At 40.2% G+C, this 72,089-nt stretch overlaps 2 long non-coding RNA genes across 11 annotated transcripts; one reads left to right on the top strand and one right to left on the bottom strand.

Moving 5' to 3' along the window:
* Nucleotides 1-23,092: 23,092 nt before the first annotated feature.
* On the bottom strand, nucleotides 23,093-56,063 carry LOC149746977 (uncharacterized). 10 transcript variants are annotated; one of them, XR_016388394.1, is made up of 11 exons: nucleotides 54,516-56,063; nucleotides 53,394-53,581; nucleotides 50,927-51,092; nucleotides 46,222-46,408; nucleotides 45,528-45,643; nucleotides 31,578-31,822; nucleotides 28,122-28,409; nucleotides 27,169-27,339; nucleotides 25,643-26,892; nucleotides 24,499-24,594; nucleotides 23,093-23,337 (listed from the first exon to the last, which is right to left on the bottom strand). It is a non-coding gene; the product is annotated as an uncharacterized LOC149746977 (long non-coding RNA). The 10 variants fall into 10 exon arrangements; XR_016388391.1 differs by lacking the exon at nucleotides 31,578-31,822 and having other exon boundaries at nucleotides 54,516-54,562; nucleotides 54,774-56,058; XR_016388390.1 differs by lacking the exon at nucleotides 31,578-31,822 and having other exon boundaries at nucleotides 46,222-46,260; nucleotides 46,343-46,408; nucleotides 54,516-56,057.
* On the top strand, nucleotides 54,887-66,092 carry LOC149746976 (uncharacterized). Its single transcript, XR_016388398.1, has 3 exons — nucleotides 54,887-55,721; nucleotides 57,486-57,567; nucleotides 65,824-66,092. It is a non-coding gene; the product is annotated as an uncharacterized LOC149746976 (long non-coding RNA).
* Nucleotides 66,093-72,089: the final 5,997 nt, after the last annotated feature.

Genomic DNA, 72,089 nt, shown 5'->3' with positions numbered 1-72,089 from the left:
GGCAAAAGTTGCTCTGGGTCCATGTGTGCTCTCTGCAACGTAATCCTTTACAGTGCGCAAGCATTTTTAAGTCGTTTGGTGAAGTACTACACTTGACTTTTAACTGTTCATTACTTCGGGCAAAGCTTATGTAGTGCTGCAGAGACTAGAACCTATGCAGAGATAGTGAGAGGATGTTATAAGCTTATTCTGCCGGTTTATGAAAAACTTTAACCTTTTCTCCTCTTCCTCAACCTGCCACCAAGAGATGAGAAAGAAGGCAGAGCCTGGAAATGCACACCAAGCAATACTTCTGGGGAGTTAGTTGGAGCGGGAGGGCTGACGCCTGAGCCCAGCTCCGCTTAGCCGTGCGGGTCCGCGGCGTGTCCAGCGGCTGTGGCGGAACCCGAGGGTGGTGGGCGTGGGCCCGTGTCGCGGCTGCACTGGAGCGGTGAGTGAGGGCCATGGGCCGTTCTTGCGCGGCCGCCACATTCCCAGACCGCCCGCCAGCCCTCCTGGTTCCTTCGCCGCTCCCCGCCGCCGGGAGCCGGGAGCCCAGAGAAGCCCGCAAACGGGCACCTGCGCCCGCCGCCCGGAGATACACCAGAAATACATCTACACGAGGAACAACTCCTACATAACACCTACTGAACTCTGGCAGAAGACCTCAGACCTCCCAAAAGGGAAGAAAGTCCCCACGTACCTGGACGTGCGGATGAAAGGCTCTTGGTGCTGCAGCCAGGAGGCAGTGCTGTGCCTCTGAGGTGGGAGAGTCAACTGCAGGACACTGGTCCACAAGAGACCTCCCAGCTCCACATAATATCAAATGGCGAAAATCTCCCAGAGATCTCCATCTCAACCACAGCACGCAGAATCACTCAACGACCAGCAAGCTACAGTGCTGGACACCCTATGGCAAACAACTAGCAAGACAGGAACACAACCCCACCCATTAGCAGAGAGGCTGCCGAAAATCATAATAAGTCCACAGACACCCCAAAACACACCAACAGACGTGGACCTGCCCACCAGAAAGACAAGATCCAGCCTCATCCGCCAGAACACAGGCACTACTGCCCTCCACCTGGAAGCCTACACAACCCACTGAAACAACTTTAGCCACTGGGGACAGACACCAAAAACAAAGGGAACTACGAACGTGCAGCCTGCAAAAAGGAGACCCAAAACACAGTAAGAGAAGCAAAATGAGAAGACAGAAAAACACACATCAGATGAAGGAGCAAGATAAAAACACACCAGACCTAACCAATGAAGAGGAAATAGGCAGTCTACCTGAAAGAGAATTCAGAATAATGATAGTAAAGAGGATCCAATATCTTGGAAATAGAATAGACAAAATGCAAGAAACATTTAACAAGGACCTAAAAGAACTAAAGATGAAACAAACAATGATGAACAATGCAAGAAATGAAAATAAAAATACTCTAGATGGGATTAATAGCAGAATAACAGGCAGAAGAACGGATAAGTGACCTGGAAGATAAAATAGTGGAAATAACTACTGCAGAGCAGAATAAAGAAAAAAGAATGAAAAGAACTGAGGACAGTCTCAGAGGCATCTGGGACAACATTAGACGCACCAACGTTCAAATTATAGGGGTTCCAGAAGAAGAAGAGAAAAACAAAGGGACTGAGAAAATATTTGAAGAGATGATAGTTGAAAACTTCCCTAATATGGGAAAGGAAATAGTTAATCAACTCCAGGAAGCACAGAGTCTCATACAGGATAAATCCAAGGAGAAATACGCCAAGACACATATTAATGAAACTGTCGAAAATTAAATTCAAAGAAAACGTATTAAAAGCAGCAAGGGAAAAACAACAAATAACACACAAGGGAATCCCCATAAGGTTAAAAGCTGATCTTTCAGCAGAAACTCTGCAAGCCAGAAGGGACTGGCAGGACATAATTCAAGTGATGAAGGAGAAGAACCTATAACCAAGATTACTCTACCCAGCAAGGATCTCATTCAGATTTGATGGAGCAATTAAAAGCTTTAGAGACAAGCCAAAGCTGAGAGAGCTCAGCACCACCAAACCAGCTTTACAACAAAGGCTAAAGGAACTTCTCTAGGCAAGAAACCCAACAGAAGGAAAAGACCTACAATAACGAACCCAAAACAATTAAGAAAATGGGAATAGGAACATACATATAGAAAATTACCTTAAATGTAAATACACTAAATGCTCCCACCAAAAGACACAGATTGGCTGAATGGATACAAAAACAAGACCCGTATAGATGCTGTCTACAAGAGACCCGCTTCAGACCTAGAGACACATACAGACTAAAAGTAAGGGGATGGAAAAAGATATTCCATGCAAATGGAAACCAAAAGAAAGCTGGAGTAGCAATTCTCATATCAGTCAAAATAGACTTTAAAATAAAGACTATTAGAAGAGACAAAGGACACTACATAATGATCAAGGGATCGATCCAAGAAGAAGATATAACAATTGTAAATATTTATGCACCCAACATAGGAGCACCTCAATACACGAGGCAAATACTAATAGCCATAAAAGGAGAAATCGACAGTAACACATTCATAGTAGGGGACTTTAACACCCCACTTTCACCAATGGACAGATCATCCAAAATGAAAATAAATAAGGAAACACAAGCTTTAAATGATACGTTAAACAAGATGGACTTAATTGATATTTATAGGACATTCAATCCGAAAACAACAGAATACACATTTTTCTCAAGTGCTCGTGGAACATTCTCCAGGATAGATCATATCTTGGGTCACAAATCAAGCCTTGGTAAATTTAAGGAAATTGAAATTGTATCAAGTACCTTTTCCGACCAAAACGCTATGAGACTAGACATCAATTACAGGAAAAGATCTGTAAAAACTACAATCACGTGGAGGCTAAACAATACACTACTGAATAACGAAGTGATCACTGAAGAAGTCAAAGAGGAAATCAAAAAATACCTAGAAGCAAATGACAATGGAGACACGACGACCCAAAACTTATGGGATGCAGCAAAAGCGCTTCTAAGAGGGAAGTTTATAGCAATACAATCCTACCTTAAGAAACAGGAAACATCTCGAATAAACGACCTAAACTTGCGTCTAAAGCAATTAGAGAAAGAAGAAGAAAAAAAGCCCAAAGTTAGCAGAAGGACAGAAATCATAAAGATCAGATCAGAAATAAATGAAAAAGAAATGAAGGAAACGATAGCAAAGATCAATAAAACTAAAAGCTGGTTCTCTGAGCAGATAAACAAAATTGATAAACCATTAGCCAGATTCATCAAGAAAAAAAGGGAGAAGAGTCAAATCAATAGAATCAGAAATGAAAAAGGAGAAGTAACAACTGACACTGCAGAAATACAAAAGATCATGAGAGATTACTACAAGCAACTCTATGCCAATAAAATGGACAACATGGAAGAAGTGGACAAATTCTTAGAAATGCACAAGGTGCCAAGACTGAATCAGGAAAAAACGGAAAATATGAACAGAACAATCACAAGCACTGAAATTGAAACTGTGATTAAAAATCTTCCAACAATCAAAAACCCAGGACCAGATGGCTTCACAGGCGAATTCTATCAAACGTTTAGAGAAGAGCTAACACCTATCCTTCTCAAACCCTTCCAAAATATAGCAGAGGGAGGAACACTCCCAAACTCATTCTACGAGGCCACCATCACCCTGATACCAAAACCAGACAAGGATGTCACAAAGAAAGGAAACTACAGGCCAATATAACTGATGAACATAGATGCAAAAATCCTGAACAAAATACTAGCAAACAGAATCCAAGAGCACATTCAAAGGATCATACACCATGATCAAGTGGGGTTTATTCCAGGAATGCAAGGATTCTTCAATATACGCAAATCAATCACTGTGATACACCATATTAACAGATTGAAGGAGAAAAACCATATGGTCATCTCAATAGATGCAGAGAAAGCTTTCGACAAAATTCAACACCCATTTATGATAAAAACCCTGCAGAAAATAGGCATAGAGGGAACTTTCCTCAACATAATAAAGGCCATATATGACAAACCCACAGCCAACACCATCCTCAATGGTGAAAAACTGAAAGAATTTCCACTAAGATCAGGAAAAAGACAAGGTTGCCCACTCCCACCACTCTTATTCAACATAATTTTGGAAGTTTTAGCCACAGCAATCAGAGAAGAAAAGGAAATAAAGGGAATCCAAATCGGAAAAGAGGAAGTAAAGCTGTCACTGTTTGCAGATGACATGATACAATACATAGAGAATCCTAAAGATGCTACCAGAAAACTGCTAGAACTAATCAATGAATTCGGTAAAGTTGCAGGAAACAAAATTAATGCACAGAAATCTCTTGCATTCCTATACACTAACGATGAAAAATCTGAAAGTGAAATCAAGAAAACACTCCCATTTACCATTGCAACAAAAAGAACAAAATATCTACGAATAAACCTACCTAAGGAGGCAAAAGACCTATATGAAGAAAATTATAAGACACTGATGTAAGAAATTACAGATGATACAAATAGATGGAGAGATATACCATGTTCTTGGATTGGAAGAATCAACATTGTGAAAATGACTCTACTACCCAAAGCAATCTACAGATTCAATGCAATCCCTATCAAACTATCACTGGCATTTTTCACAGAGCTAGAAGTAAAAATTTCACAATTTGTATGGAAACACAAAAGACCCCAAATAGCCAAAGCTATCTTGAGAACGAAACACGGAGCTGGAGGAATCAGGCTACCTGAGTTCAGACTCTACTACAAAGCTACAGTAATCAAGACAGTATGGTACTGGCACAAAAACAGAGAGATAGATCAATGGAGCAGGATAGAAAGCCCAGAGATAAACCCACACACATATGGTCACCTTATCTTTGATAAAGGAGGCAGGAATGTACAGTGGAGAAAGGACAGCCTCTTCAATAAATTGTGCTGGGAAAACTGGACAGGTACATGTCAAAGTATGAGATTAGATCACTCCCTAACAGCATGCACAAAAATAAGCTCAAAATGGATTAAAGACCTAAATGTAAGGCCAGACACTATCAAACTCTTAGAGGAAATCATAGGCAGGACACTCTATGACATAAATCACAGCAAGATCCTTTTTGACCCACCTCCTAGAGAAATGGAAATAAAAACAAAAATAAACAAATGGGACCTAATGAAACTTCAAAGCTTTCGCACAGCAAAGGAAACCATAAACAAGACCAAAAGACAACCCTCAGAATGGGAGAAAATATTTGCAACTGAAGCAACTGACAAAGGATTAATTTCCAAAATTTACAAGCAGCACATGCAGCTCAATAACAAAAAAAGAAAACAAGCCAATCCAAAAATGGGCAGAAGATCTAAATAGACATTTCTCCAAAGAAAATATACAGACTGCCAACAAACACATGAAAGAATGATCAACATCATTAATCATTAGAGAAATGCAAATCAAAACTACAATGAGATATCATCTCACACCAGTCAGAATGGCCATCATCAAAAATCTAGAAACAATAAATGCTGGAGAGGGTGTGGAGAAAAGGGAACACTCTTTCACTGCTGGTGGGAATGTGAATTGGTTCAGCCACTGTGGAGAACACTATGGAGGTTCCTTAAAAATCTACAAATAGAACTACCATATGACCCAGCAATCCCACTCCTGGGCATACACCCTGAGAAAACCAAAATTCAAAAAGAGTCATGGACCAAAATGTTCATTGCAGCTCTATTTACAATAGCCCGGAGATGGAAACAACCTAAGTGCCCGTAATCTGATGAATGGATAAAGAAGATGTGGCACATATATACAATGGAATATTACTCAGCCATAAAAAGAAATGAAATTCAGCTATTTGTAATGAGGTGGATAGACCTAGAGTCTGTCATACAGAGTGAAGTAAGTCAGAAAGAGAAAGACAAATACCGTATGCTAACACATATATATGGAATTTAAGAAAAAAAATGTCATGAAGAACCTGGGGGTAAGACAGGAATAAAGACAGAGACCTACTAGAGAACGAACTTGAGGATATGGGGAGGGGGAAGGGTAAGCTGTGACAAAGCGAGAGAGACGCATAGACATATATACACTAACAAACGTAAGGTAGATAACTAGTGGAAGCAGCCGCATAGCACAGAGATATCAGCTCGGTGCTTTGTGACCGCCTGGAGGGGTGGGATAGGGAGGGTGGGAGGGAGGGAGACGCAAGCGGGAAGAGATATGGGAACATATGTATGCGTGTAACTGATTCACTTTGTTATAAAGCGGAAACTAACACACCTTTGTAAAGCAATTATACCCCAATAAAGATGTTAAAAAAAAAAAAAAAGAAAATATATAGGTGAAGTGTAAAAGGGTTGGAATAGATATACCATAACAGTAAAAACAAAACAAAACAACAACAACAAAACCGGAGTGGCTAAGAAAATATCAGAAAAAAATTACATTTTAAGACGAAAATTTTTACCAGAGACAAAGACATTTTAAAATGATAAAATGATTATTCCATCTAGAATGCATAATAATTATAAACTTATATGCACGTAACAACAGGACTTCAAAATACAATGAAGCAAAATCGACACAACAGAAAAGAGAAACAGACAGTTCTACAATAATAGTCGTATACTTTAAAACCCTTCTTTCAATAGCAGAACAGACAGAAAATCAACAAGAAAATAAAAACCTTGAACAGCATTATCAATCAAGTAGACCTAACAGCCATCTAAAAAACATTCCACCCAACAGCATCAGAATATACATTCTTTTCAAATGCACATGGATATACTATATGCTAGAGCATAAAACAAATTTCAGTACATTTTAAAGGATATAAACCATACGAAGAGTGCTCTCAGATGACAACAGAATGCAATAAGAAATCGTTAACAGAAAGAAATTTGTTGAAAATCACAAATGGAAATTAAAGAATATATTCCTAAATAATTCATGGGTCAAGTAAGAACTCGTAAGGGGAATTAGAAATAAGTTGAGATGAATTAAAATGAAAGTATAACATATTAATACTTGATTGGTCCCACATACTCTTCTGAAAAGCAGAGGGGTTAGACAAAGAGATCTAAATTAATTAAAAAATCATTTATTATTCTGGGAATAAAAAGAACTGGGCTTAGTCTCAGTTTTGCCTTTATCTTTGTGTCTGTTGATTATCTTGGCATAGTCATTACATAATCAACATACAGTTGCCAGCTCAGGAATCAAATACTGTCATCTCTAGGGCTACCATAACAAGATACCACAAACTTGTTAGCTTAAAAGAACAGAAATTTATTTTATCACAGCTCTAGAGGCCAGAAGTTCAAACTCAAAGTGTTGAGAGGACCATGTTCTTTCTGACGCCTCAAGGGGAGGGAGGATCCTTCTTTGTCTTAACCAGATTCTGGTGGTGGCCATCAATCACTGGTGTTGGCAGTTTTTTGATTTGCAGCTGCATCACTCTGGTCTCTTTCACTCTTGTCACATGGAATTGTCTCTGTGTGTTTCTGTCTCTGGAAACAATTTGAATAGAAATTTCTATTTTTAAAAAACACACTGTTGATTATTATGCTCTATTTAGATACTTCCTCTAACCCCCACCCACCTCCATTTCCCCATATGTATTTGAGAAGGAAAGAGGAACTCCTGTGAGCTATCATATTGGAAAGAATCAATAATACAATGTTTTACTAGAGATGCCTCTTATCTAAAATATTTGGATTAAACATAAAATCTGGGGAAATTATCGCCCAGTTTCCCTCTTGTAGAGGCATGTTCTAAATGATAGGCAGCAGAATATTTTATACCCATGAGGTTTGCTGACATTATTGATTTGGTCCAGGGTCTGTATTTTCTCTCTAAAGAAAACAGTATTCTCTCTTTACTTTCTTTAATATATAATGTTGGTGTCTTAAGTTTATTGTCAGAGAGGATGCTTATAGTTCAAATGATTTGGTTGTATTTCACCAGTATTATTACAAGATAGTCAAACAATGGCCGGGCTCCAGGATAGACCTCGGTCCCTTTGGTCCACTGGGATACTGATCTGAAAGCCACTGTTTTCTTATATTCCAAAGACCAAATAAATAAACAAACAAAAAAACAAGTAAATGAAACCATTTTAAAACCAACTCTCTTTTCTTCCTCATCCATGTTAATTCTCTTCTACCTAAAATTACTTCCTGGAAGTGATTTTTATGTTTCTTAGAGCTTCTTTACGTATATATCCACACTAATGCATATAAAACTGTGCCTTGTAGATCTTATACTTTTTCCATTTGAATAACTATTTTCTCATGTCATATAGAGTTTATCCACTGTCCTAGATATGCATTTTCCCTGTGTATTTGAGCATCATAGGAAGATAAATTCTACTCTTGAAAATGTTAACTGGTCACTGAGACACAGAAAGCCATTATTCTTACCAGTTTTCAATAGTGAGTAGATTCTGTAGGGGTGGAATTTTAAGATGTAAGTATACTGTTTTTCTACACTCAAATTCCGTTCCCCTTATCATAGAAATTGACCAGCGAAGTGTGCTGCTGACTTTTCAGAATCCATGTACATATAATCCATTAGGTTATTAGATATAACATTGGTCAGAAAAGCATACTGTGAAATGTTGCTTTTATTTAAACTCCCACTATTTTCACTACATGGTTTCAAGATTTTACTTCATTATTGTCCTCTGGTGGTGGGCTCTGTGAACTGCATATTTACGGGTCTGGAGCACATATCTTCCCGGAGGTATACAACTCCTCAGGTACCAGCTAAAGAGTAGATGATAAGAAGCATTCAGATTTATTAAAACTCATTAAGAATATCAGTAGCCTGACTGTTGTTTCTAAAAATATAAAATATTTATCCTTCTGTTGTCAAACAACCATACTTCATGAAAAGAAGTATAAATCCTTTTTTGCTTGCAATAGAAGAACAATAATTGAAGATATTCTTCATTTGGACCAAATACCTTCTCTGAAAATATAAGTTAAAATAGGAGTTGAAATTTCCAAAATATTCTTTAGGAAATAAAACTCCACATATAATTTCAAATTATAATTTAGTTTTACCTTAAATTTAAATATCTATATTGAATTTAATTTAAGGAAGGAAGGAAGGAAGAAAGAAAGAAGAAAAGAAGGAAAGAAGGAAAGAAAGAAAGGATGGAGGGAGGGAGGGACGGTGGGAGGAAGGAAGGAAGGGAGGAGGGAAGGAAGGAAAAAGGAAAGAAAGAAAGAAGATAAAGTAAAATAAAGTAAAATATAATAAAGCTATTAAATTAAAAATTACTTATTAAGAAAAAAAAACGAACGGATAGAACCTTTGGATAAATGGTGGAAGCAAAGCTATACAGACAAAATCTCATACAGAAGCATACACTTACAAACTCACAAAAAGAGGAATAGGGGAAAAAAATCATAAATCTTGCTCTCAAAGTCCACCTCCTCAATTTGGGATGATTCTTTGTCTAAATGAGGGAAGGAAAGAAGGAAGGAAGGAAGGAAGGAAGGAAGGAAGGAAGGAAGGAAGGAAGGAAGGAAGGAAAGAAAGAAAGAAAGAAAGAAAGAGAGAAAGAAAGAAAGAAAGAAAGAGAGAGAGAAAGAAAGAAAGAAAGAAGATAAAGTAATGTAAAATAAAGTTATTAAAATAAAAATAGTTATTAAGAAAAAAATTTTTTAAAAAACAGATAGAACCCTAGAACAAATGGTGGAAGCAGAGCTATACAGGCAAAATCTCACAGAGAAGCATACACATACACACTCACAAAAAGAGGTAAAGGGGAAAAAATGATAAATCTTGCTCTCAAAGTCCACCTGCTCAATTTGGGATGATTCGTTGTCTATTCATGTATTCCACAGATGCGGGGTACATCAAGTTGATTGTGGAGCTTTAATCCGCTGCTTCTGAGGCTGCTGGGAGAGATTTCCCTTTCTGTTCTTTGTTTGCACCGCTCCCAGGGGCTCAGCTTTGGATTTGGCCCCGCCTCTGCGTGTAGGTCGCTGGAGGGCGTCTGTTTTTCACTCAGACAAGACGGGGTTAAAGGAGCCGCTGATTCGGGGGCTCTGGCTCACTCAGGCCGGGGGGAGGGAGGGGCACGGAGTGCGGGGCGAGCCTGCGGCGCCACGGGCCGGCGTGACTTTGCACCAGCCTGAGGCTCACCGTGCGTTCTCCCGGGGAAGTTGTCCCTGGATCCCGGGAACCTGGCAGTGGCGGGCTGCACAGGCTCCGCGGAAGCGGGGTGTGGATAGTGACCTGTGCTCGCACACAGCCTTCTTGGTGGCGGCAGCAGCAGCCTTAGCGTCTCACGCCCGTCTCTGGGGTCCGCGCTTTTAGCCACGACTCGCGCCCGTCTCTGGAGCTCCTTTAAGCAGCGCTCTTAATCCCCTCTCCTCGCGCAGTAGGAAACAAAGAGGGAAGAAAATGTCTCTTGCCTCTTCGGCAGCTCCAGATCTTTTCCCGGACTCCCTCCCGGCTAGCCGTGGTGCACTAACCCCTTCAGGCTATGTTCACGCCACCAACCCCAGTCCTCTCCCTGCGCTCCGACTAAAGCCCGATCCTCAGCTTGCAGCCCCGCCCACCCCCGCGGCTGAGCAGACAAACCTCTCGGGCTGGTGAGCGCCAGTTGGCACCTATCCTCTGTGCGGGAATCTCTCCGCTTTCCCTCCGCACCCCTGTGGCTGTGCTCTCCTCCGCGGCTCCTAAGCTTCCCCCCTCCGCCACGCGCACTCTCCTCCCGCGAAGGGGCTTCCTAGTGTGTGGAATCCTTTCCTCCTTCACAGCTCCCTCCCACTGGTGCAGGTCCCGTCCCTATTCTTTTGTCTCTGTTTTTTCGTTTTTTCTTTGGCCCTACCCAGGTATGTGGGGAGTTTCTTGCCTTTTGGGAGGTCTGAGGTCTTCTGCCAGCGTTCAGTAGCTGTTCTGTAGGAGTTGTTCCACGTGTAGATGTATTTCTGGTGTATCTGTGGGGAGGAAGGTGATCTCCGCGTCTTACTCTTCCGCCATCTTCCCCTCCCAGGTATCCGTTTTTTCTAGACTTTTCTTTCTTCAGCTCACAAAGGGGCCCCTGAGGATTAAGCAGAGGAACGTCAGGGTTTCTTCCAGGCCAGCTTCAGCCCTGGGATGTTCAGGGCAGACTCTCATTACAAACCTCAGTTTCTGAGGCTCCTGGCTTATGGCCATTTAGTGTAGAAGGAGGCTCCTGGCTGGGGAAGGCTCAGACAAAACGATGCAGGTTCTAATCTGTGGCAGTGGGCAGTGGGGGGCGGGGGGTGTCAGTGCAGGAAGAGGCATTCGCTACCTTAGGCATTTAAACCATTGCCTTCTCTTCAGGATGACTCACCTGCAAGATTCTGTGGGGTCCGCCTCCTGCCACCATGCTACAATTGCCGGATTTTGGGTCTGGAGCAACCCAGGTCTTCGTCCGGCATTTCCAGAGAGTGCTTTCTCTTCGGAGCACGTCTGGGGACTGGCTTCTCTGCTTCCACCTTGGCTGGCGAGGCCAAAGGAGCATCTTCCATGGGGAAGAGAGGGAAGACATTCCAGTTTGGAAGAACAAAAGCAAAGACACACTCTTCTCTACCTTGTCCCGCCCCAAATATAAATTCATAGCACCTTCACATTTTTATAACTATGGACTTAAAAAGACCAAGAGGTTAAGGGGCCTACCCAGTGTTACACAGGTAGTGGAGAGGTGTTCTGCTCAATGGTTAGGTTCATGGTGGGGCTCCGGATTTACAGCTGATAGGAATGTGAGGACAAGCTCATGCCATTTCAAACATTTCCAAGTGATACTGAGAGAGATGTTGAAGGTGCAAAATGAGGGTGCTGAATGACCTCACTAAGTGGGGATGGTGGGCCCATTTTAACATGAAATTGAAAATAAATTCATGACAAAAGGACATAATAGAAAATGACAACATAATCATAACACTCCCCTCTCCCCTGGAAGTAAAATTCATTAGAATCCTCTCTCTCTCCACCATGAAAGGATGAGATAAAGTCTCAGCAGCAGCCCCCGTGAAAAACATGGTCAACAGGGTGAAGAGGTGTTACTAAGACCATATGGTGCGACTCAGAGAAGCAAAGAGACAGCTCTGCCCTTAGCCTGATGAGGCCCACAGGAAGGAACATGTGTGGCAACCTTGGATAGTGTGGCAATGAGAGAGAACCTTCTTTAGGAGGGGACTCCCTGCTGCCACCTTGAAAAAGCAAACATGGGACATTCGTTTACTGTGGCTCTTGCAGAGGCGATGTGCCCAGAGGTTGGGCCACCCTGCTTGACAATCAAAGCACCTTGTATTCCTGTGCTGCTTGAAAGCTCCAATCGCCGGATTTTGGGTCTGGGGCAACCCAGGTCTTCGTCCGACCATTCCAGAGAGTGCTTTCTCTTCGGAGCACGTCTGGGGACTGGCTTCTCTGCTTCTACCTTAGCTGGCGTGGCCAAAGGAACATCCCCGTAGAGCCGGTAGCCACCAACCAGGCAGTATGTCTCCCCATGCCAGCCCAACTGCGTTTCTCCACACCCGCGGTACAGGACATGGTAATGACCAGGTGTAGGATGAGAAGCGGGAGCCACTGCTGCTGCAAAGAAAATCAGAACTGATCAGTCACTTCTGCTGTGCACAGTCTCCTGCCAGAATTTCCCTCTCTCATGTCTCTCCCAGTTTCTGGCTGAAGACCTTTTAATCTACTTGACGTCCAAAACACAGCCTTGGCGCATCATCTCTATGAGTCCCTAGAGAAGGGACACTGGCTGCAAAAGCAATCCCTAGAGCCTAGGGCTGCAGCACATGAGGAAGTCTCTTCACCTTTCCCAGGGAAAACAGTAGAACCCGAAAGTAATTGCAATCATGATCCTCTCCATCTCTCCCTTCCACAGCAGAGAAAACATTTCTTGCAGTGTGTCACTTCTGGGGCTTTCATGGAAATGTCTTTCAAGTTTTGGAAAAAAATAATCTAATATAAATTGGTTAAGAACCCCGCCCACCTTGGCAACCCCTCTTGGGCCCCATTTATACTGCCTATTTCAACCACACTGAACTCTAGCTGTCTAATACTTTTATGTCGATTAGAACAAGGCCAAATACTGAGGCAGAGTGATCAGGAGACTCAGAACCGGGTTCTGGGTACCAAGTCTAGGCGCACATCAACCTAGCCTCCTGGGACACCATCTCCTCAGCCCTCCAGTCTCATTAGCACTTCATCACCGCCCCCCCCTTCGTTCTTACGGTCTTCCCATCAATATGGCAACACCCTCACCCCTAGTACTCAGCAACTCGGTAAGGGATGTGTCTGAGGGGACCGATATAGATGTCTACATGATAGCACAGTGGTGCCTGGGTTTGAAGGTGCGGTTCAAGAGTGGCCCTCTTCCTCAAACCGCTCCATTTGCAATTTGCCAACAAAAATGCGCTTGTCTTTTGTTAAGAGGCCAATCAGGAAAGGGTCTGAATGGAAGCATCCTGTAGCCCAAAGGGTAAGGCTATATTTATAAAGCTCAGAACCGTCCCGCACACTTGTCCAGGGATGAGCTTTCACTTGTCCTCAGCAGTGAGAACTGTGCGTCCCTGAAGGCGTCCCAGGTCACTGGTATTACTTACATCTGGGGGGAAAGTGCTCAGCTGTACGTAGTTGGCAACCCCCACAGGAACATGTGCCAGCCGGGTGAGGTTGTGTGTATATCACACCGCCTGTAGAGTTGCCCTGTCTGGGTGTACCTGCTGCACTGCCCACCCAGGGAACAGAGCACAGGTTAGAGTACACAGACACTACCCGGTCACACATTCTCACACAGACAGCCAAAAAGATCGGTATCTGGTGGAGAACGGGTAGCGAAGTTTCTCTGAGTGCAGCCCGTTTGCACAGTTATGCTGCCATGGAAACCCTGAGAACGCCTGTGAGGGCATCACTACCCAGTGACGTCATATATGGAACCTTTGACTTGAGGGGCAGGCTTGAGGAGGAGGGGCAGTTTTGTGGAGGAGAACAGGGTAGAGGCAAAGGTACTCTGCCTCGCCCCTCACCCCTGGGCCTCCCCACCCATGCCCTAGTCTAGTAGACACCCCACGTGGGGCGTGCCGGTGGGCTGGCACAGCCGCAGGGGCCACGGGAGGGCAAGAGAGACCCATATTCTGAGTTTGGCTTGAGAGACAAGATTAACGTAAGAGACAGCTAGGTTGTATGGCACTGACCCTAAGAGGCAGAGATTTGTGTGGCCTGGGGAATCAGGGAAGGCTCCTTGGCAGTCGGCCTGAAGGACAAGTGAGATTTGGACCCATGCGGAAGAGAGGGAAGACATTCCAGTTTGGAAGAATAAAGGAAAAGACACACTCCTCTCGACCTTGTCGTGCCCCAAATATAAATCCATAGCACCCTCACATTTTTACAACTGAGGACTTAAGAAAACCAAGAGGTTAAGGGGCCTACCCAGTGTTACACAGGTAGTGGAGAGGTGTTCTGCTCAATGGTTAGGTTCACGTCGGGGCTCCAGATTTACAGCTAATAGGAACGTGAGGACAAGCTCATGCCATTTCAAATATTTCCAAGTGATACTGAGAGAGATGTTAAAGGAGCAAAAGGAGGGTGCTGAATGACCTCACAAAGTGGAAATGGTGGGCCCATTTTAACATGAAATTGAAAACAAATTCATGACACAAGGACATAATAGAAAATGACAACATGATCATTACACTCCCCTCTCCCCTAGAAGTAAAACTCATTAGAATCCTCTTTCTCTCCACCATGAAAGGATGAGAGAAAGACTCAGCAGCAGCTCCCATGAAAAACATGGTCAACAGTGTGAAGAGGTGTTTCTAAGACGATTTGGTCCGACTCAGAGAAGGAAAGAGACAACTCTGCCCTTAGCCTGATCAAGCCTACGGGAAGGAACATTTGCGGCAGGCTTTGATAGTGTGGCAATGAGAGACAACCTTCTTTAGGAGGGGACTCCCTGTTGCCGACCTCGAAAAAGCAAAGATGGGACATTCGTTCACTGGGGCTGTTGCAGAGGCGATGTGCCCGGGAGGTAGAGACTGCTTCGACTACCATTTTAGAGGTTGGGCCACCCTGGTTGAAAACCACAGCACCTTCTATTCCTAAACTGCTTGAATCAGCGGGTGCACGTTAGGACACACGAAGTCAGGCCCCATTGGAGCAGACTGCCTTTGGGAGTGGTAGAATGTAAAATGTGAAGGGGAATGCTCTGGAGGAGCTTTGTCATGGCAGGTGGGCCAGCATGAGACCATTCAGATTCTCCAAGGCTCCAGAGATTACTTGGCTGGGAGCATCCCTCTGATGTGGTGGGGGAACTTCTACCTTAATAGGACCTGGCTGGGCATCTGGGGGAGGCAGAATAAATGGTTTATTAACTACGGGAGCGAGAGACTCACCTGGGGGGTTCCACAAAAGCACTTAAAAAGACTTGTACCTGGATTCTTGAGCCAACCCTAAGAAAACTTATCTAGATGTGGAGTAGGGCTCAGGAAGCTGCACTTTTAATAAGCTTCCTGGGCAGTCCCACCACAGTGGTCCATGGATAGAATGACCAAATTATTGTGTATTCTCGGTTGCTTTTGGGAGTCAAAGTGGGCAATATGAGAAACCGCAGCAGCCCTACGTATAAACAGGGAATATTCAAGGCAAACAGAGGTGTTTAGTTATTCTATGCATGAATCAGATTTGAGAAAAGCTAGCCTGCTGGTTAAAGAACACAACCCTTACGACAGACAGACCAGATTCTGTCCTACTTACTTGTGTGATTTTGACCCAGTTCTTTTATCCTTCTGACTGTTTCTTCATATGGAAAAGAGCTATGGCTGTACATTTAGCACAATATTCTCTTTTGGCAAAAGTTGCTCTGGGTCCATGTGTGCTCTCTGCAACGTAATCCTTTACAGTGCGCAAGCATTTTTAAGTCGTTTGGTGAAGTACTACACTTGACTTTTAACTGTTCATTACTTCGGGCAAAGCTTATGTAGTGCTGCAGAGACTAGAACCTATGCAGAGATAGTGAGAGGATGTTATAAGCTTATTCTGCCGGTTTATGAAAAACTTTAACCTTTTCTCCTCTTCCTCAACCTGCCACCAAGAGATGAGAAAGAAGGCAGAGCCTGGAAATGCACACCAAGCAATACTTCTGGGGAGTTAGTTGGAGCGGGAGGGCTGACGCCTGAGCCCAGCTCCGCTTAGCCGTGCGGGTCCGCGGCGTGTCCAGCGGCTGTGGCGGAACCCGAGGGTGGTGGGCGTGGGCCCGTGTCGCGGCTGCACTGGAGCGGTGAGTGAGGGCCATGGGCCGTTCTTGCGCGGCCGCCACATTCCCAGACCGCCCGCCAGCCCTCCTGGTTCCTTCGCCGCTCCCCGCCGCCGGGAGCCGGGAGCCCAGAGAAGCCCGCAAACGGGCACCTGCGCCCGCCGCCCGGAGATACACCAGAAATACATCTACACGAGGAACAACTCCTACATAACACCTACTGAACTCTGGCAGAAGACCTCAGACCTCCCAAAAGGGAAGAAAGTCCCCACGTACCTGGACGTGCGGATGAAAGGCTCTTGGTGCTGCAGCCAGGAGGCAGTGCTGTGCCTCTGAGGTGGGAGAGTCAACTGCAGGACACTGGTCCACAAGAGACCTCCCAGCTCCACATAATATCAAATGGCGAAAATCTCCCAGAGATCTCCATCTCAACCACAGCACGCAGAATCACTCAACGACCAGCAAGCTACAGTGCTGGACACCCTATGGCAAACAACTAGCAAGACAGGAACACAACCCCACCCATTAGCAGAGAGGCTGCCGAAAATCATAATAAGTCCACAGACACCCCAAAACACACCAACAGACGTGGACCTGCCCACCAGAAAGACAAGATCCAGCCTCATCCGCCAGAACACAGGCACTACTGCCCTCCACCTGGAAGCCTACACAACCCACTGAAACAACTTTAGCCACTGGGGACAGACACCAAAAACAAAGGGAACTACGAACGTGCAGCCTGCAAAAAGGAGACCCAAAACACAGTAAGAGAAGCAAAATGAGAAGACAGAAAAACACACATCAGATGAAGGAGCAAGATAAAAACACACCAGACCTAACCAATGAAGAGGAAATAGGCAGTCTACCTGAAAGAGAATTCAGAATAATGATAGTAAAGAGGATCCAATATCTTGGAAATAGAATAGACAAAATGCAAGAAACATTTAACAAGGACCTAAAAGAACTAAAGATGAAACAAACAATGATGAACAATGCAAGAAATGAAAATAAAAATACTCTAGATGGGATTAATAGCAGAATAACAGGCAGAAGAACGGATAAGTGACCTGGAAGATAAAATAGTGGAAATAACTACTGCAGAGCAGAATAAAGAAAAAAGAATGAAAAGAACTGAGGACAGTCTCAGAGGCATCTGGGACAACATTAGACGCACCAACGTTCAAATTATAGGGGTTCCAGAAGAAGAAGAGAAAAACAAAGGGACTGAGAAAATATTTGAAGAGATGATAGTTGAAAACTTCCCTAATATGGGAAAGGAAATAGTTAATCAACTCCAGGAAGCACAGAGTCTCATACAGGATAAATCCAAGGAGAAATACGCCAAGACACATATTAATGAAACTGTCGAAAATTAAATTCAAAGAAAACGTATTAAAAGCAGCAAGGGAAAAACAACAAATAACACACAAGGGAATCCCCATAAGGTTAAAAGCTGATCTTTCAGCAGAAACTCTGCAAGCCAGAAGGGACTGGCAGGACATAATTCAAGTGATGAAGGAGAAGAACCTATAACCAAGATTACTCTACCCAGCAAGGATCTCATTCAGATTTGATGGAGCAATTAAAAGCTTTAGAGACAAGCCAAAGCTGAGAGAGCTCAGCACCACCAAACCAGCTTTACAACGAAGGCTAAAGGAACTTCTCTAGGCAAGAAACCCAACAGAAGGAAAAGACCTACAATAACGAACCCAAAACAATTAAGAAAATGGGAATAGGAACATACATATAGAAAATTACCTTAAATGTAAATACACTAAATGCTCCCACCAAAAGACACAGATTGGCTGAATGGATACAAAAACAAGACCCGTATAGATGCTGTCTACAAGAGACCCGCTTCAGACCTAGGGACACATACAGACTAAAAGTAAGGGGATGGAAAAAGATATTCCATGCAAATGGAAACCAAAAGAAAGCTGGAGTAGCAATTCTCATATCAGTCAAAATAGACTTTAAAATAAAGACTATTAGAAGAGACAAAGGACACTACATAATGATCAAGGGATCGATCCAAGAAGAAGATATAACAATTGTAAATATTTATGCACCCAACATAGGAGCACCTCAATACACGAGGCAAATACTAATAGCCATAAAAGGAGAAATCGACAGTAACACATTCATAGTAGGGGACTTTAACACCCCACTTTCACCAATGGACAGATCATCCAAAATGAAAATAAATAAGGAAACACAAGCTTTAAATGATACGTTAAACAAGATGGACTTAATTGATATTTATAGGACATTCAATCCGAAAACAACAGAATACACATTTTTCTCAAGTGCTCGTGGAACATTCTCCAGGATAGATCATATCTTGGGTCACAAATCAAGCCTTGGTAAATTTAAGGAAATTGAAATTGTATCAAGTACCTTTTCCGACCAAAACGCTATGAGACTAGACATCAATTACAGGAAAAGATCTGTAAAAACTACAATCACGTGGAGGCTAAACAATACACTACTGAATAACGAAGTGATCACTGAAGAAGTCAAAGAGGAAATCAAAAAATACCTAGAAGCAAATGACAATGGAGACACGACGACCCAAAACTTATGGGATGCAGCAAAAGCGCTTCTAAGAGGGAAGTTTATAGCAATACAATCCTACCTTAAGAAACAGGAAACATCTCGAATAAACGACCTAAACTTGCGTCTAAAGCAATTAGAGAAAGAAGAAGAAAAAAAGCCCAAAGTTAGCAGAAGGACAGAAATCATAAAGATCAGATCAGAAATAAATGAAAAAGAAATGAAGGAAACGATAGCAAAGATCAATAAAACTAAAAGCTGGTTCTCTGAGCAGATAAACAAAATTGATAAACCATTAGCCAGATTCATCAAGAAAAAAAGGGAGAAGAGTCAAATCAATAGAATCAGAAATGAAAAAGGAGAAGTAACAACTGACACTGCAGAAATACAAAAGATCATGAGAGATTACTACAAGCAACTCTATGCCAATAAAATGGACAACATGGAAGAAGTGGACAAATTCTTAGAAATGCACAAGGTGCCAAGACTGAATCAGGAAAAAACGGAAAATATGAACAGAACAATCACAAGCACTGAAATTGAAACTGTGATTAAAAATCTTCCAACAATCAAAAACCCAGGACCAGATGGCTTCACAGGCGAATTCTATCAAACGTTTAGAGAAGAGCTAACACCTATCCTTCTCAAACCCTTCCAAAATATAGCAGAGGGAGGAACACTCCCAAACTCATTCTACGAGGCCACCATCACCCTGATACCAAAACCAGACAAGGATGTCACAAAGAAAGGAAACTACAGGCCAATATAACTGATGAACATAGAGGCAAAAATCCTGAACAAAATACTAGCAAACAGAATCCAAGAGCACATTCAAAGGATCATACACCATGATCAAGTGGGGTTTATTCCAGGAATGCAAGGATTCTTCAATATACGCAAATCAATCACTGTGATACACCATATTAACAGATTGAAGGAGAAAAACCATATGGTCATCTCAATAGATGCAGAGAAAGCTTTCGACAAAATTCAACACCCATTTATGATAAAAACCCTGCAGAAAATAGGCATAGAGGGAACTTTCCTCAACATAATAAAGGCCATATATGACAAACCCACAGCCAACACCATCCTCAATGGTGAGAAACTGAAAGAATTTCCACTAAGATCAGGAAAAAGACAAGGTTGCCCACTCCCACCACTCTTATTCAACATAATTTTGGAAGTTTTAGCCACAGCAATCAGAGAAGAAAAGGAAATAAAGGGAATCCAAATCGGAAAAGAGGAAGTAAAGCTGTCACTGTTTGCAGATGACATGATACAATACATAGAGAATCCTAAAGATGCTACCAGAAAACTGCTAGAACTAATCAATGAATTCGGTAAAGTTGCAGGAAACAAAATTAATGCACAGAAATCTCTTGCATTCCTATACACTAACGATGAAAAATCTGAAAGTGAAATCAAGAAAACACTCCCATTTACCATTGCAACAAAAAGAACAAAATATCTACGAATAAACCTACCTAAGGAGGCAAAAGACCTATATGAAGAAAATTATAAGACACTGATGTAAGAAATTACAGATGATACAAATAGATGGAGAGATATACCATGTTCTTGGATTGGAAGAATCAACATTGTGAAAATGACTCTACTACCCAAAGCAATCTACAGATTCAATGCAATCCCTATCAAACTATCACTGGCATTTTTCACAGAGCTAGAAGTAAAAATTTCACAATTTGTATGGAAACACAAAAGACCCCAAATAGCCAAAGCTATCTTGAGAACGAAACACGGAGCTGGAGGAATCAGGCTACCTGAGTTCAGACTCTACTACAAAGCTACAGTAATCAAGACAGTATGGTACTGGCACAAAAACAGAGAGATAGATCAATGGAGCAGGATAGAAAGCCCAGAGATAAACCCACACACATATGGTCACCTTATCTTTGATAAAGGAGGCAGGAATGTACAGTGGAGAAAGGACAGCCTCTTCAATAAATTGTGCTGGGAAAACTGGACAGGTACATGTCAAAGTATGAGATTAGATCACTCCCTAACAGCATGCACAAAAATAAGCTCAAAATGGATTAAAGACCTAAATGTAAGGCCAGACACTATCAAACTCTTAGAGGAAATCATAGGCAGGACACTCTATGACATAAATCACAGCAAGATCCTTTTTGACCCACCTCCTAGAGAAATGGAAATAAAAACAAAAATAAACAAATGGGACCTAATGAAACTTCAAAGCTTTCGCACAGCAAAGGAAACCATAAACAAGACCAAAAGACAACCCTCAGAATGGGAGAAAATATTTGCAACTGAAGCAACTGACAAAGGATTAATTTCCAAAATTTACAAGCAGCACATGCAGCTCAATAACAAAAAAAGAAAACAAGCCAATCCAAAAATGGGCAGAAGATCTAAATAGACATTTCTCCAAAGAAAATATACAGACTGCCAACAAACACATGAAAGAATGATCAACATCATTAATCATTAGAGAAATGCAAATCAAAACTACAATGAGATATCATCTCACACCAGTCAGAATGGCCATCATCAAAAATCTAGAAACAATAAATGCTGGAGAGGGTGTGGAGAAAAGGGAACACTCTTTCACTGCTGGTGGGAATGTGAATTGGTTCAGCCACTGTGGAGAACACTATGGAGGTTCCTTAAAAATCTACAAATAGAACTACCATATGACCCAGCAATCCCACTCCTGGGCATACACCCTGAGAAAACCAAAATTCAAAAAGAGTCATGGACCAAAATGTTCATTGCAGCTCTATTTACAATAGCCCGGAGATGGAAACAACCTAAGTGCCCGTAATCTGATGAATGGATAAAGAAGATGTGGCACATATATACAATGGAATATTACTCAGCCATAAAAAGAAATGAAATTCAGCTATTTGTAATGAGGTGGATAGACCTAGAGTCTGTCATACAGAGTGAAGTAAGTCAGAAAGAGAAAGACAAATACCGTATGCTAACACATATATATGGAATTTAAGAAAAAAAATGTCATGAAGAACCTGGGGGTAAGACAGGAATAAAGACAGAGACCTACTAGAGAACGAACTTGAGGATATGGGGAGGGGGAAGGGTAAGCTGTGACAAAGCGAGAGAGACGCATAGACATATATACACTAACAAACGTAAGGTAGATAACTAGTGGAAGCAGCCGCATAGCACAGAGATATCAGCTCGGTGCTTTGTGACCGCCTGGAGGGGTGGGATAGGGAGGGTGGGAGGGAGGGAGACGCAAGCGGGAAGAGATATGGGAACATATGTATGCGTGTAACTGATTCACTTTGTTATAAAGCGGAAACTAACACACCTTTGTAAAGCAATTATACCCCAATAAAGATGTTAAAAAAAAAAAAAAAGAAAATATATAGGTGAAGTGTAAAAGGGTTGGAATAGATATACCATAACAGTAAAAACAAAACAAAACAACAACAACAAAACCGGAGTGGCTAAGAAAATATCAGAAAAAAATTACATTTTAAGACGAAAATTTTTACCAGAGACAAAGACATTTTAAAATGATAAAATGATTATTCCATCTAGAATGCATAATAATTATAAACTTATATGCACGTAACAACAGGACTTCAAAATACAATGAAGCAAAATCGACACAACAGAAAAGAGAAACAGACAGTTCTACAATAATAGTCGTATACTTTAAAACCCTTCTTTCAATAGCAGAACAGACAGAAAATCAACAAGAAAATAAAAACCTTGAACAGCATTATCAATCAAGTAGACCTAACAGCCATCTAAAAAACATTCCACCCAACAGCATCAGAATATACATTCTTTTCAAATGCACATGGATATACTATATGCTAGAGCATAAAACAAATTTCAGTACATTTTAAAGGATATAAACCATACGAAGAGTGCTCTCAGATGACAACAGAATGCAATAAGAAATCGTTAACAGAAAGAAATTTGTTGAAAATCACAAATGGAAATTAAAGAATATATTCCTAAATAATTCATGGGTCAAGTAAGAACTCGTAAGGGGAATTAGAAATAAGTTGAGATGAATTAAAATGAAAGTATAACATATTAATACTTGATTGGTCCCACATACTCTTCTGAAAAGCAGAGGGGTTAGACAAAGAGATCTAAATTAATTAAAAAATCATTTATTATTCTGGGAATAAAAAGAACTGGGCTTAGTCTCAGTTTTGCCTTTATCTTTGTGTCTGTTGATTATCTTGGCATAGTCATTACATAATCAACATACAGTTGCCAGCTCAGGAATCAAATACTGTCATCTCTAGGGCTACCATAACAAGATACCACAAACTTGTTAGCTTAAAAGAACAGAAATTTATTTTATCACAGCTCTAGAGGCCAGAAGTTCAAACTCAAAGTGTTGAGAGGACCATGTTCTTTCTGACGCCTCAAGGGGAGGGAGGATCCTTCTTTGTCTTAACCAGATTCTGGTGGTGGCCATCAATCACTGGTGTTGGCAGTTTTTTGATTTGCAGCTGCATCACTCTGGTCTCTTTCACTCTTGTCACATGGAATTGTCTCTGTGTGTTTCTGTCTCTGGAAACAATTTGAATAGAAATTTCTATTTTTAAAAAACACACTGTTGATTATTATGCTCTATTTAGATACTTCCTCTAACCCCCACCCACCTCCATTTCCCCATATGTATTTGAGAAGGAAAGAGGAACTCCTGTGAGCTATCATATTGGAAAGAATCAATAATACAATGTTTTACTAGAGATGCCTCTTATCTAAAATATTTGGATTAAACATAAAACCTGGGGAAATTATCGCCCAGTTTCCCTCTTGTAGAGGCATGTTCTAAATGATAGGCAGCAGAATATTTTATACCCATGAGGTTTGCTGACATTATTGATTTGGTCCAGGGTCTGTATTTTCTCTCTAAAGAAAACAGTATTCTCTCTTTACTTTCTTTAATATATAATGTTGGTGTCTTAAGTTTATTGTCAGAGAGGATGCTTATAGTTCAAATGATTTGGTTGTATTTCACCAGTATTATTACAAGATAGTCAAACAATGGCCGGGCTCCAGGATAGACCTCGGTCCCTTTGGTCCACTGGGATACTGATCTGAAAGCCACTGTTTTCTTATATTCCAAAGACCAAATAAATAAACAAACAAAAAAACAAGTAAATGAAACCATTTTAAAACCAACTCTCTTTTCTTCCTCATCCATGTTAATTCTCTTCTACCTAAAATTACTTCCTGGAAGTGATTTTTATGTTTCTTAGAGCTTCTTTACGTATATATCCACACTAATGCATATAAAACTGTGCCTTGTAGATCTTATACTTTTTCCATTTGAATAACTATTTTCTCATGTCATATAGAGTTTATCCACTGTCCTAGATATGCATTTTCCCTGTGTATTTGAGCATCATAGGAAGATAAATTCTACTCTTGAAAATGTTAACTGGTCACTGAGACACAGAAAGCCATTATTCTTACCAGTTTTCAATAGTGAGTAGATTCTGTAGGGGTGGAATTTTAAGATGTAAGTATACTGTTTTTCTACACTCAAATTCCGTTCCCCTTATCATAGAAATTGACCAGCGAAGTGTGCTGCTGACTTTTCAGAATCCATGTACATATAATCCATTAGGTTATTAGATATAACATTGGTCAGAAAAGCATACTGTGAAATGTTGCTTTTATTTAAACTCCCACTATTTTCACTACATGGTTTCAAGATTTTACTTCATTATTGTCCTCTGGTGGTGGGCTCTGTGAACTGCATATTTACGGGTCTGGAGCACATATCTTCCCGGAGGTATACAACTCCTCAGGTACCAGCTAAAGAGTAGATGATAAGAAGCATTCAGATTTATTAAAACTCATTAAGAATATCAGTAGCCTGACTGTTGTTTCTAAAAATATAAAATATTTATCCTTCTGTTGTCAAACAACCATACTTCATGAAAAGAAGTATAAATCCTTTTTTGCTTGCAATAGAAGAACAATAATTGAAGATATTCTTCATTTGGACCAAATACCTTCTCTGAAAATATAAGTTAAAATAGGAGTTGAAATTTCCAAAATATTCTTTAGGAAATAAAACTCCACATATAATTTCAAATTATAATTTAGTTTTACCTTAAATTTAAATATCTATATTGAATTTAATTTAAGGAAGGAAGGAAGGAAGAAAGAAAGAAGAAAAGAAGGAAAGAAGGAAAGAAAGAAAGGATGGAGGGAGGGAGGGACGGTGGGAGGAAGGAAGGAAGGGAGGAGGGAAGGAAGGAAAAAGGAAAGAAAGAAAGAAGATAAAGTAAAATAAAGTAAAATATAATAAAGCTATTAAATTAAAAATTACTTATTAAGAAAAAAAAACGAACGGATAGAACCTTTGGATAAATGGTGGAAGCAAAGCTATACAGACAAAATCTCATACAGAAGCATACACTTACAAACTCACAAAAAGAGGAATAGGGGAAAAAAATCATAAATCTTGCTCTCAAAGTCCACCTCCTCAATTTGGGATGATTCTTTGTCTAAATGAGGGAAGGAAAGAAGGAAGGAAGGAAGGAAGGAAGGAAGGAAGGAAGGAAGGAAGGAAGGAAGGAAGGAAAGAAAGAAAGAAAGAAAGAAAGAGAGAAAGAAAGTAAGAAAGAAAGAAAGAGAGAGAGAAAGAAAGAAAGAAAGAAGATAAAGTAATGTAAAATAAAGTTATTAAAATAAAAATAGTTATTAAGAAAAAAATTTTTTAAAAAACAGATAGAACCCTAGAACAAATGGTGGAAGCAGAGCTATACAGGCAAAATCTCACAGAGAAGCATACACATACACACTCACAAAAAGAGGTAAAGGGGAAAAAATGATAAATCTTGCTCTCAAAGTCCACCTGCTCAATTTGGGATGATTCGTTGTCTATTCATGTATTCCACAGATGCGGGGTACATCAAGTTGATTGTGGAGCTTTAATCCGCTGCTTCTGAGGCTGCTGGGAGAGATTTCCCTTTCTGTTCTTTGTTTGCACCGCTCCCAGGGGCTCAGCTTTGGATTTGGCCCCGCCTCTGCGTGTAGGTCGCTGGAGGGCGTCTGTTTTTCACTCAGACAAGACGGGGTTAAAGGAGCCGCTGATTCGGGGGCTCTGGCTCACTCAGGCCGGGGGGAGGGAGGGGCACGGAGTGCGGGGCGAGCCTGCGGCGCCACGGGCCGGCGTGACTTTGCACCAGCCTGAGGCTCACCATGCGTTCTCCCGGGGAAGTTGTCCCTGGATCCCGGGAACCTGGCAGTGGCGGGCTGCACAGGCTCCGCGGAAGCGGGGTGTGGATAGTGACCTGTGCTCGCACACAGCCTTCTTGGTGGCGGCAGCAGCAGCCTTAGCGTCTCACGCCCGTCTCTGGGGTCCGCGCTTTTAGCCACGACTCGCGCCCGTCTCTGGAGCTCCTTTAAGCAGCGCTCTTAATCCCCTCTCCTCGCGCAGTAGGAAACAAAGAGGGAAGAAAATGTCTCTTGCCTCTTCGGCAGCTCCAGATCTTTTCCCGGACTCCCTCCCGGCTAGCCGTGGTGCACTAACCCCTTCAGGCTATGTTCACGCCACCAACCCCAGTCCTCTCCCTGCGCTCCGACTAAAGCCCGATCCTCAGCTTGCAGCCCCGCCCACCCCCGCGGCTGAGCAGACAAACCTCTCGGGCTGGTGAGCGCCAGTTGGCACCTATCCTCTGTGCGGGAATCTCTCCGCTTTCCCTCCGCACCCCTGTGGCTGTGCTCTCCTCCGCGGCTCCTAAGCTTCCCCCCTCCGCCACGCGCACTCTCCTCCCGCGAAGGGGCTTCCTAGTGTGTGGAATCCTTTCCTCCTTCACAGCTCCCTCCCACTGGTGCAGGTCCCGTCCCTATTCTTTTGTCTCTGTTTTTTCGTTTTTTCTTTGGCCCTACCCAGGTATGTGGGGAGTTTCTTGCCTTTTGGGAGGTCTGAGGTCTTCTGCCAGCGTTCAGTAGCTGTTCTGTAGGAGTTGTTCCACGTGTAGATGTATTTCTGGTGTATCTGTGGGGAGGAAGGTGATCTCCGCGTCTTACTCTTCCGCCATCTTCCCCTCCCAGGTATCCGTTTTTTCTAGACTTTTCTTTCTTCAGCTCACAAAGGGGCCCCTGAGGATTAAGCAGAGGAACGTCAGGGTTTCTTCCAGGCCAGCTTCAGCCCTGGGATGTTCAGGGCAGACTCTCATTACAAACCTCAGTTTCTGAGGCTCCTGGCTTATGGCCATTTAGTATAGAAGGAGGCTCCTGGCTGGGGAAGGCTCAGACAAAACGATGCAGGTTCTAATCTGTGGCAGTGGGCAGTGGGGGGCGGGGGGTGTCAGTGCAGGAAGAGGCATTCGCTACCTTAGGCATTTAAACCATTGCCTTCTCTTCAGGATGACTCACCTGCAAGATTCTGTGGGGTCCGCCTCCTGCCACCATGCTACAATTGCCGGATTTTGGGTCTGGAGCAACCCAGGTCTTCGTCCGGCATTTCCAGAGAGTGCTTTCTCTTCGGAGCACGTCTGGGGACTGGCTTCTCTGCTTCCACCTTGGCTGGCGAGGCCAAAGGAGCATCTTCCATGGGGAAGAGAGGGAAGACATTCCAGTTTGGAAGAACAAAAGCAAAGACACACTCTTCTCTACCTTGTCCCGCCCCAAATATAAATTCATAGCACCTTCACATTTTTATAACTATGGACTTAAAAAGACCAAGAGGTTAAGGGGCCTACCCAGTGTTACACAGGTAGTGGAGAGGTGTTCTGCTCAATGGTTAGGTTCATGGTGGGGCTCCGGATTTACAGCTGATAGGAATGTGAGGACAAGCTCATGCCATTTCAAACATTTCCAAGTGATACTGAGAGAGATGTTGAAGGTGCAAAATGAGGGTGCTGAATGACCTCACTAAGTGGGGATGGTGGGCCCATTTTAACATGAAATTGAAAATAAATTCATGACAAAAGGACATAATAGAAAATGACAACATAATCATAACACTCCCCTCTCCCCTGGAAGTAAAATTCATTAGAATCCTCTCTCTCTCCACCATGAAAGGATGAGATAAAGTCTCAGCAGCAGCCCCCGTGAAAAACATGGTCAACAGGGTGAAGAGGTGTTACTAAGACCATATGGTGCGACTCAGAGAAGCAAAGAGACAGCTCTGCCCTTAGCCTGATGAGGCCCACAGGAAGGAACATGTGTGGCAACCTTGGATAGTGTGGCAATGAGAGAGAACCTTCTTTAGGAGGGGACTCCCTGCTGCCACCTTGAAAAAGCAAACATGGGACATTCGTTTACTGTGGCTCTTGCAGAGGCGATGTGCCCAGAGGTTGGGCCACCCTGCTTGACAATCAAAGCACCTTGTATTCCTGTGCTGCTTGAAAGCTCCAATCGCCGGATTTTGGGTCTGGGGCAACCCAGGTCTTCGTCCGACCATTCCAGAGAGTGCTTTCTCTTCGGAGCACGTCTGGGGACTGGCTTCTCTGCTTCTACCTTAGCTGGCGTGGCCAAAGGAACATCCCCGTAGAGCCGGTAGCCACCAACCAGGCAGTATGTCTCCCCATGCCAGCCCAACTGCGTTTCTCCACACCCGCGGTACAGGACATGGTAATGACCAGGTGTAGGATGAGAAGCGGGAGCCACTGCTGCTGCAAAGAAAATCAGAACTGATCAGTCACTTCTGCTGTGCACAGTCTCCTGCCAGAATTTCCCTCTCTCATGTCTCTCCCAGTTTCTGGCTGAAGACCTTTTAATCTACTTGACGTCCAAAACACAGCCTTGGCGCATCATCTCTATGAGTCCCTAGAGAAGGGACACTGGCTGCAAAAGCAATCCCTAGAGCCTAGGGCTGCAGCACATGAGGAAGTCTCTTCACCTTTCCCAGGGAAAACAGTAGAACCCGAAAGTAATTGCAATCATGATCCTCTCCATCTCTCCCTTCCACAGCAGAGAAAACATTTCTTGCAGTGTGTCACTTCTGGGGCTTTCATGGAAATGTCTTTCAAGTTTTGGAAAAAAATAATCTAATATAAATTGGTTAAGAACCCCGCCCACCTTGGCAACCCCTCTTGGGCCCCATTTATACTGCCTATTTCAACCACACTGAACTCTAGCTGTCTAATACTTTTATGTCGATTAGAACAAGGCCAAATACTGAGGCAGAGTGATCAGGAGACTCAGAACCGGGTTCTGGGTACCAAGTCTAGGCGCACATCAACCTAGCCTCCTGGGACACCATCTCCTCAGCCCTCCAGTCTCATTAGCACTTCATCACCGCCCCCCCCTTCGTTCTTACGGTCTTCCCATCAATATGGCAACACCCTCACCCCTAGTACTCAGCAACTCGGTAAGGGATGTGTCTGAGGGGACCGATATAGATGTCTACATGATAGCACAGTGGTGCCTGGGTTTGAAGGTGCGGTTCAAGAGTGGCCCTCTTCCTCAAACCGCTCCATTTGCAATTTGCCAACAAAAATGCGCTTGTCTTTTGTTAAGAGGCCAATCAGGAAAGGGTCTGAATGGAAGCATCCTGTAGCCCAAAGGGTAAGGCTATATTTATAAAGCTCAGAACCGTCCCGCACACTTGTCCAGGGATGAGCTTTCACTTGTCCTCAGCAGTGAGAACTGTGCGTCCCTGAAGGCGTCCCAGGTCACTGGTATTACTTACATCTGGGGGGAAAGTGCTCAGCTGTACGTAGTTGGCAACCCCCACAGGAACATGTGCCAGCCGGGTGAGGTTGTGTGTATATCACACCGCCTGTAGAGTTGCCCTGTCTGGGTGTACCTGCTGCACTGCCCACCCAGGGAACAGAGCACAGGTTAGAGTACACAGACACTACCCGGTCACACATTCTCACACAGACAGCCAAAAAGATCGGTATCTGGTGGAGAACGGGTAGCGAAGTTTCTCTGAGTGCAGCCCGTTTGCACAGTTATGCTGCCATGGAAACCCTGAGAACGCCTGTGAGGGCATCACTACCCAGTGACGTCATATATGGAACCTTTGACTTGAGGGGCAGGCTTGAGGAGGAGGGGCAGTTTTGTGGAGGAGAACAGGGTAGAGGCAAAGGTACTCTGCCTCGCCCCTCACCCCTGGGCCTCCCCACCCATGCCCTAGTCTAGTAGACACCCCACGTGGGGCGTGCCGGTGGGCTGGCACAGCCGCAGGGGCCACGGGAGGGCAAGAGAGACCCATATTCTGAGTTTGGCTTGAGAGACAAGATTAACGTAAGAGACAGCTAGGTTGTATGGCACTGACCCTAAGAGGCAGAGATTTGTGTGGCCTGGGGAATCAGGGAAGGCTCCTTGGCAGTCGGCCTGAAGGACAAGTGAGATTTGGACCCATGCGGAAGAGAGGGAAGACATTCCAGTTTGGAAGAATAAAGGAAAAGACACACTCCTCTCGACCTTGTCGTGCCCCAAATATAAATCCATAGCACCCTCACATTTTTACAACTGAGGACTTAAGAAAACCAAGAGGTTAAGGGGCCTACCCAGTGTTACACAGGTAGTGGAGAGGTGTTCTGCTCAATGGTTAGGTTCACGTCGGGGCTCCAGATTTACAGCTAATAGGAACGTGAGGACAAGCTCATGCCATTTCAAATATTTCCAAGTGATACTGAGAGAGATGTTAAAGGAGCAAAAGGAGGGTGCTGAATGACCTCACAAAGTGGAAATGGTGGGCCCATTTTAACATGAAATTGAAAACAAATTCATGACACAAGGACATAATAGAAAATGACAACATGATCATTACACTCCCCTCTCCCCTAGAAGTAAAACTCATTAGAATCCTCTTTCTCTCCACCATGAAAGGATGAGAGAAAGACTCAGCAGCAGCTCCCATGAAAAACATGGTCAACAGTGTGAAGAGGTGTTTCTAAGACGATTTGGTCCGACTCAGAGAAGGAAAGAGACAACTCTGCCCTTAGCCTGATCAAGCCTACGGGAAGGAACATTTGCGGCAGGCTTTGATAGTGTGGCAATGAGAGACAACCTTCTTTAGGAGGGGACTCCCTGTTGCCGACCTCGAAAAAGCAAAGATGGGACATTCGTTCACTGGGGCTGTTGCAGAGGCGATGTGCCCGGGAGGTAGAGACTGCTTCGACTACCATTTTAGAGGTTGGGCCACCCTGGTTGAAAACCACAGCACCTTCTATTCCTAAACTGCTTGAATCAGCGGGTGCACGTTAGGACACACGAAGTCAGGCCCCATTGGAGCAGACTGCCTTTGGGAGTGGTAGAATGTAAAATGTGAAGGGGAATGCTCTGGAGGAGCTTTGTCATGGCAGGTGGGCCAGCATGAGACCATTCAGATTCTCCAAGGCTCCAGAGATTACTTGGCTGGGAGCATCCCTCTGATGTGGTGGGGGAACTTCTACCTTAATAGGACCTGGCTGGGCATCTGGGGGAGGCAGAATAAATGGTTTATTAACTACGGGAGCGAGAGACTCACCTGGGGGGTTCCACAAAAGCACTTAAAAAGACTTGTACCTGGATTCTTGAGCCAACCCTAAGAAAACTTATCTAGATGTGGAGTAGGGCTCAGGAAGCTGCACTTTTAATAAGCTTCCTGGGCAGTCCCACCACAGTGGTCCATGGATAGAATGACCAAATTATTGTGTATTCTCGGTTGCTTTTGGGAGTCAAAGTGGGCAATATGAGAAACCGCAGCAGCCCTACGTATAAACAGGGAATATTCAAGGCAAACAGAGGTGTTTAGTTATTCTATGCATGAATCAGATTTGAGAAAAGCTAGCCTGCTGGTTAAAGAACACAACCCTTACGACAGACAGACCAGATTCTGTCCTACTTACTTGTGTGATTTTGACCCAGTTCTTTTATCCTTCTGACTGTTTCTTCATATGGAAAAGAGCTATGGCTGTACATTTAGCACAATATTCTCTTTTGGCAAAAGTTGCTCTGGGTCCATGTGTGCTCTCTGCAACGTAATCCTTTACAGTGCGCAAGCATTTTTAAGTCGTTTGGTGAAGTACTACACTTGACTTTTAACTGTTCATTACTTCGGGCAAAGCTTATGTAGTGCTGCAGAGACTAGAACCTATGCAGAGATAGTGAGAGGATGTTATAAGCTTATTCTGCCGGTTTATGAAAAACTTTAACCTTTTCTCCTCTTCCTCAACCTGCCACCAAGAGATGAGAAAGAAGGCAGAGCCTGGAAATGCACACCAAGCAATACTTCTGGGGAGTTAGTTGGAGCGGGAGGGCTGACGCCTGAGCCCAGCTCCGCTTAGCCGTGCGGGTCCGCGGCGTGTCCAGCGGCTGTGGCGGAACCCGAGGGTGGTGGGCGTGGGCCCGTGTCGCGGCTGCACTGGAGCGGTGAGTGAGGGCCATGGGCCGTTCTTGCGCGGCCGCCACATTCCCAGACCGCCCGCCAGCCCTCCTGGTTCCTTCGCCGCTCCCCGCCGCCGGGAGCCGGGAGCCCAGAGAAGCCCGCAAACGGGCACCTGCGCCCGCCGCCCGGAGATACACCAGAAATACATCTACACGAGGAACAACTCCTACATAACACCTACTGAACTCTGGCAGAAGACCTCAGACCTCCCAAAAGGGAAGAAAGTCCCCACGTACCTGGACGTGCGGATGAAAGGCTCTTGGTGCTGCAGCCAGGAGGCAGTGCTGTGCCTCTGAGGTGGGAGAGTCAACTGCAGGACACTGGTCCACAAGAGACCTCCCAGCTCCACATAATATCAAATGGCGAAAATCTCCCAGAGATCTCCATCTCAACCACAGCACGCAGAATCACTCAACGACCAGCAAGCTACAGTGCTGGACGCCCTATGGCAAACAACTAGCAAGACAGGAACACAACCCCACCCATTAGCAGAGAGGCTGCCGAAAATCATAATAAGTCCACAGACACCCCAAAACACACCAACAGACGTGGACCTGCCCACCAGAAAGACAAGATCCAGCCTCATCCGCCAGAACACAGGCACTACTGCCCTCCACCTGGAAGCCTACACAACCCACTGAAACAACTTTAGCCACTGGGGACAGACACCAAAAACAAAGGGAACTACGAACGTGCAGCCTGCAAAAAGGAGACCCAAAACACAGTAAGAGAAGCAAAATGAGAAGACAGAAAAACACACATCAGATGAAGGAGCAAGATAAAAACACACCAGACCTAACCAATGAAGAGGAAATAGGCAGTCTACCTGAAAGAGAATTCAGAATAATGATAGTAAAGAGGATCCAATATCTTGGAAATAGAATAGACAAAATGCAAGAAACATTTAACAAGGACCTAAAAGAACTAAAGATGAAACAAACAATGATGAACAATGCAAGAAATGAAAATAAAAATACTCTAGATGGGATTAATAGCAGAATAACAGGCAGAAGAACGGATAAGTGACCTGGAAGATAAAATAGTGGAAATAACTACTGCAGAGCAGAATAAAGAAAAAAGAATGAAAAGAACTGAGGACAGTCTCAGAGGCATCTGGGACAACATTAGACGCACCAACGTTCAAATTATAGGGGTTCCAGAAGAAGAAGAGAAAAACAAAGGGACTGAGAAAATATTTGAAGAGATGATAGTTGAAAACTTCCCTAATATGGGAAAGGAAATAGTTAATCAACTCCAGGAAGCACAGAGTCTCATACAGGATAAATCCAAGGAGAAATACGCCAAGACACATATTAATGAAACTGTCGAAAATTAAATTCAAAGAAAACGTATTAAAAGCAGCAAGGGAAAAACAACAAATAACACACAAGGGAATCCCCATAAGGTTAAAAGCTGATCTTTCAGCAGAAACTCTGCAAGCCAGAAGGGACTGGCAGGACATAATTCAAGTGATGAAGGAGAAGAACCTATAACCAAGATTACTCTACCCAGCAAGGATCTCATTCAGATTTGATGGAGCAATTAAAAGCTTTAGAGACAAGCCAAAGCTGAGAGAGCTCAGCACCACCAAACCAGCTTTACAACAAAGGCTAAAGGAACTTCTCTAGGCAAGAAACCCAACAGAAGGAAAAGACCTACAATAACGAACCCAAAACAATTAAGAAAATGGGAATAGGAACATACATATAGAAAATTACCTTAAATGTAAATACACTAAATGCTCCCACCAAAAGACACAGATTGGCTGAATGGATACAAAAACAAGACCCGTATAGATGCTGTCTACAAGAGACCCGCTTCAGACCTAGAGACACATACAGACTAAAAGTAAGGGGATGGAAAAAGATATTCCATGCAAATGGAAACCAAAAGAAAGCTGGAGTAGCAATTCTCATATCAGTCAAAATAGACTTTAAAATAAAGACTATTAGAAGAGACAAAGGACACTACATAATGATCAAGGGATCGATCCAAGAAGAAGATATAACAATTGTAAATATTTATGCACCCAACATAGGAGCACCTCAATACACGAGGCAAATACTAATAGCCATAAAAGGAGAAATCGACAGTAACACATTCATAGTAGGGGACTTTAACACCCCACTTTCACCAATGGACAGATCATCCAAAATGAAAATAAATAAGGAAACACAAGCTTTAAATGATACGTTAAACAAGATGGACTTAATTGATATTTATAGGACATTCAATCCGAAAACAACAGAATACACATTTTTCTCAAGTGCTCGTGGAACATTCTCCAGGATAGATCATATCTTGGGTCACAAATCAAGCCTTGGTAAATTTAAGGAAATTGAAATTGTATCAAGTACCTTTTCCGACCAAAACGCTATGAGACTAGACATCAATTACAGGAAAAGATCTGTAAAAACTACAATCACGTGGAGGCTAAACAATACACTACTGAATAACGAAGTGATCACTGAAGAAGTCAAAGAGGAAATCAAAAAATACCTAGAAGCAAATGACAATGGAGACACGACGACCCAAAACTTATGGGATGCAGCAAAAGCGCTTCTAAGAGGGAAGTTTATAGCAATACAATCCTACCTTAAGAAACAGGAAACATCTCGAATAAACGACCTAAACTTGCGTCTAAAGCAATTAGAGAAAGAAGAAGAAAAAAAGCCCAAAGTTAGCAGAAGGACAGAAATCATAAAGATCAGATCAGAAATAAATGAAAAAGAAATGAAGGAAACGATAGCAAAGATCAATAAAACTAAAAGCTGGTTCTCTGAGCAGATAAACAAAATTGATAAACCATTAGCCAGATTCATCAAGAAAAAAAGGGAGAAGAGTCAAATCAATAGAATCAGAAATGAAAAAGGAGAAGTAACAACTGACACTGCAGAAATACAAAAGATCATGAGAGATTACTACAAGCAACTCTATGCCAATAAAATGGACAACATGGAAGAAGTGGACAAATTCTTAGAAATGCACAAGGTGCCAAGACTGAATCAGGAAAAAACGGAAAATATGAACAGAACAATCACAAGCACTGAAATTGAAACTGTGATTAAAAATCTTCCAACAATCAAAAACCCAGGACCAGATGGCTTCACAGGCGAATTCTATCAAACGTTTAGAGAAGAGCTAACACCTATCCTTCTCAAACCCTTCCAAAATATAGCAGAGGGAGGAACACTCCCAAACTCATTCTACGAGGCCACCATCACCCTGATACCAAAACCAGACAAGGATGTCACAAAGAAAGGAAACTACAGGCCAATATAACTGATGAACATAGAGGCAAAAATCCTGAACAAAATACTAGCAAACAGAATCCAAGAGCACATTCAAAGGATCATACACCATGATCAAGTGGGGTTTATTCCAGGAATGCAAGGATTCTTCAATATACGCAAATCAATCACTGTGATACACCATATTAACAGATTGAAGGAGAAAAACCATATGGTCATCTCAATAGATGCAGAGAAAGCTTTCGACAAAATTCAACACCCATTTATGATAAAAACCCTGCAGAAAATAGGCATAGAGGGAACTTTCCTCAACATAATAAAGGCCATATATGACAAACCCACAGCCAACACCATCCTCAATGGTGAAAAACTGAAAGAATTTCCACTAAGATCAGGAAAAAGACAAGGTTGCCCACTCCCACCACTCTTATTCAACATAATTTTGGAAGTTTTAGCCACAGCAATCAGAGAAGAAAAGGAAATAAAGGGAATCCAAATCGGAAAAGAAGAAGTAAAGCTGTCACTGTTTGCAGATGACATGATACAATACATAGAGAATCCTAAAGATGCTACCAGAAAACTGCTAGAACTAATCAATGAATTCGGTAAAGTTGCAGGAAACAAAATTAATGCACAGAAATCTCTTGCATTCCTATACACTAACGATGAAAAATCTGAAAGTGAAATCAAGAAAACACTCCCATTTACCATTGCAACAAAAAGAACAAAATATCTACGAATAAACCTACCTAAGGAGGCAAAAGACCTATATGAAGAAAATTATAAGACACTGATGTAAGAAATTACAGATGATACAAATAGATGGAGAGATATACCATGTTCTTGGATTGGAAGAATCAACATTGTGAAAATGACTCTACTACCCAAAGCAATCTACAGATTCAATGCAATCCCTATCAAACTATCACTGGCATTTTTCACAGAGCTAGAAGTAAAAATTTCACAATTTGTATGGAAACACAAAAGACCCCAAATAGCCAAAGCTATCTTGAGAACGAAACACGGAGCTGGAGGAATCAGGCTACCTGAGTTCAGACTCTACTACAAAGCTACAGTAATCAAGACAGTATGGTACTGGCACAAAAACAGAGAGATAGATCAATGGAGCAGGATAGAAAGCCCAGAGATAAACCCACACACATATGGTCACCTTATCTTTGATAAAGGAGGCAGGAATGTACAGTGGAGAAAGGACAGCCTCTTCAATAAATTGTGCTGGGAAAACTGGACAGGTACATGTCAAAGTATGAGATTAGATCACTCCCTAACAGCATACACAAAAATAAGCTCAAAATGGATTAAAGACCTAAATGTAAGGCCAGACACTATCAAACTCTTAGAGGAAATCATAGGCAGGACACTCTATGACATAAATCACAGCAAGATCCTTTTTGACCCACCTCCTAGAGAAATGGAAATAAAAACAAAAATAAACAAATGGGACCTAATGAAACTTCAAAGCTTTCGCACAGCAAAGGAAACCATAAACAAGACCAAAAGACAACCCTCAGAATGGGAGAAAATATTTGCAACTGAAGCAACTGACAAAGGATTAATTTCCAAAATTTACAAGCAGCACATGCAGCTCAATAACAAAAAAAGAAAACAAGCCAATCCAAAAATGGGCAGAAGATCTAAATAGACATTTCTCCAAAGAAAATATACAGACTGCCAACAAACACATGAAAGAATGATCAACATCATTAATCATTAGAGAAATGCAAATCAAAACTACAATGAGATATCATCTCACACCAGTCAGAAAGGCCATCATCAAAAAATCTAGAAACAATAAATGCTGGAGACGGTGTGGAGAAAAGGGAACACTCCTGCACTGCTGGTGGGAATGTGAATTGGTACAGCCACTATGGAGAACAGTACGGAGGTTCCTTAAAAAACGAGAAATAGAACTACCATATGACCCAGCAATCCCAGTAGTGGGCATGTACCCTGGAAAAAACATAATTCAAAAAGAGTCATGTACCAAAATGTTCACTGCAGCTCTATTTACAATAGCACGGAGATGGAAACAACCTAAGTGTCCATCATCGGATGAATGGATAAAGAATATGGGGCACATATATACAATGGAATATTACTCAGCTATAAAAAGAAATGAAATTCAGCTATTTATAATGAGGTGCATAGACGTAGAGTCTGTCATACAGAGTGAAGTAAGTCAGAAAGAGAAAGACAAATACCGTATGCTAACACATATATATGGAATTTAAGAAAAAATAATGTCATGAAGAACCTGGGAATAAGACAGGAATAAAGACACAGACCTACTAGAGAATGAACTTGAGGATATGGGGAGGGGGAAGGGTAAGCTGTGACAAAGCGAGAGAGAGGCATGGACATATTATACACTACCAAACGTAAAATAGATAGCTAGTGGGAAGCAGCCGCATAGCACAGGGAGATCAGCTCGGTGCTTTGTGACCACCTAGAGGGGTGGGATAGGGAGGGTGGGAGGGAGGGAGACGCAAGAGGGAAGAGATATGGGAACATATGTATATGTATAACTGATTCACTTGGTTATAAAGGAGAAACTAACACACCATTGTAAAGCAATTATACTGCAATATAGATGTAAAAGAAAAAAAAAAAAGCAATACCTCTCTGTCAGTTTGAATTTTATTCCTCTGCCAGTACTTCCCAGAGAAATTTCACCAAAAGTGCCTAAGCTTGCCATGGCCATTGTTGTGAAGAAAGTTCTCTCTCTTTCTAGTCACATCCACTTTTCCTTCTCCTGGGGGCTTAATGGATGTTTGGGGGCAGGAAATAAAATTTAAACTAAAATATCAAAAACCAAAACAAAAAAAACAATTGTTCAAGTGTTCTTTTTTTTTTTTACATCTTTATTGCAGTATAATTGCTTTACAATGGTGTGTTAGTTTCTACTTTATACCAAAGTGAATCAGTTATACATATACATATGTTCCCATATCTCTTCCCTCTTGCGTCTCCCTCCCTCCCACCCTCCCTATCCCACACCTCTAGGTGGTCACAAAGCGCCGAGCTGATCTCCCTGTGCTATGTGGTTGCTTCCCACTAGCTATCTATTTTACGTTTGGTAGTGTATATATGTCCATGCCACTCACTTTGTCATGGCTTACCATTCCCCCTCCCCACATCCTCAAGTTCATTCTCTAGTAGGTCTGTGTCTTTATTCCTGTCTTACCCCTAGGTTCTTCATGACATGATTTTTCGTAAATTCCATATATATGTGTTAGCATACAGTATATGTCTTTCTCTTTCTGACTTACTTCACTCTGTATGACAGACTCTAGGTCCATCCACCTCATTACAAATAGCTCAATTTCATTTCTTTTTATGGCTGAGTAATATTCCACTGTATATATTTGACACATCTTCTTTATCCATTCATCCGATGATGGACACTTAGGTTGTTTCCATCTCCTGGCTATTGCAAATAGAGGTGCAATGAACATTTTGGTACATGACTCTTTTTGAATTATGGTTTTCTCAGGGTGTATGCCCAGGAGTGGGATTGCTGGGTCATATGGTAGTTCTATTTGTAGTTTGTTAAGGAACCTCCATACTGTTCTCCACAGTGGCTGTACCAATTCACATTCCCACCAGCAGTGCAAGAGTGTTCCCTTTTCTCCACACCCTCTCCAGCATTTATTGTTTCTAGATTTTTTGATGATGGCCATTCTGACTGGTGTGAGATGTGTAATACCAAGAATGAACTGCAATGTAAACTATGTAATGTAAACAGATGTAAACTATGGACTCTGATTGATTATGATGTGGTAGTGTATGTTAAACAGGTGTAATAAATGAACCACTCTGGTCGGGGGGATGCTGAGAATAGGGGAGGCTATGCATGTGCAGGGGCAGTGAGTATAAGGGAAATTCCTGTACCTTCCCCACAATTTTGCTGTGAACCTCAAACTGCTCTTTTAAAAAGTATAAATAAATAATAAAAGAGAAAGCAAATCCTTCAAGAACAAAGAAGTGGGGGAAGAGGGGGTACGTCTCCGACAGAGAATTATTAGCACTACTGTCCCTTCTACTTAGGGCTCTAAGGCATTAGGGCCATATGCTACAAACAACGTTCAATCCAAAATAACAAATGAAAGATTACCACTACTAAGATGAGAAAGTGAATGTGTTGAGATGGGGCAGGGTGCTGAATATATCTACTTCCTTTCCCTGATGGTTCAAAACACTGCTAACTCCCTGCCACATCCTGGTAGAGAGGCTGGATTCACACACTTTCCAAACCGTAAAATCTAGAAATACATATTCCAACAGAACCTTAACTAGATATAAAATTACTCTACAATCAAGCAAATTGGAGGTAGTATGGAATTCATTTTTAAGTTGGCTTTTGGCTGAATATAAAAATCAGCAGTTTAAAGGCCCAGAATAATTTTCAGCAACTAAGGCTTACGCATAACTTAAGAAACTCATTAGCTTCTTAAATTCTTAAATTTTCAGAGCCTGTGAAAGCAGTATAGCCTGGCTATATATTTCAACCAACACTCAAAGCACGTAACACCAGGTAGCATCAGAAAATTTTTTAAGAAATTGATAAAATGCCTCAGCTGCCTGCTGGAGCAGAGGGAGGAAACAGAGCAGAAAAAAACAAAAGACAAATACAACCAATAACAAAAGCAGTCATCTCACAAACTTTTAGCTGAAGGCCTCCCTCCAGACTCTTGCATGATTTCCTCCTTTGCCTGATTCCTTTTAGATGTAAACATTTATATGGTGATCCTACGGTAAAGATTTATGTGAGTCACCACTTTGTTCTATATGTCAAACAACCTAGTGCCTTCCACATATTCTTCTCCTGTAACTCAGAGCAGAACAAGACAGGAAACCTGTACTCTCTCAGAGACAAGACTCTGCCAACGTAGGCCAACTTCCTGAGAAGATGAGGGTTCCCATCTTTTTAATTTGCTGGTAAATTATTGTAAAGGCAGACTTATTTTGTTCTTTGTTTGTTTTGACGGGACACCTAAGTCAGCTTGAAATTACCTTTGATTTCAAACTCAAGACTAAACTTTATCAGACAGAACAGGAATCTGCCCAGTTCTGCCACTTGCTAACCAGGTAACATTGGGAAAGTAACAGTAACTGAGTGTTTGCTACTAAAGCACCGTTCAAACTGCTTTACTTAGATTCATCCATTTAATCCTCAAAAAGACCCTTTGAGGGGAGACCCAAGGAGACAAAGTAACTGTGTGAGAGAACAAGTAACCCACTCAAGATCAGAGCTGGTAAGACAAAGAACTAGGATTAAACCAAGGTAACCTTTTTGCCAGAGCCTGTACTCTTAACCACTTTACTGGTGGGTTTAAAATTTTTTTAATGTAACCCACTATAAGAAATATGTTCTACAGGGCTTCCCTGGTGGCGCAGTGGTTGAGAGTCTGCCTGCCGATGCAGGGCACACGGGTTCGTGCCCTGGTCCGGGAAGATCCGACATGCCGCGGAGCCGGCTAGGCCCGTGAGCCATGGCCGCTAAGCCTGCGCGTCCGGAGCCTGTGCTCCGCAACGGGAGAGGCCACAACTGTGAGAGGCCCGTGTACCGCAAGAAAAACAAAAAAACAAAAAAAAGAAATATGTTCTACAACACAACCCAATACATATATATTTTATCAATTAAGACTCACCTGTAACTTGAGAGTCTTTGTTATATGTATAATTGAAACCAAATTTTATGAAAATATACTTATTCATTTTATGCAGTACACTGGTATTTTTCTACTGTATTTTATTGTTTAAAATTCCTTGTCAATCCTCACCAAACTGATTTCAACTTCCACTGAGACCCATGACCTGAACTTTGAAAAACAAGGTACTACATTTCTTTTTACCACCATGGGAATTTTGTGAGGATTAAATATGATAATGTGTACAAACCTTTAGCACAATGCCTGACACAGACTGTGCACCCAGTGCGTGATAGTGATTATTACTGATCTTGTAAATTAGCAGTAAGTAAGGGAGGCAAGGACACTTAGGGGGAAAACCTGACTGGAGTATAGGTGAATTTATGGCCTGTTGGCATCTTTCCCGGGCAGTGAGATAGGGAATTTCCCCAGTATTTTCAATTTATATTGTAATGGAAATCCACATTTAGAAAGAGACCTGGCTTGTAGCTAACTCTGATTTCCTCTTCTTCACTATAAAGGGCAATTTACAAGTTGCTATGCCTCTCTGCTGGAACCCTCAGTAGACCCAATTTTTGCATTTATGTTCCCATCCCGCACTACTCTGGACACTATGAGCTTTACGAAATTGGTCTTCAGCTGGGGAGGTGCACTCATTTCCTATTGATGCTTTAGTAATTACCACTACCTTAGTGGCTTAAAACAACACACACTTATTATCTTACAATTCTAGGGCTCACAAATCTGAACCAGATCTTACTGGGCTAAAAGCCTTTCTGCTGGCTCTGGGAGACAATCCCTTTATGTTTTCCAGCTTCTTTTCAGATGCCAGTATTCCTTGGCTCTTCTTCCATCTTCAAAGCCTGCAACAGCAGGTTGACTCCTTCTCACATCAAATCACTCTAACTCTGACACGGATTCTTCTTCCCTGAATCTTCTGCCTTTGTCTTCCATCTATAAAGGATCCTTGTGATTATACTGGGTCTACCTGATAATCCAGAATAAGTTCCCTATTTTAATATCTTTGATTTAGTCACATCGGCAGAGTCCCTTTTGCCATGTAAGGTAACATTCAGAGGCTCTGGTGATTAGGATGTGGACATTTGGAGGGGGAAGAGGGTCAACTATTCTGCCCAACACAGGAGACAAACCTTACAAAATAGCAAATAAGATTTAACAACAACAACAATAACACATAACATTTATTGAACATTTACCATACAATAGGCATTGTGCTGAGTGCTTTACCTGCTAACTCATTTCCTTGTTGAGAAACCAAGGCTCCAAAAGATCAGAGAGTGTCAAACCTAGGTGTGCCTGACTTCAAAGTTCATGCTCTCAACCACTTGACTACATAATTAGGTACTAGATGTGTGTACAGTTAGTGGTTTGCAACTTCTCCCCAGCAAGTACTCCTTTTTCTCTTTCCCCGCAAGAACCATATTTTGAAAAATTCTGTATGTTAACTTTTTTCATTAATCAAAGATAATTGTAACAGCTGATAGCTTTGAGCTAACCTCTTTGCCTCTTTGGATTTATATAGTTCCAGCCAAATAATGCAACTTAATATTTTATTTAACATATTTTGGCATCATTTTGGGATACTGAAGCATAACCCACTTTGTAGATGCCTAGGAGTTCAGAGAAGAAGGAAATCAATGGGGATGGGTGGAGCAGTCAGAAGAAATAGGGTCTGACTTCAGTCTCAAAGAAGCACAAATTTCACATAGACTAGAGAAGAGAGAAGATCATGAATGAGAAGTGAGAACAAGTACATGTAGGAATGAGACATAGGGAGCTTGTTAGGAGAACTGGACAAAAGAAATTAAAGAAGAATAAATAAAACATTGAGGCTTTGAAAGATAGGTAAATAAGGTTAAATTTAACCAGACAGGAAAATGCAGAAGCTGGAAAATTTCTGAGCAGGAGCCCTTGGGCTTGGGGAGATTAATCGGCTAGAACAAAGAGCATTGAAAGGAGGAAGTGAGAGACTGGCAATTGTAATTCACCTTCCAGGAGGGAAATTGGTGGCTGGGAGGCATAGAAAGGGGTAGAGACTAACTTTTCACTATACCCCTTTTGATTCTTCTAAATTTTATACAATGTACATGTATGAACTAATGTCATATATAGATACACATATGTAATATATATAATGTATAAGTAACATATAGAAGCAGACATGTATGTACGACTATCATTACTGACCCAAAATACCATATAATAAAACTACACCTCTACTTTTAGCACACATAAGAACTAAGGATAAACCACTCCTCAGTTGTACTCTGCACCCCGCAACGCCTGCCCTGAGTAGAGCAACTTCAGCAATTTTCTCATTGGTTTAAAAAATTGATCCTTTAGTCTCTGTCTACCTACCTCATCCTAAGCATCAACTCCAGGTTGGGCTGGTGCCCAAGCAATTATATACTGCTCTTACATGTTTGCCCAACTCGAACGAGAACCTACTTCAGAACTGACTCAGAAATCTCACAGGATGTTGCCATTCACCCCCAGGATCAATGATCAATAAGAGAGTTATAAGGTCTATACCTCCTGACCCAGCTCAAGGTCCTGACTCAGACAATGCCTGCTAGCTGGCCTCATCCCCACATGAGGAGCCCCTCATCCCCTAGGCTCCACTTCATCACCAGTGTATTGGCATCAATATTTATCTTTTCAAAGGAAATTGTTTACCTCATAAATCAATAGGTATCCTGTTGTTATCAGTTGTTTTGTTTTTAAGAGCTAATTAATGAAATAACTTCATCAACGATTTTGTGGGAAGATGTTGAACCTTTGTACTTTCTGAATAATCTATGTTTTATTTGTAGTGTTAGAAAGCTCAGCAGTGAAAGCAAGTACCCCATACTGCCCAGGCACACAACCTGCTGCATTAGCGCTCTGAGCAGTAACTGAGACAAATGGAGGACTACAGAATTATTCTAATGTTTTGAGGTTTAGGGAGAGTTGCATTAGAAAACAATTCCTTCATCATACTGTGACTTCATTACATTCAAAGCCATAGTGGCTAGCTCTTATAGTTTAGAAGTTATACATGAAGATGACATAAATAAATACAAGATACAGCAGGCAGAGGAGAGAGATAATAAACCAAAACTGACTGACACAGCTAGATCCTAAAAGCCAGCTTGGTTACTCTTTGAACATGTTGCCAATTTTCATCTGTAAGATAACACGCTATATTGTATGAATGAAAGTGTTACATCTAATTATTTGATCTGCCTGTCTTATGTTAGTTACTGGAGAAATATTTATTGAGCTCCACACAGATGAGTAATTTTAGAAACCGTGTTAGTAGGGAAACATGCAAGAGTGGAATAAGTGCTAAGCCTCTAAAAACTGTTCTCTCTTTTCTTGAAACTCCTGGAAGGCAGGAAATACCCTGTGTTTTTCTATATGTGCCTTGTGCAGTGCTCACCCTCAAATGACACTAAACTAGAACAAAGAAAACCTTAAAGAAGAACCATGATTCAAAACTAAAATTAATTAGTATGTCACAGTTCATAAAGTACTTCCCTTACGGATGAGGAAAGCAAGTTTCAGTAAGGATAAGCAATGCAGGTACGAAAATAGAGACTGGGGTTAAAACCAAACATGATCTTGTTAACGTGTTTTTATATGTGTGATTAAGGCCAAGCCTTTGCCCATCTACCCACAAATTATAGGTAAGATGTTACAAACTCATATTATGGAACCTGACTCTTAAAACATTTTATTGCCCAGAGTGTAGTGAGGTACAGACTTCATTCACCATGCTATTGCTTCTTTGCAACATGCAGACCCACCAGTTGTCCTGGTGGGACGTGGTTCTCATTCTTGGATTTTGTAGCCCTCTCTAAAATGTACCAAAAACTCTCTGGAAACAACGAAAAATGATTCTCTCCTTTGAACTGACCTTCAGATCACCTCTTTCTGTAAGTTTTTCTCAATCATTTACACTCTACAAAATAATAGTGATTAAATTCCTCGTTCACTAACTCTCTGGTAACTTCCATACTTCAGCATGAATATAATTGAACCTTTTTACTGTGTTTCTGTTAAATGTTTGCGTGCATAAACATATGTACACTCTGCTACGTTTCCAATGATAGCTTCTTAATAACTGAGATATTTCAGGCATTTAATTCAGATGTATGCACCATTTGAGTACTCACTAAATAAAAATATATACAATGCTTTTATTCTAATAAGTTCATTACCTCATCACAAAGCAAATATAAAGAAAGCTGCAAATTTATGATATGCGGCTCTAACTTTTACATGTATAGGTCCTGGTTTTACTGTGATTCTAGGATACTATATCGTGTACCTCATTAATAAGGGCCCTCTGATAAACCTGAAATAAACCATCTGGTTTACTCCCAGTTCTATCACCTTTTACTTGTAATACTTGAAGCTAGTCAATCTACTCTTAGACTTAGTTTCCCCATCTTTAAAATGGGAATTGTTGGGGAGAACACTTACCACCATCCCCTCATTCCACGTATTTTCTTCCAGGAGGAGTTCTTTCACTGGAATAACGTACCCAGGCTCTCGCTGTACCATCCACTCCCCTTCCTTCATCAGGCCAGTACTCCTTCCTAGGGGAAGAGAAGTATCTTACCTGACTTGTAGGTTTGGTAACATAGTAGCTTATCTTTTTTCTTCCCTTTCTTTTTGGAATCTTCCTGTCTTTATAATATCATTTATTAGCCCCATCATATCTCAATAGAGATAATAATTACAACACAAGCTTGTCTTAATGATACTGTATTTGGTAGAATGTAAAACATTTTTATGTGTGAGAAGTTAGTATTTCAATTTTAATACTTCTTTCATCTATTTCATAATAAGTTTTTAAAGAAGATTGATATATTCATTCAATCAGATGACTAAGTTTTCACTAAATCTACTAAAAGGAATAAACTTAAGTTAATACCTAATTATGCTTGAAATCAAATATCTTCCATCCAACATATTCAGTTGTACGTGGTTTCTTTAATAATACTTTAATTTTCTAAATAGGTGAAAGAATATATTACTTCTACTTAGACTACAGTCTAAGAGTTTAGAGATACAGTTTAGACTCAGAGAGTTATCAGAATATTGGCTGCAAAGATTTTTTAAAATCCTGTACTTTTGTCATAATAGATGTCATAATATTATTATTACTATTTACCTTTGTGAACTATAATGATTTTTAAACATGAACGTGTAACTGTGAAAACACAAAAACTTGAAATGAGCACACTAGAGAATTCTGCATGCTTTTCACCCAAGAATTGCAGTCTTCTACTGACCATAACATCCTTCCACAGTCTAAGGTGATAGTAGGTGTATTATTGTCACTTTCATTGTCCTAGGCACTGTTGAACAAAACAGATACGGTCCATGTCTGCATAGAGATCACATTTGAAACAACAGCATGGCTACACAGTTTTTAAGTCATTTTTCACTATTCATAACCCAGCCTTGACAATCATAAAGTTGATAATTCTCACTTAGACTAAAATTAGCAAGGCCCAAATATTTTACTTTGAGAAAGAAAACTAATACTTATTGGGTATAATCTTATGCACATTATCCTATTTAATTCTCCTAACACCCTTAAGAAAAGTATTATTTTCACTATTTAATAGTTGAAGGAAATGAGACTCACTGAGATTACAAAATACCAAAGAGGTCATGCACATAGATTAATGAAGAAGGAGACTTTTAACTCTATTGGGCGCCGAAGCCCCATATTTTTCTGCTAGCATCAGATCAGTTAATGCCAATTATATTCCAATTCCAAGTTGTTATTATAATAAGGAAGATTTCTAAACGATAAAAATGATGTATATAAAGACTTAAATCATCATGATGTATATAAAGACTTTAGTCATCACTTTTGTAGACAGCAGTGTAGAGCTTATTTATTCTGTAGATAGCAATGTAGAGCTTTTGTCCCATACTACATACCAAAGAGCCATTCTCATCATAGACAGTCAATAAATGCCGAATTAAAATGTTCATATGTAAAAGAAAAAGCAAATTATAGCCAATGGCGTTACTTCCATAAAGTTTAAATGATTCCTAACAGACACTATTATTAAAGAGACACATCAACACTTTAAGATTGCTAGACTGAACTCCTTTAAAAGATATCCTTGCTCACGTATAAAATAACTCTTCATATAAAAGTGTGTTGAGTGGTGCCAAATCATTCACACTCCATCTCTCAGTACTCTATTACTTCATGAGAACAGCTGAACTGATTCAGAATACAGCAACATAATTTCCTTTGTTCAATTGCTGGCTATGCCTCTGAATAGCTGTGGGACCTTACACAAGTAATTAACATCTCTGTGCCTCAGTTTCTACATCTGCGAAGTTAGAGTCATAAGAGCATCTATTGCACAGTGTTGGTGTCCTAAGTGAGTGACTCTATGGAAATTGCTTAGAAGAGTCCCTGACACGTAGCAAGCATTATATAAGTGTTAGGTTGTTTTTTTAAAAAATTAATAAATTTATTTATTTATTGGCTGCATTGTGTCTTCGTTGCTGTGCGCGGTCTTTCTCTAGTTGCGGCGAGCAGGCACTACTCTTTGTTGTGGTGTGTGGGCTTCTCATTGCGGTGGTTTCTCTTTGCTGTGGAGCACAGGCTCTAGGCACGTGGGCTGCAGTAGTTGTGGCCCGTGGGCTCAGTAGTTGTGGCTTGCAGGCTCTAGAGAGCTGGCTCAGTAGTTGTAGTGCACGAGCTTAGTTGCTCCACAGCATATGGGATCTTCCCGCACCAGGGCTTGAACCCGTGCCCCCTGCATTCGCAGGCGGATTCTTAACCTATAAGTCTTAGTTATTATTGCTGTTGTCGATATTGTTGTTGTTGTTGCTGTTTTAGAAATTCAGTACCTCATGTCCATATCCCCATAATCCACAAAGGACTTGAAGGGGGATATTATGGCCAACCAGAATCTCTTCCTCAGGAGTTCTGGGCTATGAAAAAGAACCTACACCATAGCTAAGTCCCTAGAGAAGTTAGAGGAGCCAGTTCTTTAACTGAAATGCAGACAGTGAGGGCTCCATAGAGCATTCATAATAACTGCTCTATGAATCTGCCAATGTCCTCTATCCAAAGACCACCAGGAACACATCTGCAGTTCTATAAATCTGGGTTTACTGACTCATTGCAAGCAGGAGTTATGTGTACCATGAAGAATCAGGACATCTCAGTAAGAGGATGTTAGAAATAATTTATCATAGGATTTGGACTTCTTGTAGGTGATTCTGTGGAGCATTCAAGGAAACGGGTATCTTCCCTGCATTGGATGCTGTCTGGAAGCAGGAGTGATTCTCTGATCAGGTATCTCAATAATTTATATCTAGACAGTGAGAATAATGAAATTGAGATAAAGCTATAATTGGTAAAGAAGAAGCAGGCACTTATTATTAGCCAGGAAAGGGCAATGTTTGCTCATTTTTGTGGTTTGAACAATGTTTTTACCTCTGTCTGTTCAAACATGATAATGAAGTGGTCTTATTTTTTCTTGCTCCACTACAGTGACAAAATAGTCCTGTCTGACGTTGATGTTCTATGAAAGTGTTTATATTGAACAGGAGAATGCCACAGATTCATTGGGAGTGCCAGGCCAGCTCCCAGCTAATAAGGGCTGCTTTTCTCTTTCTTAAACTAGATAAGAATGTTTTGCTTGAAGGGCAGAGCTGGCCAGGAAAATAACTATTATTATTATTATTTACATAGATTGACAGGTTTATAACTTATAAAGTTCTTTTATATTCATTGTAAAACTTGAGTCTCTCAGAACAATCCTGGGAGACAGGTAGGCTATAGGGCCTCCACATCGCACAACTCTAGGGGGCCCATTCATAACGTATTCCACGTGAATGGCACCTCCCCAGTGTGAACAGTGTCCTTGGCAGGAGTTGTGCAACAAGGTTTCCCTGGCAGGGCAGACATTTCTATTCCTTTTTACAATTATAAAAATTAAGTCAAAGAAGCTTCCTGAGTGTTCCTTAGTTCCCAATAAACCTTAGAGTTCTCTCTGGCAACCTGTTCAGCTGCTGACATTGGACCCCTGCTTCAGTCATGTTTCCGATTCCAAATTGCACCAGCCGGCGCTGTTATGACCTAGACCAGTGGTCCCCAACCTTTTTGGCACCAGGGACCGGTTTTGTGAAACACAATTTTTCCCCGGACTGGGTGGGGCGGATGGCGAGCGATGGGGAGCGATGGGGAGCTGCAGATGAAGTTCCTCTCGCTTGCCAGCCGCTCACCGCCTGATGTGCGGCCTAGTTCCTAACAGGCTGCACACCGGTACCAGTCTGCGGCCCGGGGGTTGGGGACTCCTGACCTACACTATATTGGCTACTACAATAAGAAAAGCTCTGCCTTCTTCTACAACTTGGTCTATACTTGCCCAAAAAAGGATACTAAAAAGGGTGCTGAACTTATAATCTCTTTCATATAGCCACTGCCTAAAGCAGAAAAAAAAAAAAAAAAGTGTGGCTTTGTCTGTGTGTGTGTGTGTGTGTGTGTGTGTGTGTGTATTGCCTAAAAAATATATCTTAGTATATTTTGCTTACAAGCTAGGAGTGACAGCTGGAGAAAATGATTTTGAGTTCTGAAGACATTTGAAAAAGCAAAATATCCTGCTTAATTCAGGAGCTAAAATTTTTAAATGCAGACTGAGCTACTGGTAACATACCTTTCCACACTCTTGGAAACCTGCCAATTAAAATGTCAAAAGAAAATGGAATTTCCCATGAAATGTCCATTAATAATAAATTTTTGTCCATCACTGTCTTTTTGTAGCTGGGAAATTCCCTCTTGCTACTAAATTCCTCTCCTGAGACATCATATAAAGTGAAACTGAAAATGTAATACCCTAGTGACACAGCAAGCAGTTCCCAGAAAGAATATGAGCTTTAATTCAAATAGATTTGTGCAGGAATCATGTCTCTGTAGTTTAAAAACTCTATGACTTTGGGCAGTTTGCCTTACCTCTCTTCATTAAATTACCATGCAGGCTTCTTTCTCCTAATTTCTGAGTGTGCCCTGGACTTCCCTACCAGAACATTTATCACACTCTACTGTAATTGTATGCTTAGGTTCTATCTCCCTTAGAACACTAAAAGCATTTTAAGGACAGAGACCATGTGTCTTTTGTTATCCCTGTATTTCCAGCACCTAGCATTATGGCACATAATATTTGTTAAGTTTATTTGCTGTCTTAGGGGAGGTGAACTGGAGATCTGAAGAATCAGGAAGCCTTACTTCTCCTTTACATACCTTTTTATAATTCTTGTGGCTCTTTGTTGTAATACACCCAGGTACAACTTTTTAAAACTTTTTATTTGGAGATAATAATAGACTCACAGGAAGTTGTAAAAATAATACAGAGTGGTCCCACATATCCTTCACCCATTTTCCCCCAATGGTTACCAGATGCTTTTAGACCAAAAAATAGAAAAAATTAGAATATGAGATGTTTTTAATTCTTGCATTTGTACTTTTTTAAGGGGTTTATTTTTCAACTTTTCTGTCTTGTTTCTAATTTTAAAGACTATGAGATATATCCCCTCTTTTTTTGGATTTCCTTCCCATTTAGGTCACCACAGAGCATTGAGTAGAGTTCCTTGAGCTATATACAGTAGGTTCTCATTAGTTACCTAGTTTATACATAGTAGCAATAGTGTATATCTGTCAATCCCAATCTCCCAATTCATCCCACCCACCCCCCCACTTCCTGCCTTGGTGTTCATACGTTTGTTCTCTACGTCTGTGTCTCTATTTCTGCTTTGCAAATAAGATCATCTATACAATTTTTCTAGATTCCACATATAAACGTTAGTATATGATATTTGTTTTTCTCTTTCCGACTTACTTCACTCTTTATGATAGTCTCTGGCTCCATCCACGTCTCTACAAATGACCCAATTTCATTCCTTTTTATGGCTGAATAATATTCCATTGCATATATATACCACACCTTCTTTATCCATTCCTCTGTCCATGGACATTATATGTATACATATAGCTGATTCACTTTGCTGTACAGCAGAAATTAACACAACATTGTAAAGCAACTATAGTCCAATAAAAATTAATTTTTAAAAAAATTAGAAAAATAAATAAATATAAAGAACTTACAGGAATAAAAGGCATTGAAGTTAAAAAAACAAGCAAAACAAAAAAACAGACTATGAGAGATTTCAAGCATGCCATTTCAAGCTACCATGTCCCTAAAATAGCACATGCAGATATAAATAACCTTTATTCTCAGTAAATGGAAAATATGACTTAATATGATTCTACAGAATTTTGAATAGATGAATTCAACATATAGGTGTGAGGCTTGTTTTTAAGCCTAATTTGCATAATTATTCTCATGTTTTTTGTTTCTCATTTAGTTGATGTAGTTTAGCATTAGTATTATTTAGGTTTTCTGTCATTAGCCATTCATTATGGGCATTAATTAAACAATGTACATATCACTAAGAATACATAGTTTTAGCTCTATAATGGTGAAACTATCATGAAAGCTAAAGGTTTGATGTTGTGATAAGCAAATTGAAGCCAGATATTTAGAAGGTCTGCAATAAAAAGAATCTTAGCATTTAAATGACTTTAAAAGCACTGAAATACAGGAATCAGCAGATCAACATTATACTATCTATCTCGAAAAGAAATGCAAGAAGGTGTGTGGAGAAACAGCACTCTCATTTGTCTGCAGAAAAAGAAAACTGGAACAACCTCAGTGAAGGTCAATTCAACAATACAAACCAAAATTACAAACGAACATAACTCTTTTGTCCAGCAGTTCAGCTTCTAGGGCATATATATGGATACACTTGCACATGTATGAAATGACATATATGATTACTTATTGCAGCATAATTTGTAATAGTAAATATGTGGAAACAAGCTAAGTGTCCACCAATGAGGGGTAAATTATGGCATATCCATCATTTACAAAAAAAAGATGAGAAAGCTTTATATGCATTTGTATGGAAAGATATCCGAAATAGATTACTAAGTGAAAGACAAGCAAGGTGAACAGGTATATACTGTAATACTAATTAAATAAAAGTAAGAGACATAATATACACCCACATATATTATTTTTGTATTTAAACCTATTAACCTTTTATTGAAGTATAACATATATATACACAGAAAAGTGCACATTGTGTAGCCTCAAAGAATTTTCATAACTGAACATACCCATGTAACTGGCACCAAGAGTCTAGGTCCTAGATCAAGAAACAGAATATTTCTATCACCCCAGAGGCCTCATCCTGTCCCTTCTACTCACTATGACCACTCTACAAGAGCAGACATTATCCTGATTTCTAAAAGCATAGGCTAGTTTTGCTTACTTTTGTACTTAATAGGAATTGACTCATAAAATGTATACTCTTCTGTGTCTGGCTTTTTCATCCAGTATTGTATTTGTGCAATTCATCATATTGTACACTGCTCAATATCATTGCTGTTTAGTATTCCACTGTGTAAATGGGCCACAAATCATTTACTCATTCTACTATGTATGGATATTTGGGTAATTTCCAGTTTGAAGCTATTATAAATAGCACTACTATGAACTTTCTAATACATGCATATGCATGTCCATATACCTAGGCAAGGAATTGCTGAGGATCCTCATAACTGCAATTTTAATACTACTGCCATACAGTTTGCAAAATTGATTGTACCAATTGACACTCCCACCAGCAATGTACAAGAGCTCCAATTGTTACAAAACCTCACCCACACTTGCTATATTCTGTCCTTTTAATTTTAGTTATTCTTGTATTTGTGTAGTGATATTGCACTGTGGTTTTAACTTGTAGTTCTCTAATGACTGATGATGTCGAGCACCTTTTCACATTCATGTACTATTTGCTATTTAGATATACCCTTGTGTGAAGTATCTAGGTCTTTTGCCTAATTTTCTATTGAATTATCTGTCTGTTACACTTTTAAATTCTGAACCATGTGAATACTAATTTTTAAAAATTTTAAAGTAATGTAATTAAAAATATACATAAATTTCAGAGTGCTCTATGCTGCATGTTCTCTCCTTCAAGGTTTATAATACACGAGTATTTCAGAAGCTCTAAAAAGTCTTAGAATTTTCACCACACAACAGTTGGAGAAACGCTGTTTCCATTCTTGCCTAATTTTTAGTTTTCATGGAATTAATAATTGCTTCCGTTTTTTACTTGCTTATATTTTTTAAGTTCTCTCTCGAATTTTATCACGTATTTCATTAGATCTATCAAACATCTATCAATATAACTACCCAAATACTCAAAATTAGTAATCTATATAAATTCAATTACACTAACCAGTCTTTCTTCTTGGAGTCTGCCATCTTCCTTCTCCGGTGAAAACGATTGCTCTCTAATTCTGCCACATATCTTTCACCCTGGCATTTCCCTTCACATTCTCCTGGTCCTTTTTTCTGGATCCCATGTCTTTCTCTTTCTTATCTTGCTCTCATGTTTTGTTGGAGCACATCCTCTAGTAACTTGCCCTAAAAAAAAAGAAAAAAAAAAAGGTGGATGGATGGATGGAAAATAAATGTTTTCATCCTTGTATATGTGAAAATGTTTTTATTCTACTCTTACACTTGATGGATAGTTTGACTACAGGATTCTAGGTTGGAAGTTATTGTCTTACAAAACTTGAAATTTCACTGTAGTGTTTTAGCATAAAAGTTATTGTTGAGAAACCCAATGCCATTCTAATTCCCATCCGTTTATTCCTGCTTCTTCCCTCTAAAAACTTTTAAAATCCTCTCTACTCTTCGTGTTCTGATCTTTTTAATGGCGTGCTTTAACATAGGTCCTTCTTCATTCACTGTGGGTAGCTGGTGGGTCCTTTAACTATGAACATCTTTGTCTTTTGGTCCTGGAAGAAATTCTTGAATTATTATTTTGATCATTTCCTCCCTTCTTAATTTTTGTTCTCTTTCTCTAGAATTCTTAGTTTGTAAACTGACTGCATGAATGAATGAATGGGAAAAGTTTTCTGAGCACTTTTTGTAGCAAAAAGCTTATTAAGGAATGAACCACAGATTATCAGACCATATCTTTAGAGCTAAGTATTTTATTTTAAATTATCAAATTTTAAAACACACTCTTTCATTACAGCTTCCATTTATTGTAAAATGTAACACTGCTACTCTCATTTCAGGCAATACAAAAATACAGGAAGCACTGATTTTCTGTAGGCAGAAATCCCTGATTGAAGTCAGGCATTCCCTATTACTTTCGCTTTAGAATTCATTAAATGCCTAGCATGGACTTGGTATTGTGTATAATATTTGCACCACACTTTGCAAAATAATCATTTCTGGTGTAGAAAAGTGTTTGTTTAAGGTAAAAAGATCTTTGCAGTCTTTTTTGATTGGCATTAAACACCGCATTCTTCCCAGATCTATAAGAAAGTAATGTTTGCAGGCTTACCTGGAATCAAGGGAAGGACTCTCTCAAGGTTACTTTTCAATCTCTGTCTGTAATTATGGACGTCAGGAGAGAAAAAAAAAGTCAGAAAAATAGGTCCCTAGTAGAGAAGCACCCAACAGGAACTAAACATCTGAACGTTTAGACAGGATTAAACTCTGACAGGGCTTATCAGCCACCCCCACACGACTAAAGTAGTTGGAAGTGAGGTTAGATTGGAGTCCAGATAAGCAAGTGAATCTACACCCCTACCTGACTCACCGGGCTGAGAAGTGCGGAGCCCTAGTAAGTCACCACTGCACGTCCTCAAAGGGCTTTCCGCGCAGGCTTGGAGTCAGGAAACGGCAGCTGCCACACCCACCCCACTACCTCTATCTGGTGTTTGGTGACTCCCGAAGACGCGCCGATGGGACCAGAGGCGATTCCTCCTGGGTGGGAGGGTCCGCTGACTGGGTGTGGAGCTGCGAAGAGGAAATTTCCCCAAAAGAAAACCTTTCCAACCTAGTGGGTTGGGTGGAGAGAAGACAAATTGAGCGCCCCTGCCTCACTTCCCCACTCCCAAGCCCCCGCCCGAGCCCCGCCGGTGTGGCACACGTCATCTGGGCGCCACAAGGCAGAGATCTCGGGCCTCAGGCCGAGGCCGGAGCCTTGCTGGGAGGATCGCGGGCCAGTGGCCCTCATCCCCGCCTCGGCATCCGCCGCTGACGTCGCCTGAGAAGTCTGGGGATGGTGGAGCTCCGACAGGCGGGCTCCGGTGGCAGGCAGCAACTGGGAGGGCCAGGTCGGAGAGAGGAAGCTTCTCCGCTGTGCGCCCCGCCGCCGCAGAGTTGACCAGTCTCTAGAAGAGAAGAGTCCGCTCCGGCTCCGGATAAGCAGCGGCTTGGCGTGGGCTGCGCGGAGAATGGACGGCCTCGTGACCTCATGTCCGGCAGGCTGTAGGGCCTGCCGACGCGGCTCGCGCAGGGGGTGGAGCCGGGGGAGCGGCGGGCACTTCCGGAATCGACCGGCTGCCTGAGTGCCCGCGCCACCCGCTACCATGAACGAGGAGGCCATCTGCAGCGTCCTGCTCACCCTCCCGTACCACAAGCTCGCCGACTTGCGCTACCTGAGCCGCGGCGCGTCCGGCATCGTGTCTTCTGCCCGCCACGCAGACTGGCGCGTTCAGGTGGCCGTGAAACACCTGCACATTCACACCCCGCTGCTCGACAGGTAGGGCGCCCTGGCGGCTCCACCGCGGAGCCCCGAAATCTGCGTTCCCCACCCCACTGGCTCTAATCCCGGGCAAGCGGGCTTTGAAGCCCAAGCGACGGTGACCCTTTAGGATCGGCCGCACACCTCGTCACCTCTAGGCAGCCGTTCAACGCTTGGGCTAACATGGTGGGGAGAGCAGGCTTCTCTGGAGATGCAGCAATCACGCTTCTTTTCACTGCCCTCTCCTTTGTTTCTTACTCCTGGGCCTCCTTTCTCCAGACACCAAAAATCAGCGATCACAGCCCAACTCTAAACGTCCTCTTTATTGAAATTGGGTTCTGTTTGCTTTGTTTTTCCCTTTTTTTTTTTGAAGTCGAATTCTAGTGCTGCACTGCCCAATAGGTAGGCTCTTAGCCACAGGTGGCTATTACTTTTTTTTTTTAAGTGGCTATTAGAAAATTTCAAATTGTATATGTGGTTCACATTATATTTTTATTGAACAGCACTGCTGTAGAGTCTGGGACGTTTTGGTTTGGGCTTTTTGTTGTTTTTGGTTTACACATGTAGGCATGAAAGTTTAGATATCAAACTCAATTTAGTTTCTCCTCTTACCGTCACAGGGAGGGAAACCTGTCTCTAGAGGAAACTTGTATTATCTTTGCTAACAATAAACGGAAATCAGAAAGCTGTTAAACGACCAAAACTTTTGAATGTCTCTCCCATCCTGGAACAAGTTTAGTGCAATGTCCAGATTTCAAGGGAAGGCTAGATTAGTTCCTGTTTCCAGAAAAACCTTTCAACCATATATATTAATCAGTGAGTCTAGTCACTAGCCTTGTGTATTTTCCTTCCAATAGGAATTTAACTAGGCCCTGCATTCAATTCTTAGTGAGTTAACATCCATGATTACAACATTCTCCTCTCCTCCCCCTCTACCTAAAGTGAAAATACATCATGCTAGATGCCTGATTAGCCAGAGGCCGTCAGTATCCAACAGCAGATAAATTCCTCAGCTTCAGCCCTGCTAATGGTATTGACTTTCATCTGCCTGTGGCTTTTACTTGCTCTCTTGCGATCAGGCTTGGATGGGCTAGATCTCACAGTAAGTTTGAGACACCTCTAGAAATTGTTCCCGCTTTTTGTGTACCATAATCCTGATTTAGTGATATACAGGGTCTATTTACCCTGGGTCTTGAATTCTGTGGAGCAATTACTGGGAAATTATGTGTATCTAGTCAACTTTGAAGGGTGGTGGTTGATTAGAGAGGGTAGATGTATTTTAGAATCAACTATTAAAATATATGGAAATCTAGCACTGATGGATTCCTTAGGTATTTTAAAGGAGATTGATCCTCCCATTTTGGATGCTGCTTCTCAAGATTTTAATTTATCTAAGTTTTGTGCCATTTGGGACCAAGAAATGAAGGGAGCTCCCTTTCGTGCTCATTAACAATTTCATAATCTAAAATTCTTCACTAAATCGGGTAGGAAATTAATTCTGCCGTCAAAGAAGCCATAAGGAACAGTGCAACACTCTGGCATTACTGCATCACATTTTTCTCCCACTTGTTTCCTAGAATGTTAACATTAGCGGTATTTATGTAGTCTGAGCATAGGACTGGGCTATGCAGTTGACTCACAGGGTGTCTTATGTCCTCACTTATGAAGTGGGAATAACAGATACAGGTACTTCTTGGGCTCTGGTGTGGATAATGTTTGCATTGGTCTTTGAGATCACAAAAGAAAAATAAGTTTATGTGCTGTAACATGTTCTTATTTTAGTGATTGGTGAATTATTCTCTGTAACCTGACTTCTGCCCATGAGAGGACCTTCCCCAACAATCTCCCAACGCCTTATGAGTAGGTGAGTCTGATAGGTTGTTCAAATACCTTGTGTAAACAGTGTAACTGTTTTGTAACTGAAATTTGCTATGGGTAATTTAGGTAATATGTCTATAAAAGCTGTTTTACATTTTAATTTTTTTAATAAAAAAACCTATTTTTAAACTGTTTTGGCTTTCTCTGTTTTCCCATTCATTCTTCCTGAAATCTGACTTCAAGAATTTTCCTTCTCTGATTAAGCAGTGAGTGGAAAAAACAAAGGCTTTAGAGTCCCACAATTGCAATTCAAATCTGACTCCAAATCTGCCACTTATTGTTGGCATGACCATTAGAAACTATTAATTTATGTGAGGCTTAGTGTTCTCATATATAAAGTAGGGATAATGAAACCAACTGTAGTAAAGTGGCCAACACAGAATAGGATCACAAGAGAAGGAAGAATGCATCATACTCTTAATGGGAGGAGGAATTAGTATATTAAGTATCACTAAGATATCCCCTAGCATGCCCTCTCTATAATTCTTTCTCAGAGTATCCAGGAGCCTTCCCGGCAAAGGTGCTACTCAATAACTGTCTTGTTGACCTACATTTCATGAGGCAAATACAGACCTGTTTCAGCTTAGGAAATATAAATTTAATTAAAACAGGTCTCACAAACTGGTATAATTGGTTGCCTCACAGTTGGGATATTAAGTGGCTGAAGAGCAGGGAGAAGAAGAGAAACTCTTTATGCATTCTTGTAATTCTTGAATTTTGAAACATATAAGTATATTACCTATTCAAAACATAGATGACTAAGATTTTTTTGGTTTATTTTGCTTATTGTTTGCTTATTGTTCAGAGCAAACTCTAAATTTTCAGCTTTCTTCCAGTAAAACCAACTGGAACACTTCACACATAATGGAGAATAACCACCACTTTCAGGTCTGGGATTCAGTGAATTGCTAGGGGTACTAAGGACAACTTTGTTTTAATACTTTTTACACCCAAATCCCTTCTATTGTGATGAGGCATAAGTGGCCTTTTACCTTTCAATTTAGTGCTTACCCTTATTAAATTTACCAGTCAATTGGCTAATATTTAGAGAAAGAGCCTCTGCTCTATGTATTACCAGAGTTGCCACCAGACCCTTGCTCAAAACTCACCAATCCCTCCTTTGAACAGGAACTAACATATATCTTTAAGTCACAGGGTCTGGACACAAAGGAAGTTATAGGTAGAGAAAAACAAAAACTGGTTAGAATCAGCTGAAACCAAAATGGCTACGAATCTGACCTCCAGCAGACCCTGAGTCTCATTTTATGCTGATTTTACTATATAGTATACTATATGACACACCTACAGGTGACTATGACCGGATGTCACAAAGCAAAAAAGGACAGAAAAGGGATGGTACCCCATTTCCAGGGAAGCCCTGCTTCTTTCCCAGAAAACCAATGCACGTGCCTCACCGTCATTAGTCTCACTCCTACCCTCATCGTCCTTATTCCTTAAAAGCAAATCCCTCTCACCATTAAGGTGAGAAGTTGATTCGTGAACTAAGTTTCTACTTCTCCATTCTCTGACCATTGAATAAAGCTGCTTCAATCTCAGCCTCGGTTTTATTTTGGCTGCATGAACTCAAAGGGAGAAAGAACCTTCCCCACTGAGGCAGAGGGCCTCAGCAGGGCTAGGGAGCAAGCAGGGGTCCATAAGACTTAATTTCGTAAAGTATACATAACAGTGCTTTGGGAAAATTCCTTTAAAATAGTCAAGTAATGACATGAATGTTCACAGAATGCATAAAGCTTGAAGGTATTCCTTTCATAGAATCTTTTCAAGAAGTAATACTTATTCTGATAATACTACTGTTACTAAAAAATATTTTTGAACCATTTGTTTGGAGATGTCTTTAGACTCAATTTACAATCTCATGTTTGCACAGTTATAGCTAATATAAACGAGTAAATAAGAGATGATAAGTCCACCATAGTTTAGAGTAGGAAAAACTCATTTCAAGAGATTGACTAAGGAATGACAGGGCATCTGCTCCACACAGAGCAATCAGCTCACTGCTTTAAGGGAATATTTTAAAAATAATTTGTTCATTATAAAACTATATAACAGAATATGTGCATCCATGAATGATTTTCTTTTCAGAATTATCTAGGTAAGCAATATAATAATACTATGATTGCTAAAATATTCTTAAATTAGCCATTTAGTGTGCCTTTAGACTCAGTTTACAAGTAATGTGAAAGACTTAATCTCATTTTTGTTTGGTTATCGTTAATGCAGGACACTAAATGAAAAGATAAATCCTAATATAATTCAGAGCTAAGAGATAGCATTTCAATAGACATTGGCCAAGAAATTATCTATGAAAGAAGTAAGATTTAAATTAGACCTTGAATACAAGTACCATTTGGAGATGTGTAGAGAGATAAAGATAGCACTCTATGCGGAAACAACTGTGTAAACAAAGGCATCAATACTGGACAACTCAGATTCTGCTCATGAGAGAGTAAATAGATGTAAGTGAAAACAAATATGTAAGGGAAGACTGAGAAACAAAATTAGGGTAAGAGTTTGTACGAAATTGTGGAGAGCTGTGGGCATATATGAGCTTTGATTAGCATGATGCCACTGGTAGCCATACACCACATTCAAAAACCATTTTTATTATTTTGCTATAAGGCTTTCCATTAGCAGTTTGATGGGATTCATTGTTTGGTAATACTTCAGTCTGTATGCTGCTTTCATTAGCTAGTATAAGCAAGATTCCTATTAAAGATTTTTTATTTCCTATAACATTTCTATTTTAATTTGTTAGATATTTATAGTTTAAAATATTTGATGAAGACTCTATGACCTTTGGAAGATCAGAATAGGAGAGGTATGAAAAACAAATGACTCCATTCATTAAAATGTGAAAAAGTAGCTTATTTTCCCAAGAGTGGTGCATGAAAGGCCACTGTGTAGATTACATAATCTTGCAAAGAAAACAACAAGCCTGTTTTTCACCAAAGCGGATCTGTTGGAGTTTTCTTCTAGCTCCTACTTCATTCTTTAATTCACAGTTGTATGACTTCTTTATTCTCCTTGTTTTACATTGTTTACTGTTTCTTCCTGTCTTGACTCTTATTCCACTAACTTGTCCTAAAGCCTCAAAATCTCCCACCTACACTGTTATGTTAGTCACCACGGCAATGCTTAGGGCAGGTTATAATATATAGGCAGATACTGCCTTTATCTGGCATGTTCCCTTTGTGAGTACTTTTCAAACATCTTTCAGTGTTTGGTACTTTCTTCATTCCTGATCATTCAGTATGTCCATGACCTCAAGTGAAATCACTGTAACACTTTTACTAAGTATTATGAGAGATTGGACATGATAATATTATGGAACTCTCTAAAGGAAATAACAAATCTGAACTAGAAATCATTATGCAAGGCTTCCTAGTGGAGAAGAAACCTAAGGTTAGCCAAAGTGATAATCAGGAGCTACCCAGGCAAAATGTTGAGGTAAATAACTGCTGTCAGAAAGCATGGAATAAGCAAGTGTTCAGAGGAGAAAGAGCTGACGGTTTTGAGGGAACTGCAGATGACTTGGCAGAGATGGCACATGGGCAGTGAATCTGAGATGGGCGTGAGGAATGAGGCTGACAGGGTAATCAAAGCCTGGGTTGTGAAAGGACATGGATGCCATAGGATAGATGATGTTTTTCATCCTGAAGGTAAAAAGATGCTACCGACAAATTTTAAGGAGGAATATTACATGAAAACATACAAAGTTTTAGGAAGATTTCTCTAGCTTCAATGTAGAGAATGTGTTAGGAGTGCTCAAGACAGGAGATAAGGAGTTCCACTCAGAAGATATTTTAATATTCTGAATGAGAGATGATAGAACCCTGAAGTGGAAATATGGTAGAAGGAATGGAGTGAAAGGGAATACTCTAGTGATGTTATGCGGGTAAAATCAACAGGATTTTGTGCTTAATTGAATGTGAGGAGTGAGTGAAAATAAAATTTAATCTCTGAGAATTAAAAAGTATAATATATGTAATGTTTTCTTCAAGCTAGTATTCAGAAATATTAGTTTTGATTTAAATTCTGTTTATACCATAGTGTTCTATCCATTATAGGGATAGAATTTTGTGTAATTATAAAATTGACTTCCACCTAGTCTGTATTTGTTTCTAGTACATTTTTAAAGATTTTTCATTATGTGTCTAGTTTGATGAATTCCTATGATAATGTCTATTAACTGTCTTTATCCAGGTATTACTAGACTGGCAATGGCTTCTATTTTTGTAGCTTGAGAGTCTCTCTCTCTCTCTTTCTCCCCTCACCTTCTTCTTTCCCTCTCTCTGTCTCTGTCCCTCTCTCTCTGTCTCTGTCTCTCTCTAATTACTTTCATTACTTTCATTTCATCTCTTCTCATTGCTTTCTTATTTCCAGGTGGTAGTGAGTGGGATTTAATCCTAATTGGATCCAAGCTGAGGCCAGATCCTTTCTTTCACAAATTATGGGCCCCGTTTCATACCAATTCACTTTGGTGGGTGTGTATGTGTGTGTGGAGTGGTGGTATTTTTGAGCCCCTTGTATGGTGGGCTACATAAATACAGTAATAAAAATTTTTTTAAATAGAATTTTTATGAAGAAATAAGAGCAATTCATATCCTATAAGAAGCCTATAAATAACATTTTCCTTCTCCTTCAGTCTTTGCCAGACTGGCTAAGCTGCCATGACTTAAACGAAGGGTCTGCAAAATGATCTGAGACAGCAGAAATAAGCCTGTTTCTTATATGAGACACAGGATTTATTAGATCCACTTTAGAGATTCTGTGAAAAGTTTTAATTTTAAATGGATTTTTAAATGTCCTCCCCCTTTTCTTCTTTTAAAATCAATATTTTCTGCCTCGTGTCTGTATTTTTTAAGTGTTAACCCTCAAATTGAATATACCCTGTGCTTGGCAAATGAATATTAAATGATTTTTCCTGGAAAATGTGTTTGCTCTTTAAATTTGACAGTCATTGCTTATATGGTAAATGTTGTCAGTGCCAAGAACTACCTGGCATGGCTGCCAGCTACAGGTCCATTATTTTCATTGCCTTTAACCTATAATAAATATTTACTGCTTTCCATAGAAAGAGACTGCGTAGCTAAGCAGGATGAAAAGTAAGTTTATTCTTCTGAACCTTAGTTTCTGCTTTCACATCTAAAAGATAACATTAAACGCTTCCTCTGTGTACTACTGTCTTTACAAAACTGTTTCTTACCACTTATTTTGTGAAATGCTCACATCAGCCAAATCATGTCTATTTGAAATGACAGTTTGAATTTATGACTAAGTGAGACCCAAATTCTGCTTCATCGTGGAGTTATCTACATTTTTTGTTTTGTCATTGGGAGAAGGTTCTGAATTTTAATAGAATTTTTTGAGGAATGTATGCCTTTAAGTATAAAATCACCAGGATTTGCTCCGGGAATTTGGAGAAGAACTAAGCCTACAGGTAAAAATCAAGAGATCCTAATTGGGAAGAGGCAGAATTCAAAGGCTAGGAGGATGCTTTGATCTTTTAGATATGCAGGCTGGCAATGGGGACCCACTGAAGACGATTAAACTGAGGCATGGCATATAAATGTCATTGTGAAATGATTACTCTGATGATATGTGGAGACTGAAATGGTAGAGTCAGGAAAAGTGGGGTTTAATATAAACAAATACAGTAATTGAAAGAAATACAGCAATATTGTACATCAGGAATATCATAATAGTGTATGTGTGTAAGTACCTAGGCACATGAATTTTTATTGTGAGAATTTTTATAATAATAAATATTTGGAAAGAGCTTAAATTGTCAAAAATCAGGGATTGGTAAAATAAATACGCTACTCTCCACTCTAATGAAGCCACTGAATTTGATTTCTAAAAAGCATATTTAGTACACAATGTTCACGGTACATGGTTGACATAAAATAATGTTCATGACACATTCAATGAAAAATTGAATATATGACAGACTCATATTATATGCAAATAAACACATCTAGATGGAAACACTAAAATGTCATCTCTAAATGATCAAGTTATAGTTGATTTTATTTTCTCCTTTTATTGGTATTTAGATTTATTTTCTGAATTTTTATAACAAGTGAGCACTGTATGCATGATTTCTGCACTTGTCCACATGCTGAAATATTATAATGCAGCACTATGGATGTGGTCATGAAATTTGAGAGAAGGGCACAGTTTTGGAAGTCAGTGTTAGATTGAACTGGAATTTGATGACATTGAGTTCATCTAGAATTCTAATAAATTTCATGTGATTGACCAATGTCACCACCAATGAAGCTCTACAATGTAGTCATTTCTCAAATATTAACTTTATGTGTATCACAACCTTACTTCATGGGAGAGAAAATGTGTGAAGAAAGAAAACAGCCTTACGGTCAAGGAACTTTTGTATGGTAATGTCTTATAGTATAGTCTCTAACTACATAGGATAATTATATCGGGCAAGGATAATCTACCACTAGCAAACCTTTGAAGTTTTCAGCTACAAAGAAATTACGTCTCTTTCCAAATAAAAGTTTAAACTCCCTTATATTCTAACAAAATATTTTCAGTTAAAATAGACAATGAATTAAGTGAAAATGTATGGCATCAGCCAAACATCATGTATGCTTACTATAAAAAAATTTTTTTTCAGTCACACACAAAATACACCAACCAGTGCATTATGATTTACTTCATTCAAAACATATTTTCATTATCTGTCTTGTGCAAGGCACTGTGCTAAGCCCTGCAGAGCATACAAAACTTATGAAATATAGTATGATCTCAAGGAGGTAATAGTCAGATGAAATGACATAAGTATTGATAGCCAGAAAGCAAGGTAAATATAACAAGGTAACTATAACAACAATAAGAATCATACAGACAACTAGTTTAACTGAATAAGAAACAGAACTCTTTAAGTTTTAGATTTTCATAAGAAGCTGAGAACAATGCAATAGGTATTGCGTACCCTGCCACTTCAGAGGGTGGCAGTAGATGCAAGACTTTCCAAGAAACTATGAGAGCTGTTATGCCATCATTAACCCACCATGTTCCTATAGACAAAAGTAACCCACTTTACTGAATGGAAAGTTTTCAGCTCAAAGGGAGGTTGTATAGAGGAGGATTTTGAGAAACTGAAAGAAGTGAATTATGTTCTCAATTATTAAGTATGTAACTGGCAACAGATAGCTAGCAAGAAAACCTGATAGATCAGCTCCTCCGCAGTCCTAGGTCTTGAGTGAGTAGCAGTAAGAATCTACACACGTAATTTTAATTGTCATAAGAAAATATTAATTTCTAATTTTGACTATGGAGTATATACTCACAGTCCCAAAATCAAGTGATTGCTGATGGTTTCAAAATACTGCTTCATATAGTAGATACAAAGTTTACACCTACATGGATCATATAACTAAGTCCTTAAGAGTTTAAGTCATGATACATGATGGCATAAACTATATATATATACACACACACACACACACACACACATATATATATATATTAAGAGTTAGAACAATGATTCTGTGATATGAAGAGTTAGATGATTTTTTTCAGAACAAGGTTTGTTCTCACAGGTTATACCTATTTTATAATCACAAGATTATAAAAGAAAATTTTATAAGAAATCACAAGGATTTGAGGAGCAATCTATTTATTTTGAGTAGAATGGGGTAAAATTCTGCCATTGTGCATTTCAAATCCGGGAAAGGGAAGCTGAATTATTATATGTAAAAATACATATTTTTGAGACAAATAGCTCACTATTTGGATAAAATAAAGCAAAATCCATACCTCATTCTTTGTAACTTCCAAATTGCTCAAATGGCTAAAATACTTAAATACAAAAATAATCCATAAAAATAGCATAAGAAATCTTCCTAGGGTTTAATTTTTTGAAAGTACTCTAAGAATGGGGAAGACCTGAGTACAGTAATAACTTCAGACAACATAAAAGATAAATTTGAAAATATAAACATTTTCAAGAGTTTTTAGGGGACACACACTCCAAGTCAAATACATAGAAAAAGTTGTTCTATATCCCTCATAGATACACAGTTCCTGAGGTGGCTCCTAATGATCCTTATCCTCGTGTATTATCCTTCTCTTAAATGTGGTCTGGATCTGGTGACAGTTTCCAACAAATAGAAAAAGCAAAAATGATGGATGTTACGTTCATGATTAAATAATAAAGGACTGTATCTTCCTTTCTCTGGCTTCGACACCTTAGACTGCTGCCATGTCATGAGGACATTCAGGGAGCCAGTGGAGAGCCCTATGTGACAAAGAAACAAGACCTGACAGCAACAACATGAGCAATCTTGGAAGGGGACTCTCCCCCAGTTGAGCTTTGAGATGACTGTAGGCCCTGCCAATATTTTGATGGCACCCTGCCTGAGAGCCGGAGCCTGAGGCTTTGACACTCCCAGCTAACTTGCACCTGTTTTCCTATATCTGTTTCCATAGAAACTGTGAGATAATAAATGTCTGTTGTTCTAAGCTGCTAAAGTTTTTGGACTATTTGTTACACAGGAATACATAATTAATAAACCTCTTAATTCTTTTTTTTTTAACGTCTTTATTGGAGTATAATTGCTTTACAATGGTGTGTTAGTTTCTGTTTTTTAACAAAGTGAATCAGTTATACATATACATATGTTCCCATATCTCTTCCTTCTGGCATCGCCCTCCCTCCCACCCTCCCTATACCCCGCCTCTAGGTGGTCACAGAGCACCAAGCTGATCTCCCTGTGCTATGCGGCTGCTTCCCACCACCTATCTATTTTACGTTTGGTAGTGTATATATGTCCATGCCACTCTCTCACTTTGTCACAGCTTACCCTTCCCCTCCCCATATCCTCAAGTCCATTCTCTAGTAGGTCTGTGTCTTTATTCCCGTCTGGCCCCTAGGTTCTTCATGACCTTTTTTTATTTTTCTTAGACTCCATATATATGTGCTACCATATGGTATTTGTTTTTCTCTTTCTGACTTACTTCACTCTGTGTGACAGACTCTAGGTCCATCCATCTCACTACAAATAACTCAGTTTCGTTTCTTTTTATGGCTGAGTAATATTCCATTGTATATATGTGCCACATCTCCTTTATGCATTCATCTGCTGATGGACACTTAGGTTGCTTCCATGTCCTGGCTATTGTAAATAGAGCTGCAATGAACATTTTGGTACATGACTCTTTGAATTATGGTTTTCTCAAGGTATATGCCCAGTAGTGGGATTGCTGTGTCATATGGTAGTTCTATTTGTAGTTTTTTAAGGAACCTCCATACTGTCCTCCATAGTGGCTGTATCAATTTACATTCCCACCAACAGTGCAAGTGGGTTCCCTTTTCTCCACACCGACTCCAGCATTGTTTGTAGATTCTGACCAGTGTGAGATGATATCTCATTGTAGTTTTGACTTGCATTTCTCTAATGATTAATGATATTGAGCATTCTTTCATGTGTTTGTTGGCAGTCTGTATATACTCTTTGGAGAAATGTCTATTTAGGTTTTCTGCCCATTTTTGGATTGGGTTGTTTGTTTTTTTGTTATTGAGCTGCATGAGCTGCTTGTAAATTTTGGAAATTAATCCTTTGTCAGTTGCTTCATTTGCAAATATTTTCTCCCATTCTGAGGGTTGTCTTTTGGTCTTGTTTATGGTTTCCTTTGCTGTGGAAAAGCTTTGAAGTTTCATTAGGTCCCATTTGTTTATTTTTGTTTTTATTTCCATTTCTCTAGGAGGTGGCTCAAAAGGGATCTTGCTGTGATTTATGTCATAGAGTGTTGTGCCTATGTTTTCCTCTAAGAGTTTGATAGTTTCTGGCCTTAGGTTTACGACTTTAATCCATTTTGCGCTTATTTCTGTGTATGGTGTTAGGGAGTGATCTAATCTCATACTTTGACATGTACCTGTCCAGTTTTCCCAGCACCACTTATTGAAGAGGCTGTCCTTTCCCCACTGTACATTCCTGCCTCCTTTATCAAAGATAAGGTGACCATGTGTGCGTGGGTTTATCTCTGGGCTTTCTATCTTGTTCCATTGATCTATCTTTCTGTTTTTGTGCCAGTACCATACTGTCTTGATTACTGTAGCTTTGTAGTAGAGTCTGAACTCAGGTAGCCTGATTCCTCCAGCTCCGTTTTTCATTCTCAAGATTGCTTTGGCTATTCGGGGTCTTTTGTGTTTCCATACAAATTGTGAAATGTTTTGTTCTAGTTCTGTGAAAAATGCCAGTGGTAGTTTGATAGGGATTGCATTCAATCTGTAGATTGCTTTGGGTAGTAGAGTCATTTTCACAATGTTGATTCTTCCAATCCAAGAACATGGTATATCTCTCCATCTCTTTGTATCGTGTTTAATTTCTTTCATCAGTGTCTTATAATTTTCTGCATACAGGTCTTTTGTCTCCTTAGGTAGGTTTATACCTAGATATTTTATTCTTTTTGTTGCAATGGTAAATGGGAGTGTTTTCTTGATTTCACTTTCAGATTTTTCATCATTAGTGTATAGGAATGCCAGAGATTTCTGTGCATTAATTTTGTATCCTGCTACTGTACCATAGCTCTAGTAGTTTTCTGGTAGCATCCTTAGCATTCTCTATGTATAGTCATCTGCAAACAGTGACAGCTTTACTTCTTCTTTTCCGATTTGGATTCCTTTTCTTTCTTTTTCTTCTCTGATTGCTGTGGCTAAAACTTCCAAAACTATGTTGAATAAGAGTGGTGAAAGTGGGCACCTTTGTCTTGTTCCTGATCTTAGTGGAAATGGTTTCAGTTTTTCACCATTGAGCACACTGTTGGCTGTGGGTTTGTCATAAACGGCCTTCATTATGTTGAGGAATGTTCCCTCTATGCCTACTTCCTGCAGGGCTTTTGTCATAAATGGGTGTTGAATTTTGTCGAAAGCTTTCTCTGCATCGATTTAATTCTTAAGATATAAGACATTAGAAATAATTATTCACACATCCTATTGACAAAGAATGAAGGTTAATGATGCCCATTCTTGATAAAGAGTGGGAAAAGAGACTTTGCTTACTGTTTATAATGTATAAATTCTGTCATTTTTAAAGGTAAGATTTTTAATGTGTCTATGGTTTTAAATGTTTATACCCATTCACCCAGCAATTTATTTGATAGAGTATTTATGAAAGTACCCAAACTATGTGTCCATCAATAGATGACTGATTATATTAGTCATGAGTCACACATGCGATGGAATATTTTGTGAAGAATAAGATACATCTAAATGCTAATGTCTAAATTTGCCAAGGAAATGATGCTGTTACCTTTGCTTTATTTTCTATTTCATTTTGCTCCGTTTTCTAAAGATTCTTCCCCCTTACCCTAACATTGTTTTCAGCAATGTTTATTCTAACTTGTAACAGGTTAGTTTCGAGACTAAGTTGTTTACTTTGGAAGCAAATTATCTGAGTTCAAATCTCTTCTCTGCCCCTTCTTTTGTGACCTTGGACAGGTTACTCTGTGGCTTCTTCATCTGTTAGTAGTAACTGTTTCATAGGTATATTGTGACAATTAAATGAGTCAATATAAGTCAAGACTTACAATAGTATTTGGAACATAGTACAAACTGCATAAGTGTTGATTCTTTTCTAAGTTGTAGTTTTGTCTAGGTTAGATATTTCCTAAAAATTAATTTCAGAATGTTTTAGGGGATAGATGAGCAGCAGGCACATTCAAGGATGTGGTCTTAGAATAGTCTCATCAGGTCTGCTCTTGGTACATCTCTTATTGGTGTCCTCTGGGTTCAATGTTTTTCTCCTTCTTGGTTACCAGGAAACCTGTGGATTGAGTTAAACCCCCTACTTTAGAAGATTTACATGAGATGCTTTGGATATTAAAAATTATTATTTTCACTGGTACTGGCAAAATATGCTACTACATTCACTTTTTAAAAAAAGAAACAGAGTGTCCTTTGACCCACAGATGACCTCATTCCATTTCCAGATGAAACCACCATTACCAAAATGCTGGTATCCAGGCACCACCCTTAGTCTGGAGACCAACTCGGAAATGCCCATGGAATTTTACAGCATTAAGGATGGAATGGACTAAGACTAAAGTACAAGGGGAACATTGCTGATGGGGCAACTGCTTCTGTGCACAGGAGTGGTAAATTTTTCACAGAATGTATCACATGTAAGATAAGATATTAAGAAAGTGTCTGGTAGCCATAGAGAAACTGGAAAGAAAGACTGGACCTCAGTCAAACTTAAATATTAGAAACGACTCATATGTAAAAAAGAAAAGTGCTATGAATACTACAATTTTTAGATGATAATTATGAAAATGGTATAGAAGATTGTTCAAATTGCATAGAGGTTGATGGTGGAAAGCCAGCCAAAGGAAGAGGAAGGCCTAAATCAAGGCAGTGGCAAGGAATGGAGCTGGATTTCAGAAACTCATCTGATGTGAATAAGAGGCTATATAAATGAGATGAGGGTGTGGTTATAGATATATATGAATGTGGAGAGTTTTACTATAAATGTAAAGAAAGGAATTTATTTAATTTGTATTAGATACCTGTGAAAACACCTGTCAATCATGGTTCCATCTACTTATAATACAACTTTGACTGTGCACGATAAGTGTATGGATGACAAAATGCAGGTTGATCTTCATTATCTAGTCTGGAATCATTTTAGAATAAGTTTTCTAGCCTAATCTTTAAAAAAATAATACATAATGTATATCTATTTCAATATTAAGATGGATCTATATTGCTAGCACATTTATATCAGCCCAGATGAAACACTATTAAATTTCCTTTATGTAATGTTAAAAGTAAGTTAAGCATTTCTAATTTTATGGCATGTTTGTGTAATTTCCCCTTGCCCCCAAGTTCCACAGGGGTGGTGTGAATGAGGTCAGATGAATGCCTGCCCATGCAGTAGCTTTAGTGCAGGAGAGGAACTCTGAGCTGACCGAACCTGACTATATTTGAATGGGCAGAAAGAATGCTGCCCTTTGCTCTGGAGGAAGACGTTCTCTTTAACCAATTGCAGAATAACCTAAGCATGCCTGGTTTTGCTCCAGCAGGAGACACTATTTCTCTCTATCAAGGTATACCAAAATCCTTGAAAATACAGTTTGTTAACAAAGGACAGTTAATTACAACACAGGTTTGGACTGCTAGGGTCCACTTATACACTGAGTTTTTTCAATAATAAATAACATAATACTACATGATCCACACTTGGGAGAATCCACAGTTGTAGAATTACAGATACAGAGGGCAGACTGTAAGTTGGCTGGCTATAACTTATATGCAGAGTTTCAACTGCTAGGGGGTTAGGGCCCCAACCCTTGTGTTATTCAAGGGTTGACAGTATTTGTTTGCAAAACATGCAGAAATGTGAGCCACCCATGGAGAGTTGTCTCCAACAGACAGTGTAAAGCAAAAGCACAATATCACAGTTGGTAACCATAAGTTTGTCTTCTATGTCTGTGAGTCTATTTCTGTTTTGTAAATACTTTAATTTGTATCATTTTTTTAGATTCCACATATATAAATGATATATGATATTTGTCTTTCTACATCTGGCTTACTTCACTTAGTATGATAATCTCTAGGAACTATATATCAGAATAACCTATAATGGAAAAGAATCTGAAAAAGAATATATATACATATACATACATACATATATATATATATACACACAATATATCACTTTGCTGTACACCTGTAACTAACACAACATTGTAAATCAACTATACTTCAATTTTAAAACAGCACAGTATCACACTGCCAATTTCACAAGTGTTGTTCTAGTCATGTAACATTAAATCCCCAGTGATGACAGCAATCACCTAGTGATGACAGTTTGATTCAGATCAATATTGTGAATAACAAAACAGTATTCTAAGTTGGCGATCTCTAGTGGACATTATTTATTTAGATCATATTGCCCCAAAAGTTTTATTTAGTTACTATATTTAATATAAGAGAATTCAATAAAAGTCAATTTATAAAAATAATTCAGAAAATTATTTTCAACTGATATCTATGCAAATATGGCTTAGCATGAGATGCATGATTCCTGCAAATTAAAAATAAACTATCAAATAAAATATGGCACTGATATATAGGAAAATTTATACTTCCCAAATCATTTGAAGGAGCAAGGGAAAATATACTATTCAAATTATATGGATTTACCTGGATATATCTAGAAATGCTTGGCTTATTTTACCATTCTATCTTGGTATGATTACATACAATTTCTGAGCACCTTTCTGTGATAAGTTCTTAAAACATATATCTACCATCTTCCTTTCACAAAACACAAATAATACTTGCAAAATATTTCATTTAAAAAACTAATTTACTTAAGACACCAGGTTTATGCCATTCTGTGGCCTGGTTAAAATATGTCCAAATCAAGAAAGTTACATTTAGACAGTTCTTACTTTTCATTTCTTCCAACATTCTATAATAAATTCAAATAGAAAATTGAAAGAAATGTACAATGA

Source organism: Delphinapterus leucas, chromosome 17, assembly GCF_059928025.1.
Source record: "Delphinapterus leucas isolate spDelLeu-1000000601 "Yukka" chromosome 17, BTC_Dleu_Yukka2, whole genome shotgun sequence".
Classification (NCBI taxonomy): Eukaryota; Metazoa; Chordata; class Mammalia; order Artiodactyla; family Monodontidae; genus Delphinapterus; species Delphinapterus leucas.
The sequence above is the reverse complement of the archived record's forward strand: the minus strand, read 5'-3'. Positions and strand labels throughout refer to the sequence as shown.